This window comes from Medicago truncatula, chromosome 8 (assembly GCF_003473485.1).
Source record: "Medicago truncatula cultivar Jemalong A17 chromosome 8, MtrunA17r5.0-ANR, whole genome shotgun sequence".
Taxonomy (NCBI): Eukaryota; Viridiplantae; Streptophyta; class Magnoliopsida; order Fabales; family Fabaceae; genus Medicago; species Medicago truncatula.
The window spans coordinates 45,497,830-45,569,918 of record NC_053049.1 but is presented as its reverse complement, the minus strand read 5'-3'; the positions used below and the strand labels follow the sequence as shown (position 1 = coordinate 45,569,918).

The following is a 72,089-nucleotide window of genomic DNA, read 5'->3' as shown; positions in this document are numbered from 1 at the left end:
TAAACCCAACTTGGACGCATCACAATAAACCACAAAAGGTTCATCTGACTTCGGCAAAATTAACACTGGAGCAGTCGTCAACCGTTTCTTCAATTCACCGAAACTTTTCTCACAATGAACGTCCCACACAAAAGTTTTACCTTTACAAGTCAACTGCGTTAGCGGAAGAGCTAACTTAGAAAATCCTTCAATAAACCTTCTATAGTAACCAGCTAAACCCAAGAAACTTCTAATCTCAGTAACTGACTTAGGAGTCTCCCACTGTGATACCGCTTCAACTTTAGACGGATCCACTGCAATTCCATCACCAGAAATAACATGGCCTAGAAAACTCACTTCTTTCAACCAGAATTCACACTTAGACAATTTAGCATAAAGCTTCTTCTCTTTCAACACTTGCAAAACAATCTTCAGATGCTCAGCATGTTCTTCTTCAGTCTTGGAGTAGATCAAAATATCGTCGATAAACACAACCACAAACCGATCCAAAAATGCATGGAAGATGCGATTCATATACTCCATAAACACTCCAGGTGCATTGGTAACTCCAAAAGGCATAACTTTATATTCATAGTGACCATAACGCGTTTTGAAAGCTGTCTTCTGCATATCCTCATCTTTTACTTTAATCTGGTGATAACCTGATCTCAAATCAATCTTGCTGAAAACTCGCGCACCCACTAGCTGATCCATCAAATCATCAATTCTCGGAAGTGGATACCTATTCTTGATAGTTACCTTGTTCAACTGCCGATAATCAATACACAACCGCATACTACCATCTTTCTTCTTTACTAACAAAACCGGCGCTCCCCAAGGTGAAACACTCGGTCTAACAAACTTCTTCTCAAGCAAGTCTTCCAACTGTTTCTTCAACTCAGATAACTCAGAAGCAGACATACGATAAGGTGCCATCGAGACCGGCTTCGTTCCAGGAACAAGATCAATAGAAAACTCAACTTCTCTCTCTGGAGGCACATCAGGAATCTCATCTGGAAAAACTTCAGGAAATTCACACACCACCGGTAACCTGTCAATCACTGCTTGATTCTCAATAGACAAAGTAGCCATCAACGAAAACATCAAGATACCGTCGCGTTCCAGTTGCTTCAGCTGCTTAGTAGATAAAAACTCTGCACCACTTTCCTCTTCGACGGAAGAGAAATGTACTGACTTGCTAAAACAATTAATAAGAACGTGGTTGTACTCTAACCAGTTCATACCCAAAATCACATCCATACCACTCAAAGGTAGACAAACTAAATCCATTTCAAAATCACGACCAAACATAGACAAAGGACATTTCAAACATACGAGAGAAGTAGTCACCGAACCCTTAGCTGGAGTTTCGACAACCATCTCTCCATTCATATCAGACAAATCAAGACCCAAAGCAGAAACACAATCGAAAGCAATAAAACAATGCGTAGCACCAGTATCAATAATAGCAACTAAAGGAGTATTATTAATATAGCAAGTACCTCTGATCAAACGATCCTCATTCTCTGTCTGAGTCCCAGTCAAAGCAAAGACCCTACCAGTAGTCGGCGCCCTCTTAGGCTGAGTACACTGTGAACTAATGTGACCCTCTCCGTTGCAATTAAAGCAAACAATGTCTGTACGGTTGCAATCAGCTACAACATGACCCTTCTTACCACACCGGACACACTTCTTGATTTCCTCAGAACAAGCGTTGCTCTTGTGGCCTTTCTCACCACAATTGAAGCACACAATCTCTGCAGCATCCTTCCTCTTAGGCCGCCTAACATCGACCATCTTCTGTTTCCCTTTGTCAGCGGGGGCACTGTACGGCTTAGGACGACTCTGCTGTCCCTTGCCCTTCCTCTCATTCACTACCTTGTAGTGAGCCTTCGTGTCCTCTTCGTAGATCCTGCAGCTATTAACCAAATCCTGAAAAACTCTCAGCTGTTGGTATCCAATCGCCCTCTTAATGTCGGGCCTCAAACCGTTCTCGAACTTGATGCATCTCGAGAACTCAGCATTCTCAGCAGTATAGTGCGGATAGAACTTAGACAGCTCCACGAACTTGGCAGCATACTCTGTCACGGACATATTTCCTTGCTTCAGCTCAAGGAATTCGATCTCTTTCTTCCCGCGGACATCTTCCGGAAAGTATCTTCTCAGGAACTCTCTCCTGAAAACAGCCCAAGTCACCACAGCTCCTTCCTGCTCGAGGGTAGGCAGAATAGCAACCCACCAGTCATCAGCTTCCTCGGCCAGCTGATGAGTACCAAACCGCACCTTCTGATCTTCAGTGCACTGCATAACTCGGAAAATTCTCTCAATCTCCTTAAGCCACGTCTGGGCTCCATCAGGGTCATAACGTCCTTTGAAAGTCGGAGGGTTCTTCTTCATGAACGTCTCCAACATCCTAGCTTCAGCATTTGCACCAGCATTCACGTTAGGTTGTTGTCCCACAGCTTGGGCAACAGCTTGTAGAGCAGCAGCTAACGCAGCATCATTCCTTCCAGCCATTTCTGAGATTCTACAAAAGTAGCAACAACAACATAAGATAGTAATATAAATATTACTAAGACTCGACACGACCCTCTAATTGACCGGACGGATCGACCTGCTCTGATACCAATTGTAACACCCCGTTTTCCCAATATACAAATTTCATAAACAATTATCAGAGTGAAAACCATAAACGGGATATCACATAGAAACGTAATCCAAAAACAGTTAAATGATAATTTAACCTTCACAAATATCTTTAATCATAGCAGCGGAAAATCATAAACATAAACGTTTTTGGCACGCAGGCCCAATAAGTATCTCAAAAGAGTTTATCAAAACATAAGCAGTTCACGTAAAAGAATGAAGCATGTTATAGCATATAACCCCATCCCGTTACGTATCAGAGCGACCTAGACGACACAGTGAAGGCAAGGCCAACTCACGAAGCAACTGCACACTAAGCACGATCACCTGCAAGTTACCCATACGAAGGGCAACATTTTCAAGCAGAAGGGGTGAGATTTCATAATAAAATAACATTAATCAATGTAATTGCGAATCATAATTTACATCATAATCATTCCATTGTTAACTTTGCATAAATGCTAAACAGTTATCACGTAATCATATATCCAATTCATTATGAACAACGTAACATAATCAATAAACACTTATCACGTAATCACATATTCATTCATTATCAACAAGGCATCTTAATCATGATAATGTGACAATGCTCCTAGACTCCGTATATGCATGTGGTACCATTCGTCATCATAAGTATTAATATACTTTAATCGTGCGGAGGACAAAGCTCCTATAAAACGTGCGGAGGACAAAGCTCCTAATTTTCGTGGTGAGGACTAAGCTCAATGATATGCTATGCATGGACTCTTAACAACAAAACACGTAATCAACGTAATCAACATGCATCCAATAATTTGGAGCTAAACTTTATCATATACTTATGCACTTAGTTAAACAACGGAAGCAGCATAAACAAGTCACATATCAAGATGATATTATTATATCAATAGCACATAAATTGCATTATTATCAAACCTTCATATCTTGCATGAATATACAATACATTAACTCATATTCAATTAATATCAATATAACCTAAACAACTCTACAGGCTGCATTAAACGTCATCACTAGATCTCATTACCAGTTAGGGGTTCACTCTTGATCAACAAGTGCGACACAGATCGCACAGACACTCAGGAAACTACAATCTGGTTGTACTCGCGAGGCGAGAGTTCTTACTCGCCATGGCGAGCACCACTCAACTCCCAAACTAAGCTTGTTCTGGGTTCCCCCTGATCCTACATTCATTCCTAATCAATACTAGGCATGTTCAGGTACTCAAAGGCATCCAAGGTCCAACTAAAAAGGTCGAAACACGAAATATGACATGCACTCTGCCTAAGCTCGCGAGGCGAGGAAGGTTGCTCGCCATGGCGAGTTGCACCAAACAACTCGCGAGGCGAAGGAAGGGGCTCGCGTGGCGAGCGATGAAGCTCATCACTCGCGAGGCGAGGATCATCCCTCGCTGTGGCGAGCGATGAACAGAAGCACGGGCAGACTAGGGTTTTTCTCAAAAATCCATCACACAACATGGTTCAAAGCCTAATTTTGATTCCAGAATTCATCCTAAACATATTCTAAGGTTATAGGACGGTTCTTACATCAATCTAAACAAGTTTTACCGTTTGATCATCAATTTTTAGGGATTTGACCTAATTCCAAAACTTCTCTAAATCAATCCTAACTTGGTCAACTAATCATCAGAATTACAGTAATTAACATTATTGAATTATTAGTCTCACCCTTACCTGGTTATGAAGAAATCGCAGCTCTCTCTATGCTCTTCTCCCTTCTAAGCTTTTTCTCCCTTTTCCAAAAGTTTTCACGTACAATGAGTTTCTAAAATATTAGGTCTTCTCCTATTTATACCTCTTTCTAATAACTTATCTTATCTCACTTTCTCCCCCAAAACTATCTAAAATATCAAAACAGCCCTCAACTAAATATTTTTCAAATCTTTATTTTATTTAATCAATAAAATAAATCTCATATCATAATCAAATCCTTCAATACTCACAACTTAACACGTCATCGATCAAATCATCAAAATCACCACAATTTATCAAAACATATCAAAATCATACATATATTATATAAATATAATATAATCACCTAAACTCGATTAAATAACGATTAAACGAAAGTGGGCGTTACACAATGAGCTTGCAACATCCCGTCATGCTTACAAATTTTGATTTGATTGGATTTTCAGAAGAGTGCAAAACGCATGGGCACACCACTATTTATAAAGGGATAAAGGGTAGAAGAAATTTGAACCATGTTGAGATGTGCACCCAATGAGATTGGAGGAGATGCAGAGACTTTTTGGGGAATACAAAAGCAATTCCTGCATGGGAAAGCCACACTAATTTCACGTACTAAACAGCTAGTTGAGAGTTGCGAGCGAATTAAATGCGAGGGAAAAACGTCAGGTATACAACAGTTGAGATTAACTGGGACGATTGGCAATTGAGGTTAGCAATTAATATGGGATTAGGAGGGAAATTAGGGAAAGATTAGGGTTAAGTGACAGCTCATCAAGTCTAGCGTTAATAGTAAAGGATACTAGAGTCATTAATAGCGACAAATTCAATTATATTCAAGAATATCTAAATACCTTAAAAAATAATTGTATCTCGTTCAAAAGAACATCCAAACATACCCTACCTAACGTTTTTATACATTTCGATTTTTCTTAACTTTTGGCACAAATCCTACATGAAAGGAAATTAACTGCGTATGCATGGATTTGTATTTTTAAATTCTATCGACCCCTACATGGTTATTGAAAGTGGTTTCTAATTAGTCAGATAACTAAACTTTCGTTAAAATTTTGTGAGCAGCTTTCAACTTGCAATTTTTTTAATAAATTAAAAAGAAAAACAAAATAATCAATGAAAATCGAGAAACTATACAAATTATATATTGGACTATTAAATTCGATAGGTGATCTGTGCTTGACCGACTTAAAAAAACAATTCAAATTTCAATAACCACATTCGTTGAAAGTAGATGCTTATGGTTTTTAAATAGACGAAATAACAATAGTTATTAAAAACCAATTATTTACAAAATAACAGTAGATGCTTAAGATTTGTTTACCGATTGAACTAAAATTTATGGATCCAATTTTTCTTATTTTGATGAGTAAAACCAATTGAATTAAGATTTGTGATACAAATTTTCTTATTTTGATGAGTGAAATGATAGCATGATTGATACTCATTCAAAAATATCAAAATAAATAGGAGTGTTGTATGTCTCAGGACTCAACACACATTCAACTCTCTTTGTTTTTATCAAACCGGTAACGGTGATTATTAAGTGACTTACTTCTGAAGATAAGGATGACCGTAAAATTTTATTTCTAATAAGTGACATTGATCAAGTGGTTTTTAAGTGTTAAATTCTATTTTCTTATTGAAAGTGACATTGATCAAATGATTTTTAAGTGTTAATTTTTTTTATATATTTTTTTTAACTTTCACAGCTTTCGAATAAAGTCAAGTGATCCATTAATAGTATATCAAGTGGTTATTGGTACCAACAGGGACGGAGTCAGAAAAAATATCGAGGGGGGCGAAAAATAACAATAAGCAATAAAAACAATAACTAACTTTGACTACTAATAATTGTAGAAAATTTAGTTTAATAAAAATAAAATACTATATATCCATCAAAAGAAAATACACATAGTAATACAATCGCAAAAATTATATTGATATTCGATTATTTATTTGCTAAAACTCTTTTCTAATGAAATGTCTTCAGATTATTGTTTTCGATATAAATAGTCAAAGGAAAATGCTATTATGCACGACAACATTTGTCGTGTAAAACACACGACCGAAATTTAACATTACTCAGAAACTTATTTTCAGTGTTTTCTAAATTCAATTTGATCCAAAGGCACTAACATAGATTCTAGTACCACTTTTACATTGAAATTCATCTTTTATTGTGTTGTTCATATTGTGTGCTGTAAGTTTGCCATGATGACAACAAGGCAAATCATGTGATGGTGGTGGGCTAGTGGCAAGCTACAGAACTACACATTTTGAAAGATGGATCATACATGGAACATATGGTATGTTGTATATTCACTTTCATTTCAATATTTATGTGATATTTTGATTTTAACTTAACTCATAGCGCTTTCGTTCAATCTGCACGACAAATTTTGTCGTATCATATATCATTACTCATAGTCAAAATTTTCAGCAGAAAAATTATATTTCTAGTTTTTATGAAACTTTTTTTTTTTGAATGATAGTTTTATGAAACTTATTTTCACTAACATTGTGCTCACTTTATTATGAAATGATAATAATGGTCGACATTGAGTCTATGTTGTTTTGAATGTTGAAATTATATTTTTTTTATTGTTTTTTTTATTGAACTTAATGTCTAATGATGCTATTCTTATTAGATATGTGCTTAAAATTTTTAATACAATGAATAGGTGAAACCTTTTAAAGAATAGTAGTTTGAGTAAAACCAAAAAAAATAAAAATGGATTGTATTTATTAAGTTTGTGTGTGTGAAAACTTGAAGCAAAAAGTCATAATATTACTCCTATTATGCTATTCGAGTTTAGTTATCAAGGTTGGTTGCATTGATTACTCATAGAGTGCATTTGTTTTAAGTTATATTCGTGGATTCCTGGGAATAAAATGATAGGAATACACATGTTTATGTTTGTTACAAGTTTACTAAATTTTATTCCCGGTATAAAACGTTTATGGGAATAGAAAATTTTTCCCTAGAAAAAGGGTGGAAATAAAGTTCCCATGGAGATTGAGAATAAATTCATGAGTAATTTCCTATTATAATTCCTATTTTTATGGCTCCCAAGAATATTATAATGTTAAGCAAACATATATTTTTTTTAAATGCCTTGGAATAAAATTTCCATCTTTATGTTTCAAGAAATGTTATTCCTAAAAATAAATTTGATAAACTTAAAACAAACACACATATTATTAGGGGGGCAAAAACTGTACATTTTTGTCTTGTTACATGGGAGTACTACATGTTAATATAGAGGATAAGTAGTAGTAGTACATAATTCTTGGGGTGGCGGCAGCCCCTTTTCCATTATACTTCCCTCCCTGGGTAAGAAGTTTCTGTCACCGTTTAATAGTGAATAATCTTTGTCAAAAAATATGTGGGAAACATAAAGTGAGTTCTCTCCCTCTCAACCGGATTTTTCCTACGAATAAACCGAAAATTGAACTCATAAGTCATAAACCACATGCTTGAGGGGTTCAAATTCCTTACAACTTGGGTCAATCCATTGTCGGTGGTTCAATTTAAATGATAATCAATTTCAATGAGTTCGAATTATGGTTGAAGAAATAATATTTTGTCAAATTTATTTTTGTTGTGTGGAACTCCGAATTAAACATGACTCATTTCTTTCAAAAACTTTTTTTGACCAACATTTCTTTCAGAAACTTGAGAATTAGGATTAAGAACATAAGATAAAGTTCATTAAAAAAAATTGAATGAGGGATTTGTACTTCAAACAATATCAACTGAAGAAAGAAAAAAAAACATTTCGATAGAATATATACATGTGATCATTGCACGATAATCTCCAGCGTTTTTAATTTCTTTTGTCGTCTCATTCTCACTATGCATCTAGATTAATACGAGTACTCATTTGCAGCAACAAAGGTTTGAATAATTCAACAAACCAAAATTGAGTGATTAATGGTCAATTTTAGAATGGTCTAAAATTGGAATTATTTTTCTTTCTCTTTTAGTTAAATAAATGATTTTTTTCTTCTTCATATTTTTAGTATTTTTTTTCATTTGTTTTTGTGATTTCAGTGTCTTAACGTGACGTGATTTGTTTGATTTCTCGTCTTTGTGCGGTGTATATTTTTCCGTCTTGATACGGTGTTTATTGATTCAAGTTGAATGTTTAGATTTGATCAAGTGTAGATTCAATCCAATAATGATATTGACATTGTCAACGATGTAAATCTGAAGACATGAATATTGTGGAGAATTAAATATAGTCATATTCATAAGTTTATATATTTTGTCATTTTATACTATTAATATAGATGTTGTGAGTTCGTTAACGTATTCATCATTTTTGTTTTTAACAACTTTGAATTTGTATTGATGTACTCTAAGTTTGAATGAATGCAGTTTATTTTTGTAAAAAAAGTAAATGTTACCAATTCCTTTTTTATCTTTTGGTCTTTTGAACTTTGTTTTCGTCTTAAAATTTTGATTTTCTTTTAAGGAAAAGTCTAATTTCATTGCTTTAGAAAATATAAAAGTATCAAATAAAAGTCATTTTAGATAGATATCGTTAGTGAAATTTATATTGGAAAACGGAAATAGTTTCATGTAAATATTTGGTTGATTCAGTTTATTATTTGTTTAATGAGTTATTATATATTTTTAATCGATTTTTTTGGGTGTGGTGTTCCAAAAATAAAATTGTGCAGTTTTAACTTTAAAAGTTTACAATGAGCAATTTTTTTTGTCAAGTAATCTAACGGCGGTAGAAATTCACCTTAAAGATGAATAAGTGGAGGATGTCTGAGGTTCGAACCTAAGCCCCTGCATATAATATGCATTGTCTCCATAAACTTAATTCAGTTGATAAGAACAATGTATAATATATACAATATCTGAGGTTCGAACCCCAAACACCATAAAAAAATTGTTATTTCAACGTACAATGAGCAATTTTAACCGCTTAATTTTATCATATTTTTCATTTACTAATTCTATTTGCATATTTTAATCAATTTTGACTAATTTTAATAACGTGACATTTAGTGTTCACCTACGTAAAAATTAACACTAAAAAATATGAGAGAGAGGAAATCATTTGACCACTCATTAAATCCTCTTTTTCTCCCTTCTTTCACCTCTACATCAAACATTCGTTTCGTGTTGTTGTGAACTTAACTTAATTGGTAAAAATAATGTATTATATATGCAAGGTCTGAGGTTCGAACCATAATTACCAAAAAAAAAAAAAAACCTTCATTTTGTTCCCACACACCCTTTTTTTGCTGTGATTATTTACTCAAAAGGCTTTTGCAAATCAATATAGTGGTGGTCACATATGTGGTTCAACTTCTCAGTTAACCTCCTATGCTCATGACTCGCTCCAACTCTTCAACCAAAATCTGAGCAACCTGAATTATATGTCCTAAGTTCGTAAGTTAATTTTTCAACATGTTATGTTACGTTATTATTAAGATTGTGTATTTAGTTTTACTAGTGCATACTAGCCGCATAAATGTCTATCTCCACACACGTTGGTTAGAAGAATTTGACACAGACAAATTAAAATGGTTGAGGCAAAAATTAAATTATTGATCAATCCTTTGATTTTTTTTTTTTTGAAGGAATCCTTTACTTGTGAGACCAAAATTATATATTTGTAGCAAGTAGATGTAGTATAAATTAAGAGAGAGATGAGAAAGGGTGTAGGGAAATGTCTGCTAGGAAAGGAGGAGGAAAAATTGGAGGTTGAAAGAGGAAGAAGAATGATAATTGGGTAAGTGGTCAAATGATATATTTTATTTTTTAAACATTAATTTTCGCTTTTGCGAGCACATGCACGTCATTAAAATTAGTCATATATTTTTTTAGTCAAAATTGATTAGATGTACATGAGAGATTAGTAAATGCAAAAACGGATAAAGTTGATAGGTCACATAGAGATTAGTAAATACAAATATTGATAAAATTGATAGGTTAGATTTCTCATTGTAAACAGAGATCAAAATCACACGAGAGTCTTTTTATCAATGCATTGAATACACAATTTTTCATAAACAAATTAATATTTAAATTGCTTAAAGAGTGATACGGAAGCACTCGTTAACATTTTCCATCACACAGTTAATACTTCTGTTCCTAGTTATAGGACCCTTTTGAGAAAAACACGGGAATTAGAGAAGTTGATTGTTGAACTAATTTTGTTGACAATTGTTATTGTTTTACATGTTTACCCTTTATGAAAGAGAATCAGTGGATGTTTTCATAGAGTATTTATTGTATATTGTAGAAAAATATGCAACATAAATAGGGATATAATGGTAAAGAAATAATTAATGTACATTAAAATTTGAAAGGGATCTTATAAAAAGAGATAAAGAAAAAAATAAGACAAAAATCTCATAATTAGGGACGGATGTGGTATAAAACTTTGAGAGCCAAAATTACAATTAAACATTTTTTTTTATATAAAAACCTATTTTTGAACAACCATAGAAAAAATAAATGATTAATGACATGCAAATACTTAATTAATTCAATTAATTACATGATTAATAGTAAATTAATTTTTTTTATTATATTCATTAATCATCAATTGAATATTACAATGACCACATATGTAAATTATGATAATCATATAATATAATGAAAAAATGATCAATGTGGTGTTAAAAAAAGTACTACCACATATTTAAACTAGGTTAACCATATAATAAAAGATGATGGTAATTACAATGTTTAATTTGTATGTTAAAATAACGTTTTTCTATTATGAAAATATGCATGATAATATAATTTCCCATTATATTTTATTTTTTTGGACAAAATTATCTTCTTCGTTTTTATAAGTCTTGTATTATTTTCTACTTGTATGACATCAATCGCAATCCGTACAAGTCAAGTAAGTATTCCTACAGTACCTACCTTATTCCTGTTTTGGCAAAATAATAGAAGCTGTTCCCTTTTGAAAAGATATGTCAGCTAATTTCGAGAGTGTAGCTTGGTCCAATTTAATTTGCACATGGGTGGCCAAAATATAAGGCTGATAGTGGTTATGAAATTGAATGAGGGGTCAAGTTTATTTTGAGTTGTTTGGTCAAATCTCACAGTTCGTGCGCATTGAATAATGGCCAACCCTTCCTTTGGAGACGACGACGAGACCATAACATAATCCCCGTCTCTAGATAGAAAGGTTTTTGGGTCAAAAGGTCTAGGGTTGAATTTCTTAGTACTGCACATGGGTATATTATATAGAGTCAAACACTGTTAATTTTCTTCAAAAAAAAAATGAAGTTTGACAAAAAAAAAGGACCAACATTATATGATTTTTTCATAGTTTCCATTGGTTAGATATAATAATCTTATGGGTTATGCAAACATGAACATATTAACAATTAATAAAAAATGTGTATTGAGAAGAGCTAATTAAATCACAACAATAAGCTAAATTACGTAATAGACCATTTTCTTAAGAACTGTCCTAAGACAAAAAAAACTTTAAGAACTGTCTGCTTGTAAGCTAGGAATACATCAATTTCTTCATGATATATGAGTTAATATGCACTCGAGAATAAAATAGTTCCATTGATAATAAGCGCCAATATATCTTTGAAGGTAGAGCTGTAAAAAATGGACCGGGCTAACAGGTTGGCCCAAAAGCCATATTTTTGGACCGGGCCTAAAAAACTAGCCCAAAAACTCATTCGAGCTTTTTTGGTCCAAGCCCATACAAAAATTAGGCCGGCAGGGCTTGCCCATCGGGCTTTGGGCCGGGCCATTATTACTATTTAATTTGATTTTTTGTTTAAAAAATAGTATATTTTTGAAAAAAAAATTATCAACTATTTTAAAATTTATCAATAAAAAAATATTTAAATAAATAAACTTAATAAAAATGAATGAATTTAGCTTAAAGTTTATAAACTATTAATTTGATTTAATTGAATGAATAATATAGAGTTTCATTAATATTCAATGTTAATGTAAAAATTACTTACACTTTTATGTTCATCCAATCTTATTTTAGGAAAAAAATAGTGGTGAGTAACTAATATATAAAAAATATATATAAAAAAAGTGAATAAATTTTAAAAGTAAAAATGAGCAGTTTGCGATTAAGATGCTATACTATAAATCATGCTTTTACCTTAAAAATTCCTAATAGTTATTATAGTGAATTTGTGTGAATAATATTAATTCACACTTTTTATAAAGTCCATGCCATATCCTTAGCATTAATTTATATATCCAGTTATTCTAGAATCCTTATAATCTCATACAGTCCACCATCAAGTTTGATTCAGTCATGGCCATAACAAGATATTTTAAACTCCTCATGTTAGGTATTTTGTGAGAATACAATCGATTAAAGAATTCTAATTAGCAGTTGCAATTCTGATGTGCTATGGAACCATCAGTCAATGCTTACATCAGTTCAATGGGTTTATCAATATTTATGATGGAAGTGTATTTTTTTTTGGCTAAGAGTGCCTTGAGCGGTACAAATGTGCTTTGTGTATGATAATGAAATTAATTACATGTATAATTGTAACAACTGCCAGGTTTTACATCATACAACCACATGCATTAAAACCGTGCAGATTGTCAAGACACTAATGTGACTTCTAACGTAGTATATCATGCATGAAGTATTTCGCAATGTATGTTTTCGTACCATTTTGTTAGCGTATCCATTAGACAATTTAAATTTGGATATCAACCCTATTAGTATTTATCAATGTTCTTTTTTGAGTGATATATCTTTCCAAATTTCGTCGATATATTACGTATGAATGACCCGTGAAACGCACGGGTAGTAGTCTAGTAAAGTTTGAATGCGGAGTTTTTCCCTCTACAACTAGTATTGAAGCTTAAATTTATTGTTTACCTCATTTTACTTGAACACATTAATACATAAACTATTTTATATTTAACTCACTTATTAAATGAATCTGAAAAAGTAAAAGTTGTTTATAAATGAGTTCGAAAGGAGTAATAGTTAAAAAAAATTGGTTCGTAGACGAAGTGACTAACATCACCTAAAATTCACATATAATTGCGAAGTGTTGAGCTCTAACCTGAATGAAGATGTTCAGCCAAACAATATCAACATCGTCCATTGAGTTGGATCTTAATATATTCCATCCGTCCCAATTTATAAGCAAAAAACAAAAATTCACATTTATTGAAAAAACAAAAACATAGTAGTTTAAGGTATAATTTTTTGTGTTCTTCTTGGAATAAGTTTCATGGAAAGATGTATAAACAATTATTATTGGTTAATGATTATGGAGATAATAGAAAGGATAACAAATTGAATGCAATTTGCATTTAATTTTACTTTGAAAAAGATGATTTTCTTGAATTTTTTTTTTGGATAAGGCCAGAGCCGAATGACATCAAGAAAAAGAAATTTTCTTGAAATAACATAAAAGTTTTTTTTTTTGTTTGCTTATATTTTGGGACAAAGAAAATGAGATTTTTTTGCTTATAATTTTGGACAGAGGGAGTACATATATATATATATTTTTTTTACGAAAGTCCCTTAACTCAGTTGCATATAATTTTGGACAGAGGGAGTACATTATTGACCTCAAAAGGTGACTTTCTAACCACTATATTATTTGACAAAACAATCAAAATATACAAAAATAAAAAATAAAAAATTGGACTTAAATACAACTATTATTATTATTATTATTATTTTGCCATAATGAAATTTTGTAAGTAACCACGCGTGTTGAATCCACACAATAGGAGTTTTGTAAATACAGCTCGGTTGATAGTTCTATGAACAATAAATGTTGAGGTTGAAGTTCGAACTCTAAATTTCTGACTTTTTCATATTTATAATGTGTGAGTCTAGCCACTAAATTACTTAAAAAAAATCAAACAATAGAAATCATTACAAATGAGAAGACAAGTATTCAATTACAACTAAATGGAAAAAATTAGAATGAGCTCGTTCTATTACAACTTATTAACGTGCATCTCATTTTATTTACCAAAAGAATGTGTTGTTTCCACACAAAACATGAAAACAATGTGCATATCCTTTATATCGTTAATATTTGTCACGTTAGTAGTCGCCATGCATTCACTTTTGAATTTTCAATTTAAGTTGGTACCGTTGATAAAGAGTCAACGCATATTAAGTGGGGTCAAGATAGTTCATGAATATGTGCTTATGTGGCTAATGTGTATTGGTTGGGTAAATTATCCATAATTCTTTTATGGGTAGCCTAGTTGCCACCAAGAATACGTGTTCAACATCCGTTACGAGTTTTTGGACCTCCTTCATAGACAATATGTAATTATATATGTATTTGATCTAGGATCCTTGAGACCTATCGTGATTATGGTAAACACTTGAGATCCAACTCACTAAACGATAACAATATGATTTAAATTCATGTAATTGCCATCAAATTTATATGAGATTAACATGATTTAGTGAAACTGATGTGAATTAGGTTCAGCAGTGTATTGTGTGTGTGGAAAGTGGAAACCATAGTATTCAGTTCCACAATTCTGTCACCGACCAACAAGGGTAAGCAGTGCATATGGCGCCAACAACACGGCAATAATTCTATTCCAATTGTGAGTATCTTTGTTAGGTTAGTACTTAGTGGTTTGGTTACACTCTCTTTTCATTTCATTTCATGGGATGGGACATAATGCCACTTGTGTTTTCATTTAATGCTCACAGCACAAAGTCACACTCTTCTTCTTCCAACAATTCCACTCTCAATTAATACTACGTGTCAAAAATTGAAACTGTGACCCACCTTTGTAGACAGAAATAAATGAATACGTCCCATGAAAATCTATGGGTTGGTCTGGTGTAGGGTTGTACAAATCCGTCTCATGAAGGGCATCACCCTAATATAGAAAAGATATGAGGACAAAAGGTTGTCCAAGAACATTTTTTTTACGATCGAGTAAATACCAATATGGACTCTATCTTTATAAGTTATTATCAAATTAGTTTCTCATTTTATTAATTTTTTAAAATAGTCCCTCAAAAGTTTCTCAATTATATCATTGCCTCTATGTTTTTGTCATATGACGAGGAATTTAATTGACTTAATTGAAAAACTTTTGACAAAGACATGAACTATTTTTAAATATTCTCAAAAGCTTCCAATTAGATCCTTTTCTATTTGTTTTTGTCACAAGACGATAGACTTAATTGAAAAATTTTTGACAAAAATAAAAACTAATTTAAAATATTAATAGAGTCAGAGACTGATTTGAAAATTACTTACAAAGATAGAGACCAAATTAACAGATTACTCATTTTTTTACTTATACATTTGATAATATATATTATGAAAAAAAGTCTCAAATAATTTTATCTATATTTAATTGGAGTTTTTGATATATTTAATTTTCACCAAATTAAATATAGATATTGAATCACTATCTTAACTTGCTTAAGCACTCAATCAAATTTTTCATCAGCCTTTTTGTCATGGTAGGTGGCATAATGCTTTCTTCATTCTTTCAATTTATTTTTTTCCAATACATATATATTTATGATTTAATTTGTGTAGGCCGATAATTGTAAAGCTTTTACACATTTAAATTACTCTACAATGTCCTCTTTTTAGGTTGTTCCTAAAACATCTCTACACATATCTATTTAACATTAATTTGATTAGATGCATATAAAAATGTTTTAGACTTTTTGTGCATAGAAATGAGTCTCTATATTTACATATTGATTTAAGTATTTGTCAATAAAAACTATTATATATTATTTTAGTGCGTGTTGTGTAGATGGATTACTAACTACGAAGATATCTGAATCTACATTCATATCCCCCTCATTTTTTCAAATAATTATTGGTGCTCATGCCAATATCTATAATGGTTTTTTACTCGACCAATTAATATAATTTGGTTTGCAGGTATCAAATAAATAAATAAGGCAACTTCTTCTGCGGTATACCTCACAAATTGGGGTGTACCGGTACTCCTTGCTTCATAAATTGATAAATTAACGATCATTTTAGAAAGCAAAGAGCTATTTGTCAAGGTTATTCTTTAGAAAACATCATTTCATAAGAAAAAAAAACATAATTTCATTGTTTATAAGAATCATATTAAATTTTTAACATTTTCTCATAAAAAATAATCAATAATCTTCATTATGAGTAATAAAAATTCAAAAGAATTTAATTTAATTTCATCGACATTTTGGTAAATAAGATTTAATTTTTATAATTGTCAATGATAGATTTCTTCAAAAATTCATCTAATTTAATTAATAATTTAACAATTTGGTGTATCGGTACACTCAAATATTTGGGTGTACCATATAATCCACTAGTCTCTGCCCTATAAGACACTCTCAAATAAACTATAAGATTATGAGTATTTTAAAACAATCTCTATTCTCTATATTTAACCACTTACTATTAATTTTACATTAATTAAGTCATTAAATTTTAACAATTTACTATCGATTTCCCGCAAAAAAAAAATTAATATCAATTTAATTCATAAATTTATCATTCACCATCAAATTAATCATACCATATTTTTTAAAGAACTAATATAAGTAAGATTTGATAAAGTCAAAAATATTTTTAAAATATTCATAATGCTAATTACCTATTTGAGAACGTCCTATAAAGTCTGGAATTAATTTGTTGATTTAGAGACTAATCTTCATCTCTGCACCCCTGTCCAATCCATAACTCTTTCCCATCTTTATGACCCTGGCCACATCAACTTCCACCAACAAATAGATAACAGATCAGAGCGTACGCAAAAATACAAATAAGTAGGTGAAACTATATGTCAATTGTATAATAAATAACAATTATACTATTTTTTTAAATAACAATTATACTAATATTATTATACTTTTTTTTTGGGTGTACATAATAATATTATTATACAAATAAAAAGTAATATTCCGTCTTATGATTATTAAAAAAAAACAGTATTATGCATAGGAACGTATACAACTGTAGTACAACACAAAACCTGAATACAAAGGTCATCACAAACTTGAAGTCTAATATTTTTCTCCCACTTTGTTGACACAAAAACAAAATACAAGTGGCATTTTGCTATTTGAACGACAATTATTACTAGTTATTGTCTGCCTACCAGCATCTGTCTAATTTTCAACTGAAGCTGCTGGCGTGGCATCATAGCTGAAAATGCTGCCAGAGTCCAAAAATAATTGCTCATTCACTATTATTAGGAGATATCGTTTAATCGATTGATTAGACTCAAATGATTAAAGAGTTTTTCTTAAAAGGAAGTGTTAGGTTTTGTTGGAGAAACTCTTTAAAGATTTAAATTTTTTTATTTTTTATAAAAGGATAAATATTTTGATTTTCAATGCATTAATTACATATATTTTCATAAAAAATTATCATTTAAAAGTATTAAAGAGTGTCCGGAGAAACTCGTCCATATTTTCCAAATAATTTTTGGATTTTGGTTTCCTATGACCCATTTTTCCTAAAAATTAAAGGCTTAACAAAAAAATATATTTGCTAGCTAGACTCTTACGGTCTCACCATTACCTTCATGTGAACCTTCCTTTTTTATATTTGGACTAACTAAAAAAATATTCTTATGTCTGAAAATCAAAATATATTTGTGCATATGCGCATGCTATAAATAACCACCCCATACTTCATTCCTACACATTGCAATCTCTTCTAACTTATTCTTACACCTTCAAACATAAGAAGAATTCCCACACAAATTCGCTTCTTCCTCGTACTTTTTTGTTTTTGTTTTTGAATCTCATTGATTTCATCACATTTTCTATTAAATTAATTAATATTTTAGACTATAGTAATTAATAATGGGACTTGTGAGCATGGACCAACCTCAATTGTTGTCCAAGATAGCCACTGGTGATGGACATGGTGAAACATCATCTTACTTTGATGGATGGAAAGCTTATGATAAAAACCCTTTTCATCCAACCAAAAATCCTCAAGGTGTTATCCAAATGGGTCTTGCAGAGAATCAGGTATAGTATATATCAAGCTTTGAGTTTCACGTTCAAACTTTAGAGAACTTGCATAAGTATTATGCATTAATTTTTTAGCTCTAAATTCTAATTCAATTATTTTTATATTTGCAGCTTACTGCTGATTTGGTTCAAAATTGGATAATGAGTAACCCAGAAGCCTCAATTTGTACTCTAGAAGGAGTACACAATTTCAAAGAAATGGCTAATTTTCAGGATTATCATGGTCTACCAGAGTTCAGAAATGTGAGTGGTGATAATAGTAACATAAAACAAGAATTTTGAATGAAATTTGATCTATATAAATAAACTAATATAAATTTAATCTGAATTTTTACAGGCTGTGGCTAAATTCATGTCAAGAACAAGAGGAAATAGAGTGACATTTGATCCTGATCGTATTGTCATGAGTGGTGGAGCAACTGGAGCACATGAGGCCACTGCCTTTTGTTTGGCAGATCCTGGTGATGCTTTTTTGGTGCCTACACCTTACTATCCAGGGTATGTACATTCAATTCAATTTCAACCCCTTTTCTTGATCTTAATTAAGTTTTCCAATTATAATATTATCAATTATTGTTTTGCCCATTAATTTTAATTTAGAAGATGGTGAAATGTAGCTATCATATATCTTAAACTAGAATTATCTGTAGTTTGTTTTATAGTGCAGTCAGCTGTAGGTCATTAGGTTAAGAGCGATCAAATGTATCTCTCTTGATCTAACTTACTTGTAGCTCACTGCACTATAAAGTAAGCGGCAGCAGGTAGAACATTTTCAAGTGCGCCAACATGTTCTTTAATTAAAATAGACTTAATCTCCACTAAACAGCCTTAGTTATTACTTTAATATTCCAGTCATCATTAGAAGCCATGGACATGGTAGTGAATTTTGATGGAACTGACTTTTTCAACAAGGGAATAATTTTACAACTGTGTTTGCAATAGTCAACTATCATATTCAAAAGCCATCAGAGCAATTATTTATTTTTGTTGACTTCGTTCGTATTCATCCTATACAAACCAAAAATAAAACAAGAAAACCATTTGTGCTTAAACTAATTACATAGTCATATATTTTAATATATCTACATGTTAATTATTTTCTAATGAGATGTTTGATTTCTTAATGCAGATTTGATCGAGATTTGAGGTGGAGAACAGGGGTTAAACTTGTTCCAGTTATCTGCGAAAGTGCAAACAATTTCAAATTAACAAAACAAGCCTTAGAAGAAGCATATGAAAAAGCCACAGAAGATAACATCAGAATTAAAGGTTTACTCATAACAAATCCCTCAAATCCATTAGGCACAGTTATGGACAGAAACACATTAAGAACCGTTGTAAATTTCATCAACGAAAAGCGTATTCACTTAATAAGCGATGAAATTTACGCTGCAACGGTTTTTAGCCACCCAAGTTTCATAAGCATAGCTGAAATATTAGAACATGACACAGACATTGAATGTGACCGTAACCTCGTTCACATAGTTTACAGTCTTTCAAAAGACATGGGATTCCCTGGTTTTAGAGTTGGTATAATATACTCTTATAATGATACCGTTGTAAATTGTGCACGAAAAATGTCAAGTTTTGGATTAGTTTCAACACAGACACAATACTTGATGGCGAAAATGCTGTCTGATGACGAGTTCGTTAAAAAGTTTCTTACTGAAAGTGCAAAGAGGTTAGCACAAAGGTACAGAATTTTCACCAGTGGATTAACCAAAGTTGGAATTAATTGTTTACAAAGTAACGGTGGACTTTTTGTGTGGATGGATTTGAGAGGACTTCTTAAGGAAGCTACATTTGAATCAGAATTGGAACTATGGAGAGTGATTATTCACGAAGTTAAGATTAATGTTTCACCTGGTGTTTCTTTTCATTGTTCTGAGCCAGGGTGGTTTAGAGTGTGTTATGCTAACATGGATGATAGAGATGTGCAAATTGCTTTACAAAGGATTAGGTCATTTGTGGTTCAGAATAATAAGGAGGTTATGGTGTCTGAGAAGAACACTAAACCTTGTTGGCATAGTAATTTGAGGTTAAGCCTTAAAACAAGAAGGTTTGATGATATTGTAATGTCACCTCATTCTCCATTTCCTCAGTCACCTCTTGTTAAAGCCACTACTTGAATTATTTAGCATATAGAAGAAGTAATAACTGATAATTTTTTTTTTTTTTTTTTTGGTTTGTTGATTTATCAGTTTGGGAAACCACATGTTGTGTTCCTTTAATGTTGGGGGCATTTTTTCTTTTTTCACTTACTGAATCACATTGGTTTGTGGTGAAAGAAGTTCATAGAATTTTTAAGGTCAATGATGAATGAATTGTTAATAAACTTCTTCAATTATTCTACATGTTTTATTGTTGTTTTATAAACTGTTAAAGATAAATCAACTTTAGATTTGTACTAGTATGATAATGATACATATCAAATAGTATAAAGGAATTGAAGTGGATGTATGAGTAATTCACTAAAGATAACAAGACTACTGAATAAACATTCAATTTTTTATTTTTGGAATAAAGAAATTTACAAACAAGAAATTGCAGGGAGATTTACTCAAAAATATTTGTATTGAAAGTGATTCAAGTACTACCGTCCAACTTGCAAACCATCACCATGTGCACATGATTCACTTTCACGGTTTCTTTGCTATAAGATGATGCAAAGATTCAGTCTGGTCAAAAAATTGTAAAATACTATTAAAACGCAGTCTCAATTTGGATCCGTTGAATGAAAATTTCACAATTCATATTCCAAATTCATAGTTTGAATATGACTTAAGGTTGCACAAATTGAATATGAGCAGTTTCATTTGCTAAAAAAATAAGGAATCGGAATTCGGACATGATGACAACTCTTACGGTACCCTATATGATTTACACATTGGTCACGAGATTGGCCAATATAGGGGCAACGAACTGGATAATACATAGGACAAAAGACTAAACAAAAACATAAATTCTTGTCCTTAATTTTTTTTTTTATTTGGAATACAGTCTACTTGGTTGGAAGGTTATGTTTGACTTCAACTCAAGATTTTTTTTCTTTTTCTTGAAGAGGCTCAAGAAATATTTCTTGAGTTGAGACACGTGAAATAGGTCGCGGAGGCAATGTTAACTGATACCATCTTCGAATTGCTACATCAACTTTCACAAGAATTTAGTCAATAATTTGCAACTGTCCTATGGAGCCTTTGGAAGCATAGAAATCTCAAGCTTTGGCAAGATGTCACAGAAACTTGTGCTCATGTAGTCGATCGAGCTTGTCACCTTATGGAGGATTGGTATGCAGCTAACACTACTATTCCGGCAGCTAGTTGCAACAACACTTCAACAAATTCAGTTCGTAATGATCAGATGACAACAACAACGCCGGTAAGACAAAGTGGTTCATGTACAACTCGAAATTCTTCTGATACAACGACTGATATGTCTTCGGTCAGGTGGCAGCGGCCACAACAAGGCCGTCCGAAATGTAATGTTTTTCGGATCCGTTAAACTGAACAGGTATTGGCATATGTATCCGTGATGACGAAGGCACCTTTGTGCTGGCTAAAACTGTATCTATCTCTCCTATGTGTTCTGTTGCCGTAGGAGAAGCTTTAGACTTATTCCACGCCTTACAATGGCTAAGTAACATGCAATCTGACAACGTCGATTTCATCTTAGATTCAAAGATTACAACAAATGCCTTTAACCATCGTCGAATTGATGTTACAAAATTTAGCCAAGTGATTTCAGCATGCCAGAGTCTCTTCAACACACACTTCTCAAACTCTAAGGTCGAGTTTTAACAGGAGACAAGCAAATGAGGTAGCTCACACTCTTGCTGGGGTTATCACATTATCAGCTAGTCCCTATATTTATTATCATTTACCTCGTTGTATAAACAATTATTAATGAAATGCTATAAGCATACTCTTTTCCTTTCAAAAAAAAAAAAAAACTATCGAACCCACACAAAGGATTTGGAATGGTCCAACATAACGAGGGCAAAGCTTTTTTGTTTTAAATAATCCTCTCACTCCCAACTTTGGTAGTTCCACTAGAATTTTTAAGTAGTTCCACAAGTTTTCACCGTAACCTCTCTTGTTTCTGAAGTGACTAATTTCCGTCCTCTTGAAGATCACCTTGCTTATTATCCTTAATTTTTAGTACTTTAGATTTAATTATAAATTTGCTAGTTTTTTCAGTAATTTAAGTTTATTAATCAACATTAATTTTTTATATATTTAAATGTATTATACCAAACTATAATTGAAATAAAATATCTTTTAAAACAAGAACGTCAAAATACCATGTTAAATATCAAAATAAAGTTTAATTTTATTGATCTATTTACTCTTTTGTTTATTTAAACATAAGCTAGGTTAATTATATAAATACGATCATATAAAGTATGCCTTTAAATAGGCTTTCAACTTCATAAGATTTTAAAAAATCAACCCACACTTAAAAATTAAAAGTAAGTCTATAAGACACTACAAACTATACCTATGCCTTGATTTTTTTTTTTTTTTTTTTATCGGATTAGACTTCGACCTAGCAAAATATTCTCACTCCTAATTACCACCCCTGTTTGATGCTATCATGATTATTAAATCAATAAATAACTTGGCAAAACCATATTTCAATTTTTTTAATTGAAAGCATAATCATTTAATCCCTATACTTCAACCTTCTTTCCAGTCCAAATATGCGTTCTTTCTTCTCTTGAACACAGCACCTGTGAATTCTTCTTCTCTTTTAATATTTAATTATAATAATTTGTATATGGATAACTCTACTGATTTAAAATAAAAAGATGATGAGTTGAAGATCCTAAATTTCAAGCTCGGTTGGAGAGAAATATTAATCTAACAATTAATTTCTAATATTTGTCTAATTTATTTAGGTGCATTATATGCAATCGGTATGGAGTAAAAACACGCATGCTAGTTAAAAAAAATCAGAGTCAAATGTTAGTTTTTTTCCCATGAAATGTTTGCTGTTTATTAATGTTACGCTTCTTGTTTCTTTTCATTTATTGGGATAAATTTAAAGGTTAATTTCTGAGGAGTGTACTGTGTAATATTATAGTTGATTAGACCTGCACTATTGAGGCAGAAAATTGCAAATTTTATCAAATCCAATATTTGAGCTAATCTTTTCTTAGGGATAACTAGTCGAGATACCCGTGCTGAGCCGCGCGGCAAAACTTGCATCCTTGTACGATGAGGTGCGTGTCTGGAAGAACAGACATAGAACTGAACAATGCTAAAATAAAACAATAGTGTACAATTTTATAAAGTATGTACACTTAGTATTCAATTAAATTGATCTGGGAAAATATTTGTTGGTTTGCAAGTGAGTTATATGTCCCACATCGGATAAAATAGTAAAGGTTGAACACCTTATAAGTAAGAGGATCCATAAACCTATCACCTTATATATGACGACAATCTAGAACATTCAAATCGATTGAAAAGGTAAAATTAATAAAAAAAATACTTAAATTTTAAATTATGTCGAAGAACTTGATCATCTTGCTAAATTTACTATCAAATAAGCTCTTGAAATATAAAATTAATTTACTAGTAAACTAGTCTTGGATTATATGGTTTATTAGCAAATTAGTCCCTAAACTTACTATCAAACCAGTGATTACAAGTTAACAGAAATAGCAACGTATTCAATGTTGTTCAAATTTGAGGTTTTTTTTTCTTCATCTATTCGTAAGTTTGAGATGTGTAAATCCTCTACAACAATTTTAGGAGGAATTAGTGATTTAATTTTCTTTTGCTATGAGTAGTTTCTTTTATCAAAGTTATGACGTTTATAAATAGCAGTACTGATTTTGATAACTAGCCAGTCACTGTCTTAAAGTCTTTCATATAACACAAACTCATAGGATAAGATTTGACGCTAAAATTAAGGACAGTTTTAAACGACCAGAAATTAGTTGTATGTTGTTGTAAAGTACCAAAAAAATGACATCACTCTGTATCTCACGGTCCACATAGGTATGGGAAATCATTGGAGTTCGCAAAGGCTACGGTGGGAGATCTCTTTAAGTCTCATACTAGGGTGGACAAACGGTCGGTTTCGGTCGGTGACGGACCGAAAATGCCAATCCGTTCAAACCCACGGTTGAGCTTTCCAGACCCATTTTCGTCCGTTAGCAGCTTCGGTTTTTTTCGGATTTCGGTTTCGACGGGTGACGGTTATGTTGGGTGGGTTACTTCGGATACTTCATTGAGTCATTATCTTCATATTATTTGTAACCAAAAATCCATCACAGAAGAAAAGATAATAAAAATTGACAGAGAGTAAAAAAGAGATGAAGAGAGAAGATTGCTGTTGCACAACATATGAAGAGATAACAAAGAGATGCAAAATCGAAAATAAATTCAAACAGTGTGATTGGTACTACAATAGTATGAGGAAGTGAATCTCATAGTCTCATGAATCATAATAAAAGATATAAGAAAAGAAAGGCAGGTGGGGACGTGGGTGGTTTGTCTTGAGAGAGAAGAAGGGAGAAGCAAGGTCTCAATCTTAAAGGGTTTAGTTTACAATTACATAAAGAAATTAATTTTAGAGACGGTGAGAGAAAATACTCCATCCGTTTTAAAATAAATGTCGTTTTAGCCAATTGCACATATATTAAGGAATGAAATGAAATAATCATTAGACGTAACACTTTTACTAACTGCCCTTATTTTATAAAAAAATGATAAGTTTAAAGTTGCATTGAAAATTATGTGAAAGAAAAGTTGGGGAAGGTAAAATTGGAAGAAAAAATTAAAGTGGTATTAAAAATATAAAGTGACATTTATTTTAAAATAAATATTTTTGATTAAAGTAACATTTATTTTGAAATGGACGAACTAATAAACAATTGGCAAGAATGAGTGAGTATTTTCATTTTACAAGATCATACAAAAAATTAAAATAAGAATAATTAGTAAGTTGGTTACTTGTTGCTGTAATGAACTATTGATACGCTTTCCAAGAAGATATTGTTACTTTTTTTCAAAGTGTGGGTCTTAAGACACTGTTTTCATGTCACGTCTCTGAAAAAATCAGATATGTATACAATGGGCATTGCTAGCGGTCGGGTTTCGGATTTCAATGGATTGGTTTTTGATATCCGAGACCGTCCATTTATACTCACACAAAACTGTGATTGTTCACCCGATAACCCGCCGACCCGTTCAAACCTAACCGTTTATCCATTTTTCAACTCGGTTTTTCGGGTTACGGTCGGGTTTTGGATTCTTGTCCAGCCCTATCTCATACTGCAGGAGATTTGACTACTATTTTTTTGTTTGGTTGCTAAATAAATAGGAGTTATTGGATTAATTCAACGGTTTATTGATAAAAAGAGAAAAGCATTGCAATTGAATGAGAGAGAAACGTATATGCAGATCATTTTCTTCCATTTTCCTGGGTTTTATTCAGCTACTTTTTTCCCTTAAGCTTTTTTATGTTTTGAATTTAGTCGAGAGTTCTTATTACACACTGTAGGTTCATTTTAATTTTGGAAATATCCACACCTTTGTCAACAAAAATTGTATTTTTACAGTAGAAGAAAATAAATTGGTGTAAATTCTGGAATCAATCACAAGAAAAGCAAAAACGGTAAGAAAATGGAATCAATCAATAATCACCATTGTTATACAAATTCAAATTCTTGAAACAACATCCGATCCATTTTTCCTATCAGCAAAAATTGTAAAAACTGTCTACGGCGGTGTCTACACCACCGACGCTTCTACTATCTACAACGTTGCTGCTTTCTCTCTCCTGCTTCTTAGTCAAACTGTTCTTAACGCCGCCACTAGATGTCTTTGTTGTGGTTGCAAGGAAGGCCAATCAATGAATGGAAAAGGTATGAGAAGGAAATGAAGAAAAATTTGCAGAAGAGAAAGAAAGGCAACAGTACAAGAACGATACCATGTGGCAAGGAACATGTGTTGTTTAAAAGAGACTTTTAATCTCGATCATTTAATTTTGATCTAAGGGTCAATAAGCATTCCTATTATTTTCACATTAAAAAATCATATTAGTTGTAAAAAAATAATAAAAAAAATAAGAGGGTCTCCTACTGTAGGAGACCTGAGAAGGTCTCCCACCCTAAGTAGGAGACGTGAATAGGTCTCCTACGGTAGGAGACTATATAAAAGACTGTTTTTTTTTTTTTTGCTACTAAAATAACTTGTGTTTGGAGGTGGTTGTACATTGGTAACTTGTTGTTGGAGGTAAATTCTATTTAAATTATTCATTTAAGTGCAGGGCAACCTTGGAATATCCTCTTAAATAAAAAAATTATTTTCCCACCAGATCTGTAATGATTACAACATCGTTGCTATTCCTTTGAACGTCATTAATATAATGACTTCATTTTTTTCTTTAGAGAAATATAACGAGGAAGTTGAAAATATATTCACGTTTTTACTGTAGATTGAATATTATGACTTTTTTTAAAAAAATAATTGAATATTATTAATCGAATGATCAATAGACAACAAGAGTTAAATAAGTTTTTAGTCCCGATAAATATATTGAATATTGTTTTTAGATCTTAAATTTTTTTTTTACATGTTTTAGTCCCTATAAATTAAAATTTGTTTAATTTTGCTTAAAGATTTTAATTTTTTAACGCTTTTTTACATAAATGTTAAGCATTAAAATGAACTCTTTTATAAAAAAATTAGATTTTTTTCACATGCAATGAATTAAATTAGAATATTTCTAAACTCACTATCAAAAAAAGAATATTTCTAAACAACAAAGTTTTAAGATTAATCTTTGGAAGATTATTATAGAACAAGTGTTAGTCTTTTAAAAGATTTGTATAGATAAGAAGTTTGTCATTGAAAGATTCTCATAGAACGTGTCTTAGACTTTTTAAATATTCTTATAGATAAGAAGTTAGTCTTAAGAAGATTATCATAAAACGTATGTTAGTCTTTTAAAAGATTTTCACAGATAAGAAGTTAGTCTTTGAAAGATTCTCACAGAAGAGATGTTAATCTTTTGATAAATTCTTATAGATAAGAAGTTAGTGTTTGGAAGATTCTCATAGAATGGATGTTAGTCTTTTGAAAGATTCTTATAGACAATAAATTAGTGTTTGGAAGATTCTCATAGAACGGATGTTAGTCTTTTCAAAGATTCTTATAGATAAGAAATTAGGGTTTCGAAAAATTCTCGTATAACAGATGTTAGTCTTTTGAAAGATTCTTATAAATAAGAAGTTAGTCTTTGAAAGTTTTTCATAGAATGTTTGTTAATCTTTTGAAATACTCTTATAGATAAGAAGTTAGTCTTAAGAAGATTCTCATAGAACGTATGTTAGTCTTTTAAAAGATTCTCATAGATAAAAAGTTAGTCTTTGAAAGATTCTCATAGAATGTTTGTTAGTCTTTTGAAAGATTCTTATAGATAAGAAACTAGTGTTTGGGAGATTCTCATAGAACGGATGTTAACCTTTTGAAAGATTTTTATAAATAAGAAGTTAGTCTTTGAAAGATTCTCATAGAACATGTGTTCCTCTTTTGAAATATTCTTATAATAAGAAGTTAGTCTTGAGAAGATTCTTATAGAACGTATGTTTGTCTTTTGAAATATTCTTATAGATAAGAAATTAGTGTTTTGATGATTCTCATAGAACGGATGTTAGTCGTTTGAAATATTCTTCTAGATAAGAAATTAGTGTTTGGACGGCCATAAATGTTTAGAATATCATAAAGATCTCACAAAAAAAAATTAGAATTTTTAAACAAAACATGAATTAAATATAAATTTTTAACGGCCATAAATGTAATATCATGTTTTGTTAAAAATTCATTTTTAATTCATATTTTAACAACCATAAATGAGAATATTATAATATTTAATTCATAAATGTAAAAGATTCGCATAGAAAAGAAGTTAGTCTTACTAAGATTGTCATAGATAAAAATCTTACTTCTTAAGAAGATTCACATAAAACGAAAGTTAGTATTAGTAAGACTGTCATATATAAGAATATTACTTCCTCCGTTCATTTTTAAGTGTCGTTTGAATGTGAATTTAGCGTTCCTATTTAACCGTCATTTTGATATTTTAAGGGTACAATTTATCAATTATACCCTTTGTTGATTACTCTTATCTTTTTCAAAAAACTAATTAACGTTATAAATTTGAAAAACTAAAGTTTTTTTTTAAAACAAAGTTTGTTTCTTGTTATCTTTAAATTGACAATTGTTTGGTGTTAATATTTCAAAACGACACTTAAAAGAAACATAGAGAGTAGTTCTTGGGGAATTGTCATACAACGGAAGCTAGTCTTGGTAAGATTGTCATGTGTAAGAAAATTATAATTTTTAAATAAAACATGAATTAAATATAATTTTCGTCAAACAAGTTTCAATTCATCGCTTTTTTCTCTTCTTCTTCCCTTCTCATAGACATTTTCAACTTCAAAGTTTATGGGTTTGACAAATTCGTGATTTAAATAAACTAGGGACATGTAAACAATTGAGAATTTCATCATTTAGGGATTTATGGGTTTCAGGATGACTATGTAGTTTGCTTTGAATTCGGGTATGGGGATTTGTGGGATGAAGATGAGTATTGAGTTTGTGGTAGATTCCTTTTATGGATTTGGGGATTCATTCTGGGTTTAGGGATGATTTTCAGGGTGGATAATTGGTTTGTGGATGAATTTATTGGTTTATGGAAGATGAAGCTACTTGAATTTCCCAATTTCAACTCATAAAAAGCTATATAGAATTTGTGAAAAATAAATTTAATCATGGTTGGGAATAATAAATTTAATCTTTGCTTCCCATTCAGTGTGGTTTAAATTAGTGAAAATATTTTTGTTTGATTACTAGATAATTTAGTGATTTTCTTTCCTAAAAATTGTTGTAACTGTGAGGTATATACTTTAATGATAAAAATTAAACTGCCATAAATGATAATCCTGTATTTTTCAATAATAATTTGGTTCAATGACTAAATCACCCTTTGTAAATGATACCATCAATTCTATAATATTTTCCAACAATATTAATTTAATCAGGTCACTTCAGCTATAAATCACTACCATCCAATTAAATAAACTACATCCTAAGGTCCATATCCATTTTGAAAAGGAAAAAAAAAATAAAATGAACAAGCTCTCTCACGGTAAGAGACCTATACAAGTCTCCTAGTTCGTGTTTAGTTATTGATAAAAATAATCGTACTCCAAAAAAATATTATAACATTTTATTTTTAAAAAATTATATTTATGCAACCATTTTTGTGATAGTTTTGATTTTTTTTTCTTCCTTTATTGAGACAAACAATAAATAGAAAGAGAGTGAGCATATTCTAAGTATCAAAGAGATAGTGTCTCAAAAGTTACTAAAAAATAGTTGTATAAATATATAATTTTTTTATAACTTTTTGAGAGACCTTTAAAAATACACACATTATCTCTCAAGATTAATAGGTTACCAAACATTTGCCAAATCCTTCCTTCCTATGCGTGGGATCAGGGATGACCTAAGCTACTTCTTTGCACTAAGAAAGATGTCAAAAAGCATGTATGAATGATGTTAAGAAAGTATTTTTTGCATTAAGAAAATTGCCAATTCTTAATATGATATTTACTGGGTTAATATATCAAATCCGTGCTAATTATAATATGGATGGATGACATTTTCAGAATTACATCACCTATGATTATATGATCCATAATAAAAAATTGTCTTGCTTCGGATGGTTATCATAACACGTACTAAAACTAATAGTAATGCTTATGGTTCATTATTAGGTAGTAATACTGTCGTAACGTGATAGATAAATATAAATAGTGAGTTTAGTTTTAAGCACGTCAACAAATCACAATCAGTCATACATTTGATTTTTAAAATGGTTATGATTAAAGCCAAATAATTTTTATTACGATTAAAATTGATTATATGTACAAAAGTTTACACTAAGCATATTTCTTTTTCCGTGATCATGATATTGATACGAAATTTTCATCGTCGATTAATGACGACTAATCTATGTCGGAGAATTTATGAACGCACAAGATGGGTTCTTCCTTCCAACTGAATTTTTTCATATGCGCCGGTAGTTGACTACATGCTTAAGGGGACTAAGCATATTCATTGAGTCTGTAAATAACTATAAATACATTTTTGAAGATTTATGGAACTACGAAGTGTAGTAGTACATCTGCGGCACCAAATAAAAGTTCACGTTTTAACTTTATACATATACGCACAAAAATTTGGTTAGTTTGGCGAGCCTTCTTTAATATGGGGGCCAAGCCACGGGACCAAGGTCATATTTATCTACTACATAAATCGAAGCATGCCAATATCATAATATGTAAATGTGGAGTGCAATTTAACATTGAAAATGACAACTGGCTGTCCTTTGGTTTTATAAAAATCGGCCATTGTGCTAATGAGGAATGCTATCTACAGTCTCTCAAACACTCTCTATTTATTACTTTTTTTTTCATTGGTCCACGTCAGTCTCCTTTCAAAACCCATTAACCGGTAACCGGCAAATAATTAAAGTCAGTCTATACCATTGTTCTTTGTGCCATCTGAAACGTTTCTTCATCAGCTTCGACGAGATGCATCCCTAGTTGCACCACCATCAATGTTGTGATTGACATCCATGGATTTAGATTCTATTTAATTTATGGCGGTTTGCACGTGAGAAGAAGAAGAAAAGAAACTTTTGAGGACCGTAAAATTGAAGCTTCTATTGAGAATATAATAGACTCCTCGGTTTGTTGTTTGAGGAAGGCCTCGATATCACTCCGTGGAATTATGTCTTGATAATTAGGGTCCTCCCACTACTGAATTTGTTGGAATGGTTCTGTTTTCTTTGTTTCCAACGAGTTTGGGTGTTTCACTTTCATGTGATTCTTTGAGTGTGAGAAAAATGAAAAAGTCTAGATTTTAGGGTACTGTTGTGCGTGAGAATTTTTTGTTTAACAAGATTTGGGAGTTCATCGTTCCAGATCTGAGGAAAAAATAATAATTAAAAAGGTGTTAAAATTTTCTAAACATGCCCAATCGGTTAACAGATAGAGGATTTAAAAAACATGATGACGTGGGCAAATAGTTGAGCGAGTGGTGAAGGGAGAGTGTATGAGAGACTGTGGGTAGCATTCCTCTTGTGCTAATTGATATTGACAAAAAAAAAAAAAATCTTTCAAATAACATAATGGTTAGATTAACACATCTTTAAATAATGAAGAGTGTGATATTTAAAATTCGAACACAAACTATTGAATGTCAAATTCAACGTTATTGCGGCCATTAACTAAGTGTGTGTTTGGTTATACGGTGATTAAAATTGATTTTGATTGAATTAATTTTGTAGAATTGATTTTAGTTAGAAGTGAATTGAACAAAAATAGATTTATATTTGGATACCTCCCTAACAAAAGTGATTTATATAAAATATGTTGTTTGAATAGTTTAAATCAAAATTGATTTTAGGTGTGTAAGTGACTAAAATGGGTCTCAACATTTATTTGTAGATTTTCTTGACATATTAGAAATTGACATTGAAGAGTCCTATTTGATGGTTCCTGTGCCCACAATCACCTCATCGTCACTACTCAAGTATTTGTGCCTTACTCATATGCAGCCACCGCATCATTAACCACACAATCCACCATCCCCTCTTGCTGCTTTGTGTACACCACATACAGTTACAGCTCTGTTTCCTTTATACACAACACATTGAATTGCAACCAATTTTAATAGCAGATTATCTAATTTTACAGAACTAATTTTCAATTATTTCATCTCTCTTTCCATAATGTTCTCTCATCAAATTGAAATTGAAGTTTATCACCTACAAATCACACAATCAAGAAACATGCATGCTGTTGTGGAAAGGGGGATCTTTTATGAAAATTGGAAGGGCAAAAAAGCCAACACCCATGTTATGGAAAAGAGAATCGATTGTCCAAATTAAAAAGCTACAGATACCAACTTCACCTGAATCGCGAGTTCAAAGAGAAACGCGAGTCGGCTAAGTGCGACCCAAACATGTGAAACGCACGGCGTATATGATGAGACGCACGTTTTGGACAATCCACCGGGAAACCAAACAGGGGCTAAGACTATCCACAACAGAGCACCCTTAATCCGGATGCTTAAATTAATTTCATATATCCACATCACTTATTTTACGGTAATACTTAATAAACACTCATTTTATGCAACTCAGCATCTCAAAAGAAATTATTAAATAGATCCTACAAATAACTTTATATCATTACACTTCAACAAAATTTATTTATTCTATTAAAATTTATTAAATGGAACCCATGAAAAATAAGAAGAGAGAGGGTGCTTCCATAGCCACCATTCTCTATAGCCACCCATATATTTTACTCCACAATGATGGTGCCTATTTAATATGGTGTTAAATAGATGAAGCACCCATCATTGTGGATGGTTTAAGTTGAATTTACATGACAATTTTTTTGTCAAGTTTTATTGAGAATTTATAATTGAACTCAAATATTACTTGTGTAAATTGATTCTTGAAATAGATAATATTGCTGCAAGTTAATGGTTTTAATACTCCTGAGGAAAATGTTGTTACATGAACCCAAATATATACTATTATGTCACTTAAGTAATATTATTCTTAAAATAATTTTACAAATATGTAATGAAATGAAGTTAAATGCATGTGTATTTTTTTTCACTAGCAACACATATGAGAAATGATATTTGTACAATCATTTTTTGACAATTTTTTAACAACTTTCTCTCTCATACTCACATTATCCTCTTATTCTCTCTCTTCATTTTTCTCTCTCCATTGTTTTTAATCAATGTAAAGAGAGAAAAAAAAATTATCACCAAAAGTTATATAAAATGGTTATTCAAATATCACTCCTCATTAATTAAACTTGTCATATCATTAAAAAAATGTGTTTGAATACTCTAGAACTTATAAAGACAATTAGATTCAGAGATACAAATTGTAGGGTTGTTTCTCTCTTTAAATATAATGGTCTCTCTCTCTTATAAACAATTATTTTCGATTATAATCATCACTGATTTTTTTATGGTTAAAAATCATACATAACATTGTTGCAATTGATTTACATTTTCTACTATAGAAACACATGCTTCGAAACTACCAAGTTTTTTACTTACAAACTACAAGGAACAACAAGAGTAAACATAAAATTTGAACCTATGATTTATAGTATCAATAGCCAAACCTCTTACCACTAGTCTAATTAATCACAGTGGTTTCTTCCAAATTACAAGCAACCTCTGATATAATATTATGCCAATTGACAATGGTATTTAAAGGTCGCCATCAGCACCTGGTTTAGCATTAGCAAGCAAATTTTATACCACGAGTAAACATTTCAATCTCCCTAAAATAATGATCCTTTTTTTGTGACAAGAACATCACCATTTTGTTTTCATTCATTAACGTCATAACCTTGTCTGCATCAATTCAAACTTATCCCAATAAGATCATTACAAATGCTACGGTCATCCACAGTATATACAACTCCAAGACAACTAAGGATCTAGCATGTCTTTAGACTATGGATTAAAAAAATAATACAAGTAATAACTTTTGCAAGAAGTACCACAACTGAGTTTCTCATTAGAAATAGTATTACAAAATCACCAAGTTGACAAGTATGATAACACAGGTTTAAATGACACAATGAACAAGTCCTGGATGTGTACACATCAATTTATTCACTCAAAACCTTCATAGCCTATTTTAATCCTCATGACATCTCAATCTAATAATAATATTAGTATATCAGCCAAATTCTTAATTTACACGCAAACATTCTTGACTTTTTGTTCATGTCCAATTCCATTGAGCTCACCAATTCAACTATGGATTTATATTTTCTGCAATTAACAATCCACACATTCACGTAGACAGAGACATCACTTATCATTAGACTGAGATCACACGGTCTTAATTCCAAGCTTTTATTTAATTTTTAAAAATCAAAATATGCATTGAGCTTTGAATCGTCCAATTTCGATCCAATGACCACTGATGCTTCTAATAGCGTGAGTCCGTGAATTTCTAACCGCATTAAATCCAAATCTTCTATTCTATGCTTTCTCAATCAAGGCATGATGAGTCAACAGATAACACAAGCATTTGGGTTCTCTTCTACACTCTGAACATGATAGTATTGAGTCATGTAGGGATTGTATCCTTTGTATTGCTTAATAAGCTCAGCAATTTGTTCATTTGGATCTTTCTTCTTATTATCATCTTTTTTGCCGTCATCCTTTTTCTTCTCCGGCTCTTTTGCCGGCCCAACCGTTAAAATTTCTGTGTGCCAAGTTTTTCTCAATTTGCTCACAACATCAACAGGGTCTATGTCACCCACCACTGTCAGCTTCTTTTCCTTCATGTCCATGGCGATAGAATCAATGCCTGCATTCAAAGCCATTAATTATTTTGTTTGTTCAACACTGTATATGTCCGATTGAGACATGTTTTGGATGTATTTTTATACATAAATGAACACTAATGGGACAACTACATCGTATTTTGCTTGTTTATACCCGCATTGTCCCAAAAAATTTAAAGTTCAAATAACATCACTCCATGGTTAAATAAGTGCACATGACCAAATAATTAATAAATAAATATATGCTGGCCGTCCATTTAGTTAACATAGGTTCATTACTGTGAGTAGCTACAAAATAAAACGTCCAATTGTATATTTACTCTGGAAAATGAAATCATTGTTGGTTTGCACTCAAGAGATTATGATTTTAATTTTTGTTCATTAAAATATAAGTTCATATGTCTGCATGTATATTGAGTTTTAAAATGTTTTAATGGAATTTGTACTAAAAGGACATGCTAATTTAATATCACTAAAAGGGTAGTGACTAGTGAGTACCTGAAAGGCTAGAAACCGATTTCATAGCTTTCTGCTTTGCTTTGTCATCATGCAAGTCCAACTTCACCACTATTTTCTACAAGAACAAAAAAAAGTTCCTAAGTATTGAAATCATTATTATTAAACAAAATCAGAGTTTAATCAGGCATAGAAAAATAACAAAAGATGTAGTCTTGACAAAACAATCAATTAGATTTCATTTTAATGAAAATGATCTCAACTAGCTTGAGATGCACCAACTATAATAGTTTAACTAATGTTGGGAGCCAAAGAGAGAAGCATAAACTCATCTTAGAGACTGAAAAAGAAAATAAAACCGAGTAAGGTGGTGAATATAAATATCTTATCTTAATCTAATGAAAGAAATATTGAATACTTGAATGACCATGTTTATTAGAATTGATATGAAACAAACAGGAAATTAAGAGGAAGAAAGAGGCGTGATTGCTTAGGAAAGTGACCTTTAAATTAGAGCAAGAAATCTCACCTTCATTTTCACTTGAGTCCAAAGTTTTGAAGATCAGTAGTCAAGTGTTGATATTTAATTTTAGGAAGGAGGTGTGAAAAGGAAAATTAAGAGAGGGATGAGGAGGAGGATTGAATGTTTAGAAGTGTAGAAGGAGCAGAGAAAGATGGAATGCAATTTCGTGTTGGGAGAATATGTAGAAAAACAGGAGTTTGGGTATGCTCCATTTAGGTTAAGTTCAATTTACTCTATTTAGGGTTTGGATGCAAGACATGTGACAAACAAAATATTTAACGGTTGAGATTTTAAATTTAAAAACAAATATTTGTTTAATAAAAATACATAATAATAACAAACAAATCATGTTTCCTTCTTCTCTCATATCGCAACAACCTTTTATTGTTTTTTAATTTAAAATCTCAACTGTTAGATATTTTTTTGTCACATATCTTACATCAAAATCCTAAATGGAGTAAATTGAGCTTAATCTAAATGAAGCATACCCGAACTTGAAAAACAGAGTCACAAGAACGTTTAGAATACTCCAAAACAAGTCAAACGAGTGCCTTCTTAGTTAATTAGTTGTTATGACTTATGAGCGTACACAACAAGGAACCAGTTCAACAACTGCCCTTGCCCAAGCAAATACTTTTCATTTCTTTGTTTGTTTGTTTCTTTGGTCTAACAATTTGGATGGTTGGATATGAATAATTTCATGTGTATTCCAATTGAAAAATATCTATATTTTGACATTTAAATTTTGATGTCAAATACGGTGTTATTTAAACTTTATGTAATTTTTTAGATGTGTGCAAATTGTAACGGTTTTATATATGATGTTTTTATTTGATGTTCAAGTAACATATTACTTTCAACTTTCCAAAATTCAAACGTCAAACCCTTCTCTTTTTACTTACAAAGAGAAAATCTTTTACAAAGTTCTTCCATTAGGCTTTGTTTACGGGTTAAATTTCAAGAAAGATGGAGGACTTACTTTAAAAAATAAAATTAAAGACACTATAAAATATTTTTAAAAATAAATTTTATGTGATTCAAGTATTATATAATCATTTATCATGTTGTTCTTTAATTTTTAAAAAAAAAATATCAAATATATATATCAAAATATAATTTAGGCTCTTCAAAGTCTTTCTCTCTAAAACCCTTCAAAACTTAGCATGCAATTATTTGACATTTGAAAAATATTTATTTATATCTGTCTCATAATATTTTGATGAGGTTATTTATTTATATTTTGTGAGTAACAACCTCTCATAATATTTATTTATATCTGTCTCAAATATAATTATGTGAGTAACTATGGAATACTCAAATATTTTGACGAGCTTAATGGCCACACATGTGTCGGTCTAACAATACATACTAATTAACTTCTATTTTGATAAATGTCAGATAAAATGTACAACAACAACCAAGTCTTATCCATTAAATAAGATCGACTATATGAAAATGTAAAAAAAAAAAAAAAAAAAACCATAATTAGATCCAAATTTGTGCTGCATTTATTATTAACTAGATCCTTTTCCTTTAACTTTACCTTATTTATTTAAAAAAAAAAGTCTTATCTAGTATGATTTAGACTAAAGTATAAACTTTTGTCAAATGGTCTGCCATATTTTCACCCCTAGTTATAAACAAGCATTAGATCAATCTATTATACGCGAAACTGTTTGATAAAAAAAATTAAGATTAAGGGTAACAGATCCTCATGAAAGATGAGAGAGAACCATCCAATTAAGATTAAGAATTTACAACAAAATTTTCGTATAACCTACCAATTATGGAATTCCAATTCACAATTGGTATGAACGGAATGTCTAACCATTTATGTCAGCCGCAATTAGTTGTTATGCAGATAATAACAAATTAAATGTCCAAATAACAAACATAATTTCCTTTCAGACGTCGTTAATCAAGAATATAAATCATATGAAAGATAACAAATACAAGCACATACAATGATACCATGGGTTTATTAATTAAACTAATCAGAAAGCGCATAGACGCCAGATGGCGCTAGATCAAAAAATCCATGGTGTCATTTTTTCTTTTGTATTGATAATATAATATAGTAATATAAAAGACACTACTCATTTTTTTATTGAAAACCTTTCTTACATAATACTACATAATGCCGCGTAACAAAAATGTAAATACCAGAAAATTTATTCCCTCTCCTAAGGGGCAAGCAATCCTAGTGGGATGATGACAGATAATCACGGGTGATCTTTAGTCTTGAAAGATAAATTACAGGATTTCTTATTAAAAAAGATAAATTACAGGATGATCTGACTGAAATCTGTTCTAAACAGCGGCTTGCAAGGATTCCCGAGCAATGTCTAGGGCCTCCTCCACTGAGGTTGCGTTTTGAAGTTTGGCTTTATCAATCGGAGGCTGTCTTCTGGCAAGTTCAGGCAGGAGCTGAAATTCCTGATACACATATTCAAAAAACAGCTCTCAGGATTGATAAGTTAAGCATAGAACTAATTCAGAATACTGTATAATTTATTTGATTTATAGATTTATAAGTGCAAATCTATAGAACTATGAGATGACAGAGCCTGGTTATTAATAATATTAACAAGTAACGACGAACTTCAAACGAACATATCTAATTCTATTATCTACTACACTAGAAAAATAGTGGAAATTACCTCAGGGCTCCCACTTTCAACAAGAACTCCCTTAAGCTTACCTGTGTGGCAATAGCACACTATTAGTAAATAACCAGGATCAAGCATGGTGCATGCACTCACAAATATAAACGAACATCTCCCCTCAAGCTCAGAGATAGTCCAGACATCTATACAAAAGTAAGGACAAACAATCCTTACCAGATTCAATCCAAAAAGTAGCTATTTTAGGATCAAAGTTTCCAATTTCAACCGTTTCTCCAACTGTTCATAGAAAAATTAGTATGAGGAACAAGGGGTGAAAATAGAAAGAAAATACTGAAATGAAAGGTCAGTAAATGATAATTATTTTGAATAAATAATTACCGTTGTCTCCAAAAAACTGCCACCATACTTTTCTAGGGCTTCCTTCATATTCAAAAACCCTTGAGTAGAAGTATGGAAGATAATCATACCTGAAAATCACCAATGAAATTCAGCAACATTGACAGGGACAAAAAAATAAAAATAAAAAAAATAAAAAAAATAAAAACTAATTCCAAGTTGCAGGAAATGTGATCCAATATACGTGTTAGTTTGTGCACTGAGTAATGCTTTCACACAATGCTGTGCCGATCTGCGAGCATGATCTACATGTTCCACTCGAGAAATCCGGCTGTAGATCTGTCCAATTTTTAAGAAAGACAGATATTAGATCAAGAATGAGCTGAGTTCAAAGATCTGCCTAGTTTTCCAGAAACAAAAATGTCAGATCAAGAATGAATTGAGACAATTCAATTCAATAATAGTATACCTTCAAAGGGAAAGCGGCTACATCACCAACGGCAAATATTCCAGGAATGCTTGTCCGGAACAGACCATCAACCTAACAAAGGAAACACGGTCTCCAAAAATTGATAATCAACATTTCACAAACAAACTAAACAAAGAACAATACTAACGTGTTCAATTAACTACCCTCTAAATTGCTGTAGAATGTAGATAAAGCTCAAATTCAATTCCTAATCTTGAACATTATGCGAAATATTTGGTTATCCACTGGCCTCACCTGTATACCACCAACATCAGTATTCAAACCCACCCTCTCAAAGGGACCCACAGCAGGCTTCGCTCCAATGCCTATAATTACCTGAAAATTAGAAAGAGAGTAATTTTCCATCCATTGACCCCTTCTTCTCTAATGAAGACACAACACATCTATGCTTTATCCAATAATTTGAGTATTATAAAAGTTAAATTTTCAAAACGTAGTTCCAGCCACATATTAAAGGAAATGGAAAACGAAATATACCGTATCTGCTTCAACAATAGATCCATCTCCAAGTTTCACAGAAGCTACACCTCCGTTACCATTAGAACTAGCTTCCAAACTTTTAATGGAGGCACCCTGATGAATATAATGTTCAAATTAAATAGAGGAAAGGAGGGACTAAGAATAGAATGGTTGCACACAATATCAAAGATACTCATTACTACTTAGTACTTACTAGTTACAACGTGGAAAAGAAAGATTGAAGAACAGGGATGGAGGAAATACCTTCAATATTTTGACACCATTCTTTTGGTAGAGTTCTTCATATCTTCGTGCAAGAGAAGGAGTGAACAATCTTTGTAAAAGGTGATCTTCAGGAAATATGATCTATTTTTTTACAGGAACATATTTATGAGTCAGTAGATCAAAACCTTCAGAAAACAACAATCAATTTTAATGTATAGGTATGAATTTAATGACAGCATATGTATGGGATTATGGATTGTCAAAGCATCCATGCATGGGTTTAACTCCCGTCACTTACTTAACAATGTTTGAAACCATAAATTAGAGGAAAAATGAGGCTAAAAGGCAAAAGCATGATAATGGTCAGGGTCCTTTGTAGAGCTGTATCCTAATCTAGTGCAGACAAATCGACAAAATCAGTGACTAGAAAGACTTAATGTGGCATTGTAGCGTACTTAATACTTCACTATTCAGCAATTAGGAGAAAACAAAATATAATAATTATCAAACCTTTAGGCAGTGAAACAAATTGAAAATCTTTTTTAGGCATAGGACATTAATAGGAAAAATGGAGGTAAGACCAAGAAATTTGTATTTTGAGCAAGAAAATTGTATATTTTAAAAGATGAATATTAGCAGCCCACTATTATTAGTTCATTTTCTAAAAAGTGGATTCAGTTACCTGATAAATAAATCACATTTTAAAGAGTGCTTACTTTTGAAAGAATGGACCAATACTAAAACGTGTTTACAATATAAAAAATGTAGGAAAAACACATACTGTTGTATCGAGTTTCCAAGCAACAGCTGCAGCTGCAATCTCCATTCCTATATAACCACCTCCAACTACTACAACCTTTTTTGTTTTTTCCTGGAAATAAAAAAACAAACAGAAGAAAAAAATCATAATGAGCAAACTTTATGTCCAACTTAATTTTTGGCTATAAAAGAAACAATGTGGTTCTTGGAAGTAACTTTAGCATGAAATATACAGAATTTGAAACTTCTCTTAATTTACATTAAAGAATGTCTGAGCAGAAATGTCACATATAACAACATACCCATATGAAAAGCGTTGAAAAGATTAAATACTAACACAGATATTATTTGTATGGCCATATATCAAATGATTGTGAAGACTGCAATAAATTTCCCATCATAAATGTAAATATCAATAAAATCATTGGAACAATAAGTCATGTTAGAGAGGAGTAAGAGATTACCAACGATGAAACCAGCGCATCAGCATCTGCAACATCCCGAACATAGTGAACACCAGGTAGGTTTCCACCAATTTTATCTGGAAACCTAATAACAAGATAGAAGATGAATTGGATTTCCTGCACCAATTTTTAAGCAAACAACAGAAGGTGAACTGGGGTAAATAGACAAGTACCTTGAGGCTGTACATCCTGTAGCGATAATAAGTGATCCATACTTAAGAAGCTTTCCGGAACTTGTTGTCAAAGTTTGCTTTTCAGTATCAATGTTTTCTACTGGATCTTCATACAACATCTGCAATCAAAACCAACAGTGTAGAATTCAGCATTACAATAACTTCAATGGATGAGAACTGAAAAGTATGAGACTTGTCTCCTTCCTTACTCAGTTACACTATACTAAGAGTCTCCTACGATAAAATGTCTCCGTTTCGTAATAGCTAAGAATGTGAGTTTTCAGTTTCATCATTCCCTTTCAAACAATCTAGTGTCCACTGTATCACACTCACATTCACACTTAATGGTTAACACAACAACAAGACTAGAAATAAAAATTTCAACTTTTTATTATTTATTTTTATTCTCTTTGCTATGTAACAGAGGAAATATGTAACTAAGGCCTTGCTTACATAAACATCTTAATTAAGCGCTTATAGCATACACATTGATCATATAAGTGCTTATTTATGTAAACTATTCCTATAATAAATGATAAATAAACTTGAACTATTTTCATATAAGTTGTTAGCTGTTTTTACAAGCTATCCTAGAGAACTTATGTCATAAACTGTTTTCAATTTTCATAAGTTCTCTCAAACAGTCTCGCAGGTGCTTATACAGTAGATAAACTCAAATAAATAAGTCAATTCTAACGGCATAAAATAGAGTACCTCAATCCCTTTCTCTTTATACCACTCCGGAGTTTGCCTTTCTCCACCGGATCCAACACAAGTATGAAACCCCTAAATAAAAAGCATTACATAAATCCAGTAAATATAAGAGAATATGAGCATAACTGATTACAAAACAGTTATCATTTGAGTAATCAATAAACAATTCACCATAACATTCTTACAGGAAGACGTGCCGGCTTCTTATCCGGAGGGAACAAGTAAGCTTTGGTTAAAGCAGGACGCTCGTAAGGTGCAACTCCCTATTTTCATCAATTCAGCATAAAAATATAATCATAATCATAAATATAAACACAAAAAAAAATTGATCATGTTCTTGCTGAAGGAAATAAACAATAAAGCACCTCTTTAGTAACAATACAAAGACGACCATCGGCAACGCCGTGCTCGACGAAAGTGCGAGCAGCGTATCCCGCCGCGTTTCCACCGCCAACGATCACATACCTACAAATAAGCGATTAAAAAACATAATCGAATGATTGAGAATCGATTAATGAAGATTGAAAGAGTTGAAGTGTTACTCGCGATTTTCATTTGCGTAAGAGGCGTAACATCTATGAAAGGTTCTGAATGAGAGTGAAGTTGATGAAGGACGAGTTCGAGTAAGAAGATTTGTTTGGGGAGAACCGATAGAAAGTGTGTGTTTGAGTGATAATGAGTTAGTTATAGCTGCCATTGTTAATCTGCGAACTGTTTTACACAATCATGAAAATGAAAATGAAAATGGTTATTGAAAATGACACTGCAATCAAATACTTCCAATTCTATTCTATGGTATAGTAGATGATGATAGACGAACCTGAAGAAGGCATGGATGGATGGATGCGTTTATAGATAAAACTGTATTATATTAATATAATTAAGAAAATTAATTAATAGAGATGATTTAATTATTTTGAAGAGTCGGTGTTAAGGTGGCACTGGCTCTGGAAGAGGTCGAAGGGACAATGAATGGAGTCCGAATTCCAGTTCCAATAAAAATGAGATTGGAGTTTTGTTGCATTTTCTCCATCGGAGGGAGGTATCGTCGTGTCCTTCTTTCTTCAAAAAAAAAAAAAAAAAAAAAAAGATTGAAACTAAATGGATTGGAAATTGCTTTTCTCATATCAAAAGTTTCCTAAACAGACATTCAAATGATGCAAATACCGTAGACCGGTGCTAGTTAGCTACCACTGAATAAACCGGCAGCAGTTAACTCTCTATATGTATTTTTATAGAGTTCGCTGTAAAGTTTTGTAAAATTTTGACTAAGTCTCGATTTGTTTTGATTTTTCAACTAAAACACGCAAAATCACAATTGATGCTCTGACTCAGCAGTAGCTAAGTGTAGCTGACCTAGTGTGATAGTTAACTGCTGCCGGTTTACTCAACGGTCGGGATATTTGCTTCATTTCGATGGGTGTTTAGGAACTTTTGATGTAAGAAAAGCAATTTTCAAATGGATTTCATGCAATGAAATGCTACTTGGGCCCAACCCATTGCTGAAATCCAGCCCAGATTCTTTATGGAAGATCCAACCCCTAAGGACTAGAGCTGTCAAAACGGGCGGCTCCGCCCTAAACGGGCCGGCCCTAGTGGGCGCCGGGCCAAAAAGCCCGGTTGACAAAACGGGCTTGAAATATACTATCCGAGCCCGGCCCTACACGGGCCGCGGGCTAAACGGGCCGGCCCGTATTAAAAATTATATATTTTTTTATTTTAAAAAAGTACTATAAAACACTGCTATAATTTTTTTATAAATAATATTTTTAATATGTTTAAATAATGTCTAGCACAGAAGTAAATTGTAAACATTTTCGTACAAACGTCGTAAACTAAAACGACGAGGAAAATGATTTTAAATAAATTAGATATGTTATGGTTATAGATATTTATATATTCGATCTTTAAAACTATAAATAACGAAATGAATAAATATAATTTTATATTACATTTATATTTGTGTTAATTCATTGAATTTTCACTTTTGTTTTTTACTTCGATAATCAACTAAGTAAATAATTATTTGAAAAATATATATAATTTATATAATTTTTTTTGTTATGCGGGCTACCCGCGGCCCATTCGGGCTAGCCCTAACGGGTACCGGACTTTTAAGGGTCGGGCTAAAAAGCCCTATTAAAATTCGGGCTCAATATTTTAGGCCCAAGCCCTATATTTATTCGGGCTACACGTGCCGGCCCATACGGTCCGGCCCGTTTTGACAGCTCTACTAAGGACCACAACAAATAGAAAATTGCTCTTCTCACTTATGAAATTCTTCATTCCCTTAAATTCAACGTGAGTTAACGTACGCTCGGCATTTTCAGCATGAATTAACCCCTGCAGACACTTCTAAGATCAATTGAACCGATTTTAAAAGTGTTAGTGTGAGTTAACTGACACTGAAAAATGTCGAGCGTGTGAGTTAAGTCACGCTGAATTAAGGAAACAGGCAAAACCAAAAGTGAGAAGAGCAATTTTCCAACAAAAAAAATATACACACACCATGCCCATTAAAACCCATGTTATCCAACATAGACGGTTGTTCAACAGGCATCTCAAAATTGTTCATTTGGCTGGAAAAAGTAAGTTGAAAGATACAACTTGTTCCAATTTTACACATAAAAATGGTAAAATTGAGGTGTTTATTGAGCAACTTTCTCCATCGTAAACCAACCAATTGTTGACCAAACAAATGTGACCACCGATGCATGTTTAACCCCTAAAATTTTAAATATAGAATTTTAAAATTAATAATAATTTTATCATAATAAAATGAGGAATTTTGATGGAGATGAGAGGTCTTCATGAGGTTTATTTGTTTTTAGATAAAAGCAATTTAATAAAAGTTATCTATTATCACCTCTAGTCATTTTAATACTCTATTTTTGTAAGTGTAGTTTCAAATGTATGGTATGTAATGTAATAGAAAAATAGAAGTTTTTCATTGGATGTTAGTGCAGAACCGATTTACACTTGCAACCCATTAATCATTTTAATAAAATAATTTGTTTATGAAAAAATTGCTCAAAGCAGAAGTTTTAGTAAAAACACCAAGTGAATTAATCGATCCACACAATGTTTTAAAATCCAGACCGGTAGTTGACTTGATCAAGATATTGGGTCAGTGGTTAGACCAACGAATCATTGGTCGGACCGCATAACTATTGATCTAATCTATACAAAAAAAAATTATGACTTAAATTTCATAATATAAAAGTTAATAAAAATTCACAAATTAAAAAAAGAAATACAAAATTTAGTTCTAATGAAAGAGACACCAACAAAGTCGACTAATAAGGTTGATGATAAGCACGGAGCCGGTTTATGAACCATAAAATAATCATGGTAATCAAGGTTTTACAACTCGAGAGTTTACCTCAACTCGTTTTGCTTAGGTAAACTCGACTCGAGAACTCGTACGAGTTTACAAAAAATTTAAATTATATAAAATTTATTATATGCATGACATGTATAACCTAATATAATATTGTAAATAGGTCAATAGTGCAAAATATGACCTAATTACTACGGCAAATTATACCAAACTACCATAATAAAATGTTGTGTTTAACTTAGCATCAAATTACAAAAATTAATGCACAAAATCATAAGTTTCATAAGTCTATAAACTTAAGTCATCCATAAAACCATCTAAAAAAGCAAGTTTCACAAGTTCCTAAAGTTGTTAATAAAACTAACTGGCGTCGAAATCTGAATTTCATTGTCGGAATCGCAACCCTAACTGGTATGTGCTCCCCTGTTCATGATTTGAGAACTTAGAGAAGAAAGAAAAAGAAACCTTTCATCTCAAGAACAACGTGTTACTATAAAGGTAAATATTGAGTAAACTTTTCAATCTTTGGGCTTGTAGAAAAGGAATTGGGTTTTGAAAAAAAAGGGCCGATTTTTTTTGTAGATGTAAACTCGTAAGCTCGGTCGAGTTTACCGAGTGTTAATACGATCAAATTTGTCAAACCTTTCGATTTTATCAGAAACTGAGTTTACCTCCGAATTAACACGATTTTGATACCTAAAAACGTAAACTTGGATAGTTAAAACTCAATTTGCGGAAATGGTAATATCAACACAAACATTGCCCTCGCGAAGAATATGGCTGAGGGTCAATGATTGTGCGTAGTGTAACATATTGATTCGACAATCTTACTTTTTTTTAGCAAAACAGTCTTAATTCTTTATTCACGTGTGGATAAACAATTTTCGGTTCTGATTTTTCTGAGTTAAATATGGATGAGTAATTTATTTTAAAAGTGATTAAAATAATGGGCAGATAATGACTTGCACATCTAGCCTTGTTGTCATATAAATAAAAATCGAGGAAATAGTCAATTTCTCCCCTGAAATTGTAAGTTTCTTTAATTATTTCTTAAAATTAACAAAACTTCAATTACCCCCTGAAATTGCATAACGTTAATCAATTTACCCCTCCGTCAAATTTTTATGTTAACTGTTTACGATTATGATCAAATATCCCCCTGAAATTTTGCACTTATGTATAAAATGCCCCGTAAACTTAAAAATTTAGATTTTTTTTCTTACCAAAAATCATACATTTAGTTCTTCAAGTAGTATATTGTACCTATTGTCATAAAAATTCTATTCACAAGAAAATGTATGAATATATGCCAAAGAAATCATGGTTTTGTCATGTGCAGCCTTTTCATTCATATTTCATATTTATCAACAAGGAGCAAGATAATTTTTTTACAAAGAAGGTAAAACTAAAAACCAAATATTAAAAAGATATCAAGCTGTTGAAATAAACCAAGACAAGAATGCCATAGTAGCAGAAAATTGATATCTATCACATAACTTTGTAGTACAATGTAATCTATCGGCTTCATGGAGAAGGTCTATGACATAATCTATTTAACATGTTGCAGCTAATAGATATGACATTTCCTGCATTATAAAAATTATATCATTAATTAAGTTGCAAATTCACAAACCTAAGTCTTGTTTCTTCTTCCTTCAGTAGATATTAACGTATGAATTTTTTTTATGGACACACAATTATCAAAGACTTGTATACTTTATGACTACATACTCTAACATAATTACCAACTTGTGTAAAAAAAGGTCTTCTATATATGTATATATTTAAAACACATGAGAGTAACATACATTCCATAAAGATTTATATGACCAATAGCTGCATAAACATACATTCCATAAAGATTTATATGATCAATAATTGTTAATTGTTTGCTTTTAATATCTTTTGAGTCAAGGATAAAAAAAATATAAATTTTCAAATTTAGGGGGCATTTTGCACATAAGTGCAAAATTTCAGGGGGGTATTTGATCATAACTGTAAACAGTTAACAAAAAAATTTGACGGAGGGGGTAAATTGATTAACGTTATGCAATTTCAGAAAGGTAATTAAAGTTTTGTTAATTTTAGAGAGGTAATTGACGAAACCTACATTTTCAGGGGAAATTGACTATTTCCTCGAAAATCCTACTTTTTATGACAAATAAATTATAATATTACATGGACTTCTAAAAAATTATTAAGAAAACCCTACAGTAGTCTTCTGAAAAATACATGGCCTCCATACACAGTAGTTGTTGAAATTGAGAAACCAGTATATAGAATAGAACTTGTCTAATCATTGACCAAATTCACTCTTGCCATGATCTAATCAGAAGACTTTTGTCTGTTTGTTTTGTGAAGTGGTCTCCTTCTAAGGGCAATACCAAATAACCATTAATGTAGATGACAATTTCTTTGGGAAACTTGATAAGGCTGACTTTGAAAGTTTAATAAGAAATTAGTTTGAAGAGTGGGTAGGCTTCTCAAGCTCTTGCGAGATTGTTTCTAATATGTAGGCATAACTTGCTATTCTTTATAATATCACTTTGGTTTGGAAAAGAAAAGGGTACAAGAAAGTTATAATTGAATTAGACTCTTCAATGTCTATAAATTTATTTATTTATATTGCAACAAGTCCTCAAACTTATCACAGTGTTGAACAAAAAATCTAATATACAGAAATATGTTGCTGAGACTGAGAGATTAAGAATTCTAATTTGGTCCATGCTCCCCGAGAAGGGAACCATTGTGTGAATTACTTAACAAAGATGGGTACCTAGAAGTCATTTTTTCTGATTGTTGGTGTTGTTGGATTCTCCTACTGTAGGGATGGATAGGGCATGGTGTTTCTGAGGCAATACATATTTCCTCTTTTGTTCTGAAATTCAGATTCGCTTACGAATTCGAATTCCTTGTGGTCGTAGGTTTCCCACATTCACATGGTTAACCACATTGGTGATCGTTGAATCGAGATTAGATTGTGCATATTTTAAACTAGGCTTTTTAGTTTTTAAAAACAACCAAATATGTTTGAAGTCTGCATCATCCAATCTCAATACAAAGACTACTTGTATGATTGACTGTGTGAATGCCGGAACTGCATGCACGGAATCCGAATTCATTGCTGTGCTCATTTACTCTTTTGCAGTAGCAAAAAGAATAATTGGATTATAGTATTCACAACATGCAGAGACTTTGTAAAATTGAAAAAAGAAATGGAAAATTCAGAAATAAGAGTTCATTCATATATTAAATTAAACAACTAGGCAAGTCACCACAGGTTTAGTGAGTGCAGTTGAGTCATCCTCTATCACCTCAAAAGAAAAATTAAAACATATGAAAACCTATAGGTATGTAGATGTACATTGTAGGCTAAGATGAGCCATTACATACATATATCAATTAATAATGAAGACAACCCATTAACAAATGAAGATTAGGTCACCATGCTTACTGTACCTCAATAAAATAAAAATTAACCCAGCAAATGGGCCAAAACCTTCACTTTCAAGATCTAGCTGGAAAAGATCCAGTCAAAAAAGAGGTAAAAAAAAAATTAAAAAAAAAAGTAAAAGAAAATTATTTCAAGTCTACACAGTAGGTGCAGATAATTTCCCAGCTTGGTCCAAAACATGAAGAAACTCAGTCCTGGTCCTAACAAGCCTGTGAAAAACCTCTCTAATCTGTAACTGCAAAGGTTCCAATCCTTCATCCATCTTCCTACAAATATCAGCCAATTCCTCCACATGTACCTTCACCTCATCCAAACGTTCTGTTTCACCAGGAAATTGAAAAGACTCAGCAAAATCAATAAGCCACTGTCCCACCTTTTCCATCTTCTGCATCTCTTCCAACAATCCAACAGTGCCTTTCTTCTCTTTCTTCTTCCATTCCTCTGCAATCTTATCTTGCAAACCAATCATAGGTTGTGCCCAAGCCAATTGCCTTGGGAATGGTAGATGACTACCTAGCCCATTCCTCTCTTGACAAGGAATTGCTGCCGCAAGAGTCCACATAACAAAAACCAATATAGTACTCATTATGTATAGTGGCGAAGCCAAGCCAGTTGCTTCAGCGCCGCGTGGTGCAGCCAAATTTGAAGACATGGCGTGGATTTGTTTTGCAGCAGACCAATTTCTCGCCATTGTCCATGACAGAGATCGGAAACTTCCACCACCGCGATCCTTCCCAGCATTTCCTCTTCTTCCAAAGGACCTATTATATATAGTTAGAGTTTGTTAAAACCATTCTACCAATAATTATTACTTGTAAGGATTCAGTACACCCCCAATCTACGAATTATTACTTGTAACGATTAATTACACTTGTTATACTAATGAATTTGTTCGTTTAGGTATTGTTGCGATATAGTATATCATATTGCAATAAACTTTTAGAATTTCTATCAATTTCAAATAATCAATCATTCTCTTAATTAAATTAAATTTTCTAAATTGGATTCTACCATGGTTCTCAATTACATACCTGCTTCTCTCTGTTCCTTTGGAACTTCCACATTCTTTGTCTTCATGCATCATCGCGGTGACAAGAGAATTCAATGCCTTTTTCGCCCTTCGGACCTGACCATCACCCATAGGCCTTGGTTCAAGAGCCGCGACAGCGATCTCAGCGAGCCTCTGGAGATTCCTGACGGCATCAATGCCAAGAGTAACAGCATTGCAAACATCAAGTGCTTTAACAACACGATCAAGGAGATCAGGGAGAAGTCTATCAAGAGGTGGCTTGCAGATTTGAGCAGGATCACGACCCATCATAACAACAGCTTTAAATTCGGCTTCACAACAAAGAAGCTCATCGAGAAGTTTTCGAATCCAGCCAATTGAAAGAAGAGCGTCGCTGGAAGGATCCTCCGTTGTGGAAGATAATAGATCAGAGAATCTATCACCGACGTGTTTTTGGAAAAGTTCAAGGTCTTCTTGCTCTTGATCATTGCTACCATCCATTGACATAACTTGGTTTCTACGAATGCTTATTCTGCCCAAAAATGAGCTTTGTTGGTTCTCTGTAGTTGGAGGCATAATTTTGTTGAGTTTGAGAAAATGAAAATGAAAATGAGAATTGAGAAATGAAAAGAGAAAGAAAAGAAAGGGTCTAAAGTGATTAGACCAAATTGAAAGAAAGGTTTGTAAAAGATAAAGCGTTGCCGTCAGTTTTGGAAGTTATTATATCTATATATACGCGCGAGATTTAAGGTAAGGCGTTGTCTAAGACCAGACCGTTTCTTTCTTTTCTATTTACGTTGTTGATTTATTCACTCACTTCTATCCTCTCATTTTCCCATAGTCAACTTCATTCCTGCCTCTTTGGCTGAACAATTATTAAAGAATATATCTGAAAAAACTATTTATGTAAAGTTTGAATTGATGTAACAGATACGTAGACAGAAGGAACGCGCACAATTTTTTGTAGCCATATATATCTTTCACCTCCAGATATATTTTTAATTAAGAAGATACTCTTCCTTTGTTATAAACTACTCCGTGTGGTCCTTCTCAGCTTAGTTCAGATGTTACAATGCATAATATATGCAAAGTTTGAGATTCTCCACCACAAAAAAAACTACTCCGTGTGCATTGGATTTGGATATAACGCATTTATTGCGTGGATGCAGTAGTTGTTCTCTACCGTCCGATCCGAAATGAATGGTCAAGATCTGATACTATGTAAAATTGTTGAAATCCGAGATGTGAATTTAGAACCGTCATATCATAAATTGATGGTCGAGATTTGCTACTGCGACAAACCGTGTGAATTTGCTACAACATCAAATTCAGGTCCGTGTGCATTGCACGGGTGCACTTATCTCTAATTGATGGTTATAAAATATATTATCTCCGTCTCTAATTATAAAATCATTTTGAGATTTTTTTTTTAAAACTTTTATAAGACCCTTTTAATATTTTTAACTACATTAATTATTTGTCCTCGTGAGCTTAACCTAGTTGGTATAGACAATGCATAATATATGTAAGGTCAAAATAAAACTACATTAATTATTTCTTTACCTACATATAGCATGTTGAAAACATAAATTAGCTATATCTCTTAAAGGATAAAATTGTAAAAATAATAGTCATCACAAACAATTTTAATACAAATATCAACTTTTGTTAATTCTTGTGATTTTTCCAAAACAATCTCATATTTAGCGACGGAGATATTTTTTTTTTTTAAGAAAGCGACTATATTTTTTTTAAGAACCATAAATTTCGTTGTTGTTGTTATTATTCTTAGTGTGATAGCATTGCACCACACAAGCAGTGGCAGAGCTAGAAAAAAATGTCAGGGTGGACCACTAAAATTAACTATTGAAAAATTATTTAAAGTCTCGCAAATTAGACCTATAATTGAATTATTTAAATTTTTCGGGTGGGCTACTACACCAATTTGCGGGAATTTGAATCAACCGAAACCTAAAACCGACATAAAATTGTATAAAATCTCGCAAAATAGACCTATAATTGAATTATTTAAATTTTCGGGTGGATCACTACACCACTTTGCAGGAATTTGGATAAACCAAATCATAAAACCGACACAAAATTGTATAAAATCTTGCAAAATAAACCTATAATAGTTGATTTTTTAATTTTTTCGGATGGGCCAGTCCATGAAGGGCTCTGCCACTGCACACAAGAACATCATATCAATTTGCAAGATATTGCTCTAAGATGTAACAACATCAATGATAAGAGCTTTCTTATCACACCTTAACTCCATCTTTTTCATTGTATCAACTACACCATCCGGTCACTATTATAAGCAAAAAACTATATTTTAGATTCATTCATTAAATAATGTATGTGGTCTTTATTATAAACCACGTACATCATTTAATAAATTAATCTAAAATGTAGTTTTTTTGCTTATAATAGCGGCCGGAGGGTGTATTATGCACTCTTTACTACGAATGAGTTGCATTAATCTTGCATTGCTCAAAATAAAACAATGGGAAATGATAGTTGTAACGAAGGATATTTTCACGAAAATTTTCCGACCGTATGATTGCTTGATACCTTTTCTAAATTATATCTAGGCTTAATTACTCTTTTGGTCCCTTAACTTATTTTTTGGTTTCGTTTTGGTTTCTTAACTATTAAAAGTTTTGTTTCGGTCCCATAACTTATTTTTGGGTTTTCTTTTGGTCCCTTAACTATTGAAAGTTTCGTTTTGGTCCCTTAACTTATTTTTTGGTTTCGTTTTAGTCCCTTAACTTATTTTTTGGTTTCATTTTGGTCCCTTAACTCTAATACATTCATCCTAACATAAAGGACCAAAGTGGTTGACGGAGAAAGAGTTAAGGGACCAAAACGAAACCAAAAATTAAGTTAAAGGACCAAAACAAAACTTTTAATTGTTAAGAGACCAAAACGAAACCAAAAAGTAAGTTAAGGGACTAAAACGAAACTTTTAATAGTTAAAGGACCAAAACAAAACCAAAAAATAAGTTAAGGGACCAAAAGAGTATTAAGCCTTATATCTATTGTTTACTTTGATTTCTGGCCAACAAGAATTCTATTTGGTTGAAACATGTTCGTGATACATTCAAGATAAACTTTGTCACGGTCAATAGCAATGCTCTTTTCTTTAAATTTTAATCAAGATTCAAGACACTCGCTCGGGAAGATTTCGTGAAGCCAAGCTTTGCGAGATTTAGTGGGGTGTATTGGATTGAGATTTCAAAAGATTTTAAAAGATTTTTTTTGTTTTATAAAAGTCTTGTGGTATTCAATCAAGATTTTTAAGGAATGTATAACATTGTTGTGGTATTCAATTAGGATTTTCAAGATTTTTTAATGAGTCCAATGAAATCCAGTGGTATTCAATTGAGATTTTGCATAACTTAAAAATTGTCTACTAGTATTCAAAACTCTACGGATTTTAATGGATTGTTGTGAGTAATGGATTTTATGAGATTGTTTAGTGTAAAATGTACCTACTAACAATCTCACACCTAGCCTTGAGACTTTTCTATCTCCCACACATAGCCTTGAGATTTTGTAATACTCTTCCAAATTCATTTTTTTTTTTTTTTTTACGTTTCTTCCAAATTCTTTTCTGTTCTATTGTAACAATCGCAGGTTATATATGTTGTTTGACAAACTTATTGTCGAAATCATCATGCCTCTAACTTGCATTTTTCTTAACATAACTTTTACGTTCATTAAAAAAAAGAATGTACTGAATAATCTTGTGGTTAATTTACCATCTACCTATATATCAAATTATTATAAAAATCACAACTTTACGTTCATTGGTATTATAATAATTTTTCTACTTGCATTTTTCTACCTGTAACATGCATTTTTCCAATCAAATTATTATAATCAATAAACTAACATAACTTATTTTTAGGTCTATTTATTTTGATATCATATGTCCAGAATTTTTAAGATCAATCAACCTGCTAGTAGTATATTATCTAATAGTCTTTTTTTTGAAGAAATATTACACTCATTGATTCAATGTTTTTTTTTCCGGTTGATTTATAACTGTACTTTTGTTTTTGAGATTTTTTGGTCTGTACTTTATCTTTAAATTTATTGACCCTTTTAAAATCTTAAAAATCCATTAAAATCCTTTAAAATCTATATCATGAATCCATTAAAATCTTGATTGTAAAAAGTCTTTCAAAAAAAGTCTTTTAAAATCCCACAAAATTAATACAATCCAACAAAGTCTTTTAAAATCTTCAAAAAAATTTCTATCAAAACAGTCTTTTAAAATCTCAATCCAATACACCCCCTTGGTATTTTCCTTTAGACAAAAAACAATTGATTAACAGAAGTCTTGGTAATAACTGCTTAAGTTCCTTAAAAAAATTGCTTAAGTATCGACCAGGCGACGACATAATTACTTTAAAGGTTAAATTTGCATTTTTCGCCTCCTGAGTTTTAAAATGTTGCGATTAAGAAAATATACTCTTTTGACTCTCTAACATAAGGGAAATATGATTTTTTGACCCCTTATCATCTCAAAAAGTTGTGATTATGGCACCTGTCTTGGGACACGTGGCGTATTCTCAATAATTTTAGGACAAAAGGGGAAAAATTGTCATTTTTATAATACTGAGCCAAAATCGCAACATTTTAAAACTCGAGGGCGAAAGTGCAGTTTAACCTACTTTAAATTGATGAAAAATATAAATAAAAAAATGTCTTATTAACGAGTGTCTCGGGTACTCTTCAAGGATTTAAAAAATAAGAAAGGGAAATGTTAACGAGTGCCCCCGGGGCACTCTTTAAGGGTTATAAATAGTAAAATTTTGTGAAAATTTGTGTAATCAATACATTGAAAATTGAAACATCTGACTTTCTTAAGGAATAATTTCTTATTTTGGATTGCTTAAAGAATGCCTCGGGGACACTCGTTAACAAGACTTGTTGCGAATTCCATGAAAAATCACACAAATAACAAACTTGGTGGAGCAAGGGATAATCAAACAACCAAAACAAAAGTGTATGGAACAATTATAAACACAAGCCAAAAGTATAAAACAACAGCGAGAGAAATGGAAGAGAGAACAGAAAAGAATTTGTTGACCCAGTTCGGTCCAAATTGACCTAGTATGGGGGAGAGAGCAGCCCTCTGTTTCACTATATGATGAGTAACGTTACAAAAGAGATGTCAATGAGTTACAAGAAAAATTCTCCCACCTAATTCTACCTAAAGCTCCAATCTCTTCCCGTAACCAAGAGACTCAATCCTAATGGTGTTTCCCAAGGTGAATCAACCTTCAAACCCTAGTGTTTGTTCCCAAGAGACAAACTCTATACAAACCCTAATTTTGTTGTTGTCATTCTAAACCCTTGTTTCAGCCCCTCTATCTCAATTTTTACTTTGATTCAAGGTCTATATTTATAGTAAAAGTATAACTCATAAATTTGGAACGAATACCACACTGAAGATACGTTTTTTTTTTTCCTTCAATGAAAGAATATTTGCATAAAAATATAATATTCCCTTTCAAAATATATTTGCATCAAATCGTTCTTCATACGGTACAAAAATATATTTATTGTCCATAAATATATTTTCAGTATAAAATATATTCGAAACAAATCTTTTATATTTTTAGCAACAATATTCTCCATCCATCAAATTTTGAGTCATACTACAACATTCTCCACCTTGACTCTAAATTAGTGATGATGTCAATTTAACATCAACAACCATTGTTGCTCTTTCCCTTGCTTCCCACTACACCAAGTAGCTTCACAAGTTTACACCCTAACCTCTTCAGCCATCGGAATGTCTTCCGCCTTCTCGAAGATGTTTGTAGTCCAACTACGCTAGAAATTTCAGGTAGTTCTACAAGACTATACCATAACCTCTTCAATACGAGACATATCCCGCTTCCTTGAAGATCTACTTGTGCCCAATCATCCTTGGATTTTAGAGTAATCCACAAGTATACACCTCAACCCCTTCAGTCCTCAGAATGTCTTCCGCCTTCTCGAAGGTCCTTGAAGTCTAACTACGCTAGGTATTTTAGGTAGTTCCACAAGCATTCACCATAACATCTTCAACACAGGACATCTCCCGCTTCCTTGAAGGTCTCCTTGCATCAAATTACCCTTGGCCTTTTTTTAGGGTAATCCCGCAAGCCGTGCTATACATTCTTCAACCTCCGGAATGCCTTCCGTCTTCATGAAGAAATCCCTTGCTCACCATAGAGCATAGCATCCAAGGTCCTCCATAGCCGTACCATTACCGGTGTGTTCAACTCCACCTCAAGATGAGCGTACTCTACCTCAACTAGCAAATGTGCACATCTCACTATGTCTTCAACCTTGAAACTCCACCTCAACAGGTAGATCATGAGTATTGTTGCCTCCGCCTCTCCAAACTGATCATGAGTATTCTTACCACCGCCTCTCCAGGCTGATGTTGAGTGTTTAACGTCTCTCCAGACGATCACCGCTCCACTAGGCATCACTCTCAAGGTGAGACACATCACCTTCATCATCCTCCAAACAAACCACACCATCAGAGCAGTCACATCCTCAAGATGCACCTCAATGTTCTCCAAATCACCAATGATTTTGTTGAACTCCACAAGTAGCTCCATGATAGCCTTTGACTTTACCATCTCAAATGAGTAAAGTTGTTGCTTTAGGACTTGCCGATGAGTCAAAGACTTTGTCATATACAAATATTTGAACTTTGACCACATCGATGTCGCGGTTGTTTCCTTTGTTGCTTCTCTCAAATCTTTTTTCCTGAGGCACAAGACAATGACACTCCTGGCCTTGTCCACCATCTCTCCGCTCGTGACATGGTGACCGGTAACGAACCTTCACCCTTCAAAGCTTTCTCACACTTTTGTTGTATTAACACCGCTTCCATCTTTACCTTCCATAACTCAAAATCGTTATCTCCGGTAAACTTCTCAATATCCCACTTTGAACCCATGATACTTAATTATCCTTTGACCCTTGCCCCGCGGTGGGCGCCAATTGTTGCGAGTTCGATGAAAAACCACACCAATAACAAACTTGATGTGTGGAGCAAGAGATAATCAAGCAATCAAAACAAAGTTTATGGAACAATTATAAACACAAGCCAGAAGTAGAAAACAACAGCGAGAGAAAAGGAAGAGAGAACACAAAAGAATTTGTTGACCTAGTTCGGTCCAAATTGACCTAGTCTGGGGGAGAGAGCAGCCCTCTGTTTCACTATATGATGAGTAACGTTACAAAAGAGATGTCAATGAGTTACAAGAAAAAGTCTCCCGCCTAATTCTACCCAAAGCCCCAATCTCTTCCCGTAACCAAGAGACTCAATCATAATAGGTGAAACAACCCTCAAACCCTAGTGTTTGTTCCCAAGAGACAAATTCTATACAAACCCTAATTTTGTTGTTGTCATTCTAAACCCTTGTTTTAGCCCCATCTATCTCAAGGTTTACTCTGATTCAAGGTCTATATTTATAGTAAAAGTATAACTCATAAATTTGGAACGAATACCACACTGAAGATACGTTTTTTTTTTCTCTTTCAGTGAAAGAATATTTGCATAAAAAATATAATATTTCCTTTCAAAATATATTTGCATCAAATCGTTGTTCATACGGTACAAAAATATATTTATTGTCCATAAATATATTTTCAGTATAAAATATATTCGAAACAAATCTTTTATATTTTTAACAACAATATTCTCCATCCATCAAATTTTGAGTCATACTACAACCCCAATAAGAAATTATTCTTTAAACATACATTAAGGTAGTTTTGTTAGACGCCACTACTTACCGATTATAATGGCAGTTTTACCTCCTAGTATGAACATTATATTAGTTCACATATGATTAGAATGTCATATTTTAATGTGAATGTCTTATTATGCTTTCTATTGATATGTAAACTGAATTGAGATATGCAAATTTACCGCATTACGGTTTTAATTTTAAACTATTCTTGTAATATGATTAATTTTTTTTTTTTTTGTATGACATAGTTGTTGGAATTGTGATGTTTTGACTTCAATTTTTATGGCTTAGCTTTAATGTTGCTTATTGTTTGTTCTACATGTATGCTTGCAAGTGTTCTTTTACTACAAGAATTTTGGGGGAAATAAACCCTCGGTAATGCAATATATCCTTCAATAACACACATTAGTGGCGGATTAGTGTCCCTCAGTAATACTGGCGTAAACAATATTACTGACGGAATTTTCCCTCAGTAATGATGAGGTAGTTTTGACAAAGCTTTACGGAGGGAATAACCCCTCAGTAATTACTGACGTACTGACAGATTAGATCCGTCAGTAATTACTGACGGATTGGTAATTCCCTCCGTAAAGCTTTGTCAAAACTACCTCATCATTTTGTCAAAACCACCTCTAGATTACTGACGGAAAATTCTGCCAATAATATTTATGGAGAATCACATTACCAAGGAAAAACTCTGTCAGTAATGCATTTTCCACTTATTTAATATAAATAAAGAAATAAAATTAATCAAACACAAATAAACTAAATAAATAAAATTTGAATTTAATAAAACACAAATTAATTAAACAACACATATCATGATAATATCCGTACAATCGATAATTAGTTTTCGTACAAAGTCATAAATATTTCAATAATATTCGTATAAACCAGAAAACTAACAAAATAAACTAATTATCATAATATTCGGGCAAATTCGATAGTGATTTTCCGATGATCTCCCACTACCAAGATCTTTCTTGACAGAACCTTTTCCACCAGCCTTTCCCATAAACATCTTTTTAGGCAGAGAACCTTTTCCACCAGCCTCCACAGAAAGATTTTTGCATTGATTCTTTGGGGCACCACATAAGAAGACTATAAATAAAAGTATTAGACTATTCAAATCCTTTGGTCCACTGCTCCACTTTCTTGTATCTTCATTTTCATTTTGTATTGCAATGTAGCTGGAGCACAATCTAAAGGTGTTTCTTCTGAATAAGAAACAGGGAATTAGTGTTTGCATTCATTCAACAATATTTGTTGTCAATTATTATTCAGATATGTCTTTAAGATCCGGGCTGAAATGACCATTTGCTGAATTTAAGAAAGGAAAAATATTTATTACCTTGTGCATTTTTATACTCCAGATTTTCCCCCGAATCCATGAGAATGAAAACTATATCGGTTTGATTGAAAACTGCCGCCTACAGAGAGTATTATAATTAGTATATATCCACTATATGATTAAGAAAATTATATCAACCCGAGCACAAAGATGCCGAAGAGTGAGAGAGATACCAAATCCAACGTTAATGAATGCTTTATTAAGGGCTTGGTTCAATTCAATATCAGGGGAAAAGAAGCTAAAATATGAATTTTCCTAGATTCTTAAAACGCAGAGAAGGTTTAGCCTCATTCTGTATATTTTTCATTTAGTGAATAGGCAATTGGGTAGTATAAATTGTTAGCATATTTCCTTAATTTTGCGAATATGCAAATAAAGTGTCAATCAAAATGACCTATATCTTATAATATCATACATAAAATTAACATGTGATCTTTCACGTAGATTTAGTATTTTACCTCAACTCCACACTAACAACTTGTAATATCAATGAAACAAATCAAACAAAGTCATGGCTTACCAATTCTAAACCCTAATTCCCCAATATCCCCATTCCCCAATTCGAAAACCACTCCCCAATTCGAAAACCCTAAAAAAATTCCCAATTCTAAACCCTAAAACAATCAATTGGAAAAATGAGAAATTAGTGAATCAAACGGCTTACCATGGCTTTAGGTGATTAAGAACTGAGAGAGAGAATCAATGGCGGCGACGAACTGATAGAGAGACAATCGGCGGAGCAGCGGCGACAAACTGATAGAGAGCGACCGGCGGAGCCGCGGCAGCGAGGAAGAGAGGAGAGAACAGAAACACACAAACACACGCACGACTCAACAACTAGGTCAGCCAGCTTATATATCCCTTTTTCTTTTCTTTTTTAAAGTCTTATGTTAATATTTTTTTAAAGGAAGTGTTATGTTAATATTGTCACTAATTATTACAAATATATTTCAATTTAAATTTATAACAAAATAAAATAAAATGGATTATACATCCCAATCATCTTCATCTTCATCCGCTTCATCATCTTTATTTGTCACGGTCCCTTCTACCTTTTCTTCTACTTGTTGAAAATCGTCTTCGTCTTCTTCTTTTTCTTCCCCAGGTACCACTTCTTCTAATTCTTCTCCATTAAAAAGGCGACTAAAAGGCTCAACTTCTATCACACCATCTACATTAGACATCTCATCCTCCTGATACGGTTCATCTGTTTGATTTGTTTCATCACTTTCAATTCGATCACCCATACTTTGCCCTTTTTTTTCATGATGACTTCTATCGTACATCCAACTACGATCACCCATACAGGTAATGAATATAACATGGTCAATATAAAATAAAGATCACCAAAAAGTTTTAATTTCTACTTTTTTTAATTTATTTTTGAAATTGTTTCAATTACTAAAAAGTTTTAATTTTTAAAATAAATTCACACACATACAAATTGAAGGAGTCAACAAATTATAAAATAAAATTTTACATAATGTCATTTTTAGAGTCAAGTTACAGTGATAACACTTTTTAAAAAAAATCATAATAATAACACTAAGATATTTTTTTCTAAATTAAATATATATACTAAAAAGTTACAATTATTAAAAAAGTTTAAATTTCTACTTTTATTAATTTATTTTCGAAATTGTTTTAATTTTTAAAATACATTCACACACATACAAATTGAAGGAGTCAATAAATTATAAAATAAAATTTTACAAAATGTCATTTTTAGAGTCAAGTTACGTGATAACACTTCTTAAAAAAATCACAATATTAACAGTAAAATATTTTTTCCTAAATCAAATATATATACTAAAAAATTACAATTATTAAACAAAATAAATTGTACAATTTTAATTTGACTACTAACCTTGTGTCAATTACAATCTCACTTTAAGAATTGCTCCCATCAACACCACCGATAAACAGCTAAATGTATAGAATATCAACTATATAAAAATTTAAAATCTATCAATATTAAAATAATTAAGAAAGTAAATTCAATACATCTAAAAATTAAAAAATATAAGTCTTTACCTTGATGAGAAAAAAATTTGTGTGGAAAAATGTTGAAGAAATTTAGTAAGATGGTAGAGAATTGTTTTAGAGAGATGATGTTTGTTGTGAATGAGAGCTACTGAGAAGGAGTATCGGTGAAAAAAATCAAATTGCATTACATTACTGACGGATTTGATTTCAATACTGACGGATTTAGTATTAATGGCAACCGACCATTACTGACGGATAAGGGGCATTACCGACAGATTGTTTGCTTTAATTACTGGCGAATTCTCAAGTAACAGCGTTACTGACGGATTATTCGCAGTATCGGCGGATTGTTTAATCCGTTATACTATTACTGACGGATTTATATCCCTCAGTAATGCAATGCCTTGTACGATTACGTTATTGGCGGAATATTTCCGCCAGTAATAATTCGTAGGTTCTTTATTGATATTATTGACGGATTTATCCGCCAGTAATGTAACTCACTGAATTATTGAGGGTTTTTTCTGTCAGTAACGTTATTGAGGGTTTTTTGGATGTTATTGAAGGTTTATTCCGCCAGTAATTATTGAGGGTCTAAATTCCTTAGTAATACAATTTTGAATTGGTTAATATATTGAGGAATTCTTCTAGTTGGAGCTGGGGTTTCATCACCAAGTCTCAAAGATTTGTAGAATTTTGGACTTTAATTCGGAAGGTGAGATTGCTTTGAAATCCTTTTGTATTGATTTGTTTATTAATTGTTATTTGATAAAATTAACTACTTTCATTGCTTCAATATCTTGAATCATAAAGCTAATGCAATGCTTCATTTGGGTCAATTGATAATAATTGATGCAGTTTTTTGGTGAGTTCTTGTCAACTCTACACCTCTTGCCCCTACTTTATCTATTTCTTATAATTAAATTAAGATGTTCTAATTGAATTATTTTCACTGTTGTCCAGAACGAAGTCGACCTCAACTGCTGGTTGCCCTCCTTTTTGTTTTGGCCTTGTAGTGTTTTTGGGACCGTGATTCACTGCTGTCAAGCAAATCACGCAGTCAAGTTAACATGAGCCGCTGGATTTAATTAACGGTTTAGATTTAGTTTTTTTCATTTTTAAATTTAAACCCCTAACACAGTAATCTTCTTATTCCTAAACAAAGCTTTGTTGCCCTAACCATATTTCCTAATTCCCCTCCTCCAAACCCTAACCATGATTTCCTAACTTCACTCCTCCTAAAACCTATCTAATTGATTTCCATAAACCATATCTCCTAATTAGAGCTGTCAAAACGGGCGGCCCGACCCTAAACGGGCCGGCCCTAGCGGGCTTCGGGCTTTAGCGGGCCGGGCCAAAAAGCCCGGTTGACAAAACGGGCTTGAAATATACTACCCGAGCCCGGCCCTACACGGGCCGGCCCGTATTAAAAATTATATATATATTTTATTTTAAAAAAGTACTATAAAACACTGCTATAATTTTTTTATAAATAATATTTTTAATATGTTTAAATAATGTCTAGCACAAAAGTAAATTGTAAACATTTTCGTACAAACGTCGTAAACTAAAACGACGAGGAAAATGATTTTAAATAAATTAGATATGTTATGGTTATAGATATTTATACATTCGATCTTTAAAACTATAAATAACGAAATGAATAAATATAATTTTATATTACATTTATATTTGTGTTAATTCATTGAATTTTCACTTTTGTTTTTTACTTTGATAATCAACTAAGTAAATAATTATTTGAAAAATATATATAATTTATAGAATATTTTTTTGTTATGCGGGCTACCCGCGGCCCATTCGGGTTAGCCCTAACGGGTACCGGGCTTTTAAGGGCCGGGCTAAAAAGCCCTATTAAAATTCGGGCTCAATATTTTAGGCCCAAGCCCTATATTTATTCGGGCTAAAGGGGCCGGCCCATACGGGCCGGCCCGTTTTGACAGCTCTACTCCTAACTCCCCTCCTCCAAACCCTCACCAATATATTTTAATCCTTTCTCCTAAACCGAAGTCTCTTTCTAAAACCATACCTTTCTCTTAAACCGAAATTTCTTAATCAACATGGCTTCCAGAAACATTCAGACTTTGTTGTCATACCACTGCCTCACTGATAACCATATCTTCATTCCACTCTGGTTTATACTAAATATATAGACTTTTTCTCTTATTCCTCGCTGTTGTAAAGTATAAATCATTCTTTCAATCCCTTTTAATCTTTTGTAGGTCTGTTAGTGAAAAACCCTATTTCCGATCTTGACAAAGCAATCAACAAGCTGAGACTGAAATACAGATCATATATCGTTGAGAATGAAAAATGCATCAATACAGTTCACCCAAAGTGTCAGCCAAATTTCAACGAACAGCTCCGCGTGACCGCGTCTTTATCAGATGACTTGCTCAACACTAACCGAATGACAATTGAAAGCATGATTGAGTCAACTGAGGTAGCTATCTGTTTATTGAAATTTTTAGATGTCGTTTTGGATTCATCTTTGTTATTTTTACATGGGCAGTTGTACGTCGCAATATCACGGGTTACTTCGAGGGGTGGTTTAAAGATATTGATTAATGACGACGACGGCGATGATGCCGATGTTGCATCAAGTGTGATCTACAGAAAAGTTTTCCGTAATGTGTAGGACTTTTTTGTGTACTGTTCATTTTCTTACTTATTGAAATTATTTGCATGTCAACGAACTTCAATTTCCCTTTCAAAATTATATGTTATTTTAAAGTAACAAGAACTACGTACTAGAATTATGGAACAATAACAAAGTCTTTGGTATTGACATTTTGCTTTGATTCACAACAATTTTTAGATTCACGCAAACTACAGTGTTTTATTTTTCAGTGAATATTATCTTTTCTAAATGACACGTGCGTTAGCACGGGTCAATGGTCTAGTTAAATCTAGTCTTCCTTTCTTCTTCCATGCGGTCTTGTCAATTAATTTTTTTTCAGGGTTTCTAAATCCTGTAAATTGATTTTGTCATATATATCCATTAAGTTATGTCCTTTTCCATTGATTTCAATTCAATCAATATCTCCTTCATGCATTAAGCTCCTCTTGTGGCTGTTATTACCCCTCCCTTCTTATTATTTTTTTTCTCGTTAGAACTTTGAAATATCAACAATAAGTTGTAAGATCCAAATCAATCCGTTTCTCTTACAAATGTTTGCCACCTCTTCATGTCAAAAAGCTTAAAAATCCAATATGTTTTCATGATATGTTCTTCTTCTTTGGCATGAACAGATTCCCAACCAGGACGAAAATGGATTAAAACTGCAATATCTATTTGACAGACGAGGACGAGAACTCGATGAAGATGAGTGAAAGGAAGGGGAAGACTAGGTTCTGATTTCTTGTGTTAGGGGTTTAAATTAAAAAATGAAAAAAACTAAATCTAAACTGTTAATTAAATCCGACGGCTCATGTTAACTTTTTTTTTTTTTGTCAAGTAGCCTAGCAGCTGGAGAAATTCACTTTAAAGGTGAAATAGTGAGGTGTCCGGAGTTCAAACCCCAACCCCTACATACATAATACAAGTGAGCTAAGCTCACAAGGACTGCTCATGTTAACTTGACTACGTGACTGCTTGATTTGTTTGACAGCAATGAATCACGGTTCGTGTTTTTGCTGTTCTTGTAGTGTGGTTGTAATTTTCTTTTGATTGTAAGGGTTATATTTAAATTTTGTGTTACATCTTATAATTTATTGGACTATTTATGTATAAAAAATAATTTATCTTCGATAACTTTTAATAAAGGCAAAACATCTATTTATAAGCATTTGTGGAAATAAAAAGATTGGACAAACAAACACGAAGTGTCCGTCTGAATGATAGTTCTCATAGTGATAATGATCTATGCCACTATTAGACCTAGAACCACTATGATCCCTAGATTTGACTCAAGTGCTTTATTGTCATTCAAATCAAACGTTGTCTGTAACATGATAACTATAAAGTTGGTTAATAGGTACTTGACAAATCATAATGAGGGACATGAGTCATCTTGATCAAATTTTGCACTCTTGCATAAGATGAGAAATATCTTTAGGTCTCGTGATGAATATGAATGTAAGAATAAATTTACATGTCGAACTAAGTTAATATGATATATTAGACCTATTAGTTACTCAATATATTCTAGAATCAAGAAATATAAATAACTATTTAAGGCTGACATAATTTATGTTTTGTGTTTGATATAAATATCGGTGTAAAAGGGTAATTATACACATGATAGTTTTTTTTTTTTTTTTGAGCAATATACACATGATAGTTATCACATAACAGTTTTGTCACATGGCATTCTCGTCATATAGGTGAAAACGATGTATTGTTAGATGTCTATTTGTCACATGACATTCTCATCATGTAGGTGAAAACGGCGTATTGGTAGATGTCTATCATTGTTTATAATATTAAATATATATGATTTGATATTATTAATATTTTTATTTTTTTAAGGATGATATTATTAATAGATGGTTTGCGCAATTTAAGTTAATCTATACATTTTACATGTCCTGAGTAAATGAGAATAAACAAGCCATTTAGCAGTGACCACATCAATAGTTCATGAAACCAGCAAAAAGCCAAAAACTAATAAAGAACAATCATACAGAGAATCAAAAATAAATACGAGTTCCTGAAACAAAACTGGAATCTAATGCCAAATACTCGTACCGGCCCCTAATTAAAACTTATAATAACCTCTCATCATACTCGTAGGAGAAACAATATATTTGGTCTATAATATAGATCAAATAAATCAATTATTCAACTAGCCTAAAAAGTGAGTTGTCTCTTATAATAATTCAGATAAATATCATCTAACAAACATATATTGGACATCCCCCATCTATTAAATGTTGATGAAGGAAATGAAAGACTAATAAAGAATCTATTAATAAAGGCAAAACATCATTTTGGTGTAGCCTATTTTTTCTGCCTAATTTACCCTTACAATTTGAATGTTTTTCCTATACCACCCTTCACGGTTAATATTTCCGTGCAATTTTTCAGGCTTTTTTTTTTTTTTTTTTTTATATATAATAAATTGACGATTATGGCGGCTCAAACTGCCACAATGAGCAATTTTTTTTGCTAAAACAATGTACATTACGGTGGTTGAAACTGCCATTGTGCGAATTTTTTTTGTTTAAAGGATGTCTATATGGTGGGTTGAGTCACTGTTTTGCGCAAACAATTAGCCACTGTTTTACGCTATGCAGATTATGGCAGTTTACATGGAGGTTTTTATTAAACTATCGTTTTAATTTTTGTGGTAGTCAAAATTATGACAGTTTTGGAAACCACCAGTATGGTTAATAGTGGTGGCTAAAACCGTCGTAACATGCAAAATTTAGCCGTTGCAATTACGTGTTTTTTTGTATTGCAAGAACTTACAAGGCCACACACAATGAACATATAGATAAGAGATAATATTTTATTTAAATTGGATTTAAATGTAATAAAATATATGATATTGAAATTGTTTCTAAAAGAAATATTTATTTTGGTTTCAAATAAACCAAATATAAGTTTTTGAAATTGTTTCAAACATTTATATTTTGGATACAAATATATGGTTTTGAAATTGTTTCTAAAAGTATATATTTTGGATTTAAATAAAATCAAATATGTGGTTTTGAAATTATTTTAAAAAAGAATATATTTGGATTTAAGTAAAATCAAAATATAGTTTTAAAATAGTTTCAAAAGATATATATTTTATTTTAAAATATCTAAGATGCACACATAAGTGGAGTCTATAAACATAATTCACATGGTAGTGAATATTATTACCACTTCTCAAAAACACTAATCGAAAAGAAACTGTAGTCTCTTTGAAGCGCTGATTTCTTGGCTAGCACCGGTCAAAGGTTTGTTCGTGTGAACTAGAGAGATATCGCTCATTTGTTTTGCTTGATCGTAAGCGTTTAAACAACAAGATTTATGCATAGAGGGAACATTCCAGTCACTAATTCATGACAAATTCATATTGATTCATAACAAAAAAAAATTGTTGATGCATAATGTAATTTAATTGCATGTTTTTTGTGTTATGTATTTTGAATGCTTTTGGATTTTATAATCAAGAAAAAAATCAAAACTCGCCTCGAATTATAGAATCCAAACGAAAAAAAAGAGACTTTTTTTTAGGCAAAAATAAAGACTTTTAAAAGGCACATAAAAGTATCGGAGGGTGGAAAAATGTCCTAAGTATTTTTTCTGATTTGTGTTTTTCTAAGGACTCGTAAGATCTGTTTGTTCCTCTAAAATAAATGTTTTTTTTAGGATTATTCTAACTAGCGTTTAAAAGAGCACGATGTGTATAAATTATGAACAATAGTTTATATGAATTTTGATTTTGATTAAAATTATAGGTATAACTATTTTACACTTTCATAGTGTAACAAATTATACTTATCTTTTTTAATGACACCAACATTATAGCAAATTTTCATACTTAACAAACTATACCTATCTTTTTCAATGACATCAGCAATATAACAGATATAATATAAATTCTTATTTTTTTTAATGACGCCAACAATATAACAAATTATACCTATATTTTTTAAGCGCATGTAACTCAATATGAAACAACCAAAAGCCCATTTAACTCGATATAAAATAAAAGATTTGACCTAATTTCATTATCTTTGTGAGACGAAATTGTTGCATCCCCCTTTTTTCTTCTTTTTCTCTCTCTTTCGGCGTGCTTTTTCTACACAAACCGGTGAGTCGTGTGTTTGCTTCTTCAACCTCCTTCTGTTTTGATGAATCAAACATAACATGTTTTTTATTTCAATCATGTTTTTTTTTTTTTTTTTTTTTGCACATCTCATCTTTTTTCAATTATTATATATAACCTGTTGGAAACAATTTTGGTCGGACTTTATCGGCCGAATTCCAAATTACTACTCCTCCGTTCATCAATACCTGACCTATTTGGAAAAAATATTTGTCCTTACCCCTTATAAATGACCTATATTACAGGGTAAAACACCATTGACCCTTTTTCTTAATCTACTTGAAATGGTCAAGTAGGTCAAGTATTGAGGGAGGGAGGGAGTATAATTTTATTCCAATCATATTTTTTTGCTCCATCCGTCTCTTAATGTAGTCACCTATTTTCTTTCATCTTTACCCTTTTCACATTTCTTTGGTTACGTTCGGTGTATTTAATGTGTCTGTGTTGTGTGTTAATATTATTAAATTGTTCTTTGTATTTGACTTTTCATATTTCAAGACAAGTTAGTAGTATTAATTAGAGTTATGTTTAGGAAAAAAATAATAATAAATGCATCTGATAATTTACAAGAGGGTTTACATTTAGGGACAAAAATAAAGTCAAATGAGGGCTTAGATATCGGGACGGATATCGGGACGGATGGAGTAATATTTTATTTGTTGCAAATCCCATATTCTTCGTTGGTTATGATATTAGTTTTTTTGGTTTAATGTTGGAAATTTTACATTTATTACAATTCATCCCTACTTCCAAGTCACCTAATTGTGACATTTGAGTGGTTTCATGTTGGTTTGCGTTGTGTTGGCTTTGAGGGGATGAATTTAGTCCCAGATCAGTTAGATATGACTCTTGATAGACACTCCACACCTTACAAACTGATTTTTGTAAGGATGTGTTAGGCCCTAAATTTTATATGTTTTAGAGCCTATCTAAGATCTACTGCTGGGATTCTGCATTGCCACGCTTCATGCCCTTTCGGTCCGAGCATGAAGGTGTGTGTTGGAAATTCTCTCTTATTGCGATCCTTCCTTAGTCACTTAATTGCGACATTTGATAGAACTCTTGATAAGAGTTTATAAAGAAGACATTCCTCACCTTACAAACTGATTTTGTAAGGATGAGTTAGGCTTCAAGCTTCTACCTCTAATCTATTATTTTGAAATAAAAAAGCATATAAAAAGTTAAATTTTACCATAGGGGGGTTGGTCCACTGAGTTAGCCAATCTTTAGACTAAATACCGAGTTAAAAAAAAAAGTGTAAAATTATTTTATACTGAATACTGAGTTAAAAAAAAAGCATACAAACTTATTTTAAATTATGTAAGACTTTATTGAGATGATCAATATATCAAGTAATTGAGCATTACAACACTACTCAAATGTTACATTGATATAAGTTCATCACTCCTTATAAAAAATGGTTAATACCAGTCCTCAATTAGCAAATTAAAAATATATATTGGTGGGACATAATGACAAATCATGAGTTTGTTACGATAACAACCCTTAATTATTCTCACATTACATTAAAGATAGATATTAGAGGGACATAATAACAAATCATGAGTTTGTTACCATAACAACACCCTTAATTTTTTTATTTTTTTTCACATTACATTATAGAGTGAATTGTGATGAATTGATCACCATTGTCCATCATATCATATATAGTATAGTATTATTTGAAGGTGTATCATGTTTACCTTTGCGAATGTGAATTTTTGCAGCTACGATATTTGAGGATATTTTACCTTGGGAGGAATAGCAAATCACACGAAAAATATACTTTGGAGTTGTTTGACAGTAGAGATACAATGATATGTTTCAGAAAACTTGCCATCAAACTTTGCAACAAAAAGTCATCACACCATAGACTTCAAAATCAAATACATGAAGTTGCCCTACCTTTGAATTCTAAATCCAAAAGTCAAAAGGTACATTTACAATATTAAGATTTTTAACTTTTATCTTTTTAATAGTAATCATTGATATATTTACGATTATAGTTGAAAGTTAAAAAGCCACCCAAAGGTATCTAATCTCTTTATGTATAGTATAAATTGTTTTTTTAGGGAGTATAGATTGTTGTTGTTGCGATGAGTTGAAATTAAAGATCAATTTGATAAATTGACAGAGATTCTGACACCTTTATATTTTAGATATATATCTCTAACATGCATATAGATGTGTGCGTAGTTTTGTTAATAATAGAGTCAAATTTTAATTTCAGAAAAGGAAATTTGAAAATGCTAGAGATCAGGCACAAAGGAGTTTATTTTTACAAGGAACAAAGGAGTTTATTCTTCCTACTCTAGATAACGAAGTAGAATACTGTGGTATTTGTATGGAAGACTGTTCTTACCTCAGTTACCCCAATGATTCTGTTAAGGGGTCAAGTTACCCCATGAATCAAAGGAGCATGAAAATCCAAGCTAGAGATAAAAAAAATATTTCACAAGCAGCAGAAGAACAAATTTTTCCTGCTCTAAATAACAAAGAAGAATATTGCGCTACCTGTATGGAAGACTATTCTCACCTGAGCGAATCGGAAGATTCTATTAAGGTGCCAAGTTACCCTTTGTATCAAGGGAGCTTGAAAATTCAACATAGAGATTTAATGGTTAGTGATAGTTTCTCCTCAGGCACCATACCATCATTAAATGATAAACAAAAAATTGACTTTGTGGAAGCATTAAACTTAATGGATGATAGAGATCTTACCAATGGTGAAACCTCACTTCCGTTAAGTTCAACTGAGGAAGACATGGATCTTGTTCGCTCACGCAACAATTTTTTACCTGCCAGGGATAATCATCTTCCAAGACCAATTATTCCCATTGGACCTAGATTTCAAGCAAAAATACCTAAATGGGAAGGTGGAACTGACATAAAACTAGGTAATGATGATGATGGTTTAAGGTGGTATGGCACTCAAATTTGGCCAATTCCTTTTATATTTGAAACAAACATCTGAAACTTGGTTTGAAGTGGTTGGGCACCCAAATAATTTTTGCCAATTCTTTTTATAGTTGTTACTTATATAAAAGATATAGGAAAAGGTAGATCAGAGTTATGCTCGCTTGAGGATCATAGCAAGATTGTACTCTAAAAGACTCTAATAAGTTATACAATAATTTATTTGTAAAATATATTACTCTCTTTATTTTTAAATGTCATTTTAGCATAAAGCTCTACAACTAATGTAGTATTTTTTTTTTGACAAACAACTAATGTAGTATTGTTTTCTTCCTATTATACTCTCATATATATATATATATATATATATATATCTTCAATAAATTTTTATTTTTCTGCACAAACTTTCGCTTTCCATTAAGTTTGAGTCTCTCTCTTCCATAATAAACAATTGTGATAAATTCATTCTCCAATAAATTTATATTTTTTGTCACATCCACTCCCCTCTTTTGTTTTTTTCATGAGAATTGTTCTTATGTGTTGCCTTATAAGAATGCTATATTAATGATGTCATTCAAAACGATGTAAATTTATATTTGTTATATTGTTAGTGTCATTGAAAAAGATAAGTATAGTTTGTTACAATATGTAAGTGCAATATATATATATATACATATAATTTTGGCTTAATTGCACTTTTGACCTCATATCTTTCCAAAAGTTGTGATTTTGGCCCCCTAACTAATTAAAATACAAAACAGCCCCCTATGTATTGAATCTTTGGCAGTTTTGGCCCCCAAGACCACTTTTGACTTAGTCTTGGTTGACATGGCACCCACAACGGTCGACACGTGGCACGTCACTTAAGGGATGTGGGTGTCACATCAGCGAAGACTAAGCCAAAAGTGGCCTTGAGGGTCAAAACTGCCAAAGATCCAATACATAGGGGGCTGTTTTGTATTTTAATTAGTTAGGGGGCCAAAATCGCAACTGATATGGAGCCAAAAGTACAATTAAGCCTATAATTTTAGTCAAAATCAAAATTTCATAAAAAAAATTATTGTTCATTATTTATAAGCATTTGTGGAAATAAAAAGATTGGACAAACAAACACGAAGTGCCGTCTGAAAGATAGTTCTCATAGTGATAATGATGTATGCCACTATTAGACCTAGAACCACTATGATCCCTAGATTTGACTCAAGTGCTTTATTGTCATTCAAATCAAACGTTGTCTGTAACATGATAACTATAAAGTTGGTTAATAGGTACTTGACAAATCATAATGAGGGACATGAGTCATCTTGATCAAATTTTGCACTCTTGCATAAGATGAGAAATATCTTTAGGTCTCTTGATGAATATGAATGTAAGAATAAATTTACATGTCGAACTAAGTCAATATGATATATTAGACGTATTAGTTACTCAATATATTCTAGAATCAAGAAATATAAATAACTATTCAAGGCTGACACAATTTATGTTTTGTG

At 32.0% G+C, this 72,089-nt stretch overlaps 4 protein-coding genes and 1 long non-coding RNA gene across 5 annotated transcripts; 1 reads left to right on the top strand and 4 right to left on the bottom strand.

The window, feature by feature from the left end:
* Positions 1 to 17,990: 17,990 nt before the first annotated feature.
* Positions 17,991 to 20,689, top strand: LOC25502108 (1-aminocyclopropane-1-carboxylate synthase). Its single transcript, XM_013591656.3, has 4 exons — positions 17,991 to 18,334; positions 18,449 to 18,580; positions 18,675 to 18,835; positions 19,467 to 20,689. The coding sequence occupies exons 1-4, from the start codon at positions 18,164 to 18,166 to the stop codon at positions 20,464 to 20,466; spliced, it is 1,464 nt and encodes a 487-aa protein (XP_013447110.1). The 5' UTR covers positions 17,991 to 18,163; the 3' UTR covers positions 20,467 to 20,689.
* Positions 20,690 to 34,319: 13,630 nt separating this feature from the next.
* LOC25502105 (heavy metal-associated isoprenylated plant protein 39) lies at positions 34,320 to 35,902 on the bottom strand. Its single transcript, NM_001422412.1, has 3 exons — positions 35,746 to 35,902; positions 35,259 to 35,334; positions 34,320 to 34,783 (listed from the first exon to the last, which is right to left on the bottom strand). The coding sequence occupies exons 1-3, from the start codon at positions 35,749 to 35,751 to the stop codon at positions 34,482 to 34,484; spliced, it is 384 nt and encodes a 127-aa protein (NP_001409341.1). The 5' UTR covers positions 35,752 to 35,902; the 3' UTR covers positions 34,320 to 34,481.
* Positions 35,903 to 37,838: 1,936 nt separating this feature from the next.
* Positions 37,839 to 42,819, bottom strand: LOC25502104 (monodehydroascorbate reductase, chloroplastic/mitochondrial). The gene is made up of 17 exons (NM_001422413.1): positions 42,807 to 42,819; positions 42,529 to 42,697; positions 42,352 to 42,451; positions 42,172 to 42,249; positions 41,987 to 42,058; positions 41,273 to 41,391; positions 41,100 to 41,184; positions 40,658 to 40,747; positions 39,916 to 40,017; positions 39,670 to 39,765; positions 39,427 to 39,507; positions 39,172 to 39,243; positions 38,947 to 39,041; positions 38,745 to 38,833; positions 38,580 to 38,642; positions 38,400 to 38,440; positions 37,839 to 38,175 (listed from the first exon to the last, which is right to left on the bottom strand). The coding sequence occupies exons 1-17, from the start codon at positions 42,817 to 42,819 to the stop codon at positions 38,050 to 38,052; spliced, it is 1,491 nt and encodes a 496-aa protein (NP_001409342.1). The 3' UTR covers positions 37,839 to 38,049.
* Positions 42,820 to 48,549: 5,730 nt separating this feature from the next.
* Positions 48,550 to 50,508, bottom strand: LOC25502102 (protein ROH1). The gene is made up of 2 exons (XM_013591646.3): positions 49,812 to 50,508; positions 48,550 to 49,541 (listed from the first exon to the last, which is right to left on the bottom strand). Exons 1-2 carry the CDS (start codon positions 50,363 to 50,365, stop codon positions 48,917 to 48,919), a joined length of 1,179 nt encoding a protein of 392 aa, XP_013447100.1. The 5' UTR covers positions 50,366 to 50,508; the 3' UTR covers positions 48,550 to 48,916.
* Positions 50,509 to 58,346: 7,838 nt separating this feature from the next.
* Positions 58,347 to 61,041, bottom strand: LOC25502101 (uncharacterized). The gene is made up of 5 exons (XR_003007651.2): positions 60,947 to 61,041; positions 60,780 to 60,858; positions 59,577 to 60,202; positions 58,913 to 58,991; positions 58,347 to 58,778 (listed from the first exon to the last, which is right to left on the bottom strand). It is a non-coding gene; the product is annotated as an uncharacterized lncRNA (long non-coding RNA).
* Between the last annotated feature and the right edge of the window lie 11,048 nt (positions 61,042 to 72,089).

Coding starts and splice junctions, on each gene's coding strand:
- LOC25502108 (XM_013591656.3), top strand. CDS start 18,164: ATGGGACTTGTGAGCATGGACCAACCTCAATTGTTGTCCAAGATAGCC. Junction 18,335..18,448: donor TGGGTCTTGCAGAGAATCAG/GTATAGTATATA, acceptor TTATATTTGCAG/CTTACTGCTGATTTGGTTCA. Junction 18,581..18,674: donor GTCTACCAGAGTTCAGAAAT/GTGAGTGGTGAT, acceptor GAATTTTTACAG/GCTGTGGCTAAATTCATGTC.
- LOC25502105 (NM_001422412.1), bottom strand. Junction 34,784..35,258: donor ATCGGTTTCTAGCCTTTCAG/GTACTCACTAGT, acceptor CTTTGAATGCAG/GCATTGATTCTATCGCCATG.
- LOC25502104 (NM_001422413.1), bottom strand. Junction 42,250..42,351: donor TTTGTATTGTTACTAAAGAG/GTGCTTTATTGT, acceptor TGATGAAAATAG/GGAGTTGCACCTTACGAGCG. Junction 40,018..40,657: donor CTTGGAAACTCGATACAACA/GTATGTGTTTTT, acceptor GTAAAAAAATAG/ATCATATTTCCTGAAGATCA.
- LOC25502102 (XM_013591646.3), bottom strand. CDS start 50,365: ATGCCTCCAACTACAGAGAACCAACAAAGCTCATTTTTGGGCAGAATA. Junction 49,542..49,811: donor AAAGGAACAGAGAGAAGCAG/GTATGTAATTGA, acceptor TATATATAATAG/GTCCTTTGGAAGAAGAGGAA.